The sequence below is a fragment of the Lygodium microphyllum genome, chromosome 18 (assembly GCF_053477565.2).
Source record: "Lygodium microphyllum isolate KBCC chromosome 18, Lygodium_microphyllum_v1.1.10, whole genome shotgun sequence".
NCBI lineage: Eukaryota > Viridiplantae > Streptophyta > Polypodiopsida > Schizaeales > Lygodiaceae > Lygodium > Lygodium microphyllum.
Genome location: NC_141152.1, coordinates 142091521 through 142163609, shown reverse-complemented (window position 1 = coordinate 142163609; position 72089 = coordinate 142091521). Strand labels below are relative to the sequence as shown.

Here is a 72089-nt window from a genome sequence, read left to right as displayed (position 1 = left end):
TCTTCTTGCTTGCTTGAGCTTCTGCTTGAGAGAGGGAGTGTGAGAGTGTGAGGGAGTGAGTGTGTGAGGGTGAGGGACCGGGGAGGAGAAGCTCTCCATCTTCTCCTCTCTTCTTCTCTTCTCTTCTCTTCTCTTGCTCACGGCTATGGAGCTTGGAGCATGGAGCTTGAGGATGAAGCTTGCTTGAAGATTACACTTGGATCATGGAGCTACCGGAGTGCGTGGGAGAGAAGGTAACTCGATTGGCATGGAGGTAAGCTCAGTACACCCGTAGATATGAATGGCGCATCGACGATGTGAGAGGTAGCCATTAGTGCTCAGCTTGGAACGCTTGAAACAATAAGCGGTCCGTGGGTCTTGGCGGTTCAGTGAAAACTCCCATACTATCTGAGCTCACTTCCGATTTAGAGTTGAACTCTCCATCTTTGCTAGAAGAGGGAGTTTCCCCTAGTAGTTAGAGCTCGGAAGGTGAATCTGGCCTATATATAGGCATAGCACTAGGTTGGACTAGTTCTGCTTGCTCATAGTCCATTGCGCCTACATGACCGAGTGCCATCACAATCCATCCTCATGACTCCTTTCTTGACTCTAAAGGCATTTCCCTTGTGCGGTCTGGAGTTTGCTTGTATTTGCTCAATTATGCGTCCCTCAATATCATATTCTATCATATCAATCTCCCCTTCACTCTCGTCAACACTCAAGGAGCAATAGTCCTCGTACTCATCATCAAAATCACCCTCATTTGACTGCCCATCACCTTCTAAGTCCTGATACTCAGGGTTCTTCTCATCAGTGACTAAGGCCCTGACTAAGGCCCAATTGTACATCAAGTGTAAGTCGTACACTTTGGTCCATCGCCACTTAGGTTCATTCAACATAGAGAAGATGGTGTCTAGGTCGAATGTCATGGTCTTCGAGGTGTCCATCTCTACTCTTATGGCTTTCGTTCGATTACGTAGGAAGATTAACCTGTTGCCCCAGTCTTCTATGACTCGCATTGTGTATCTAGGGTCAGCCTAGCAGGATATCATAGTCCACTTGCTTCATGACCATAAAACCAATCGAGATTTAGACTCTTGCAATTTTTATTGGCCAATTCTTTAACACACCAAATGGCTTCACTTTCGTTCCATTAGCCGGAGTAATGTTAAACCTGGCTGTCTCGCTAGTGGGTTACCCCAGGTCTGGAGCACTGCATGGCTCAACACACTAACTCCCGCTTCCATGTCCACGATTCCTTTCCTTGTGATGTCACCTAGAGCTAAGACTGGCAAGACATCATGCATTTCAATGCCCTCCCAGAAAGCATTGATGTGTAAGGCTTTTGGCACTGAGTGCAGCATCAAACTCGTTAGCTGCATTTCTACGTTGTGTTCGTTCAAGTCAGTGGCGCCTCGCTTTATGGGTCCTTCAATCCACTATTTTAGCTCTTCCCAGAGCGGGGTCAATGCTGCCTAAGTAGATCTCCTAGGTTTAGTGTCACAGGGGAGGTTATCAGTGAGGTGAGGAGATTGCTAGTTGCTTGCCACGCTCCTATCTTTGCGCTTCTGGGCCAATGGCCTTGGCTGGCTCACTGGCTTGTAGTGTTTAGGCCTTGTTTATGCATGACTATTTGTGGTGCTGCCGCATCCCTCAATTTTGGTCATGGCAGTGACACTGGCATGGTTATGCTTGATCTCGTCCTCCAATATAGACTCGTCATCTTTTAGGTGTTCCTCAGCTTCTTTCACCCAATCTGTCACGTTTTTTATGGCTTCAAGTTGGCGCTTTGGGTTCGGGTACTTCTCGACCCTTACACTTCCTTTCACGGCCATCCTTGGGGTTGATGTTTTTGCTTCAGTGTTTGTACTTTCTTTTCCATAAGTAGCATTTTGGCACTTTTTGTTTTCAGCATGACCTTTGAGTCCAATTTCTTCCTCCTTCTCCTATGGCTCCTCTTTCTGATTGAGGCCGCATCTAAGTTGCTAGGTCCTAGTAATGATATGCCAGCCTGCTTCGTTTGTGCACAGATCATGACATGCAATAGGATAGGCGTGGTCTCCCCACCATCAAGTGTCTCGATACCGAACAACCCTAATGGGGCTGAGGGCTCGTTCATTGAGTTAGAGGAGGGCTTCGTTAGAGGAGGGCTTCTGTTTGGGGCATAATACAGGATGGGCTTATTTTTGTGGTTCGTTTAAATTTATCATTGAAGATGAGGATGAAAATAGTGGATGTTGCACACTAAACCCAATACAAGAAGAACGTTGGCATGTAGAAAATGTCAAATTTATCACTATAAGGAGGGATTCAATCATAGTAGATGAGATTGGGGGTGAGGTTCAGCCCACAAAGTGGATATGCAAGGACTTGAGTGATACTATAGAAGTTACAGGCTTCAAAGTAAGCGATAAAGCTATGCACAATCTAGTTGACAACCCAAAGCAAGCTATAAATAAGCTCAAGAGCACGTTGCTTTCAATGTCTACACTTGAAAGTTGGCCAAGCCCAATATGAGAGTACTCGCAAGAAGTTGAGGGAGCTCAATCCACCAAGAGATGATAAGTTTGAGCTTACCACGGAAGATCTAGATGGTGGACCCTTGGTTCAAGTATTGTGCCATGAATGTGGATCTCCTTATGGATCACGAAGAAAGTGGCAGGCAATCCTCCTACTCATGGCTTTCCAATTTCATGAGAACCCATGTATTGGTATCTAACGAACCGGGGGTTGAAGGTTGGAGTGATATCTAACTCAAAGGACATAGAAGAAAGCAATGAAGATGACATGACGATGATCTTAACTATTGTAGAGGAGATGAATATTTTCAATAGCACTCATGAAGGCAATTCACTTTTTTCTAAAAATTGAGACATTGAGTATTTTTTTTAAATGTAGCAGTCGCTAGTTTAGGAAATAATTATAATTTAGTTTCATTTAAAGATCGTATGTGCAATCATTAGGTGATCCCTAATCCCTTTGGATATTAGCTTTGTGACTTTCAGCTTGAAATCATGCAGGATCTAATTTTGAGCTTGTTGAGGCAACCTTGCATGACTATAAAGATAAAGGAAGAGTAAGAGTTGTATGTAAGTATGATCAAAAGTGGCTGCACTTGTGTCCTCGAAGACCAAACTTGCAAACACTCCTTACAGAGCATGTAAAGTCAAAGTCTCACACCATGGCTGTATCCAAAACATCATCACCCAACCAAGTAGTTTCAGCAAATGCTCGAGGAAGACTAAAAAAGATTTTTGAGGTGGATCCACGACAAAAGTCATTGGATGCCTTTCTCCAGTCAACCCAAAAAAGTGCAACACCAATAGATCTGGAAACACTTTCTACTTGTACAGGTGACTCAAGCATTTCTCCTTCATGTGAGTTGAATTTAGATATAGAATCTATGCTACATGACCTTAAAATAGGCAAAGAACTGTAACTTACAAAGGTTGTGATTTGGATATGGAATCTATGCTACGTGACCTTAAAATAGGGAATGTGTGGTATATAGAGCCATACACAAAAGTTACCTTATATGATCGGTCTATTGAAATCAAGGTTGATGGATGCTATAGGCATGTGAATTGTCTTCGTATTTCATATGGTGGAAAACCCTTTGAAATTTTTACTTGTGAATATTGCAAAAATTTTCCGACTTGCAATGATTTTCGCATGAGAGTGTATAAAGAGAGGGCTGCTATTGAGAAGAGAGGGGCTAGGAACACAGGAGAAGGAAGACGATTATGGCAAAGAACTGCCATACACAAAAGTTACCTTGTATGATTGGTCTATTGAAATCAAGGTTGATGGATGCTATAGGCATGTGAATTGTCTTCGTATTTCGTTTGGTGGAAAACCATTTGAAAATTTTACTTGTGAATATTGCAAAAAATTTCTGACTTGTGATGATTTTCGCATGAGAGTGTATAAAGAGAGGGTTGCTATTGAGAAGAGAGGGTCTAGGAACACAGGAGAAGGAAGACGATTAGATGATCTTAGTGGTGAAGAGCTAGAAAAAGTGACAATTGAGACCAAGAGAAACTTGAAAGAGGCCAAGAGGGAGCTATGGTGGTTGCAAGCAAGAGTTGTTGTGCTTTCTTTGAGGATCAGATCCTTAAAATAAGCAAACTTTGAATGCCTAAATAGGAAGGACGTGCAGCATTTTTGTAATAACATAGTTGAGGCCCATCGATAAGGTAAATTCGGAGGTAAACTAGCCTTGTGGGACTTTTTTCAAGATGTAGCAAGGAATGTAGTGTGAGCCAAGCAAGCACAAAGATTCATGAAGTCTACAAAGACCATGTTTGAGCTCATTAAACATTGGGGTGGGCCACGCTTGCATGACTTTTTGAGTCCCAACCTTGGAGGGCCATCCATGTCTACTACAAAAAGGCAAGGAAAGAAAGCAATTCAGTTCATACCTGGAGAACATGAATACATATCTGAGGCAGTGGGTAAGATATGTATGGATGGAAAAATAAAACATGGGGTGCCATCAATGGTTTCGATCATCATGGTTGAAGATGAAACAACCATCAAACGTCGCATAAGGTAAGCCTGGATAGCTCTAACATGTTGTGGCTTACATATTTCCTTACCCCTATTTGCCTGTTATTATACGTGATGCATCTTGACATTAGCATTAGACAATTATTTAGCCTTTAGGCGTGTTTATTTATTGGATTCATAAAGGTTCAAAAGCTTAGTTCAATTCAACAAGCTTAATTAGCAAAAAGCTTGCTCTATTTTTCAAAAGGGTTGCATTTGTGCAAAAGCAAATTAAATGAACTAAATATATGCAATGAGGAGGTCCCTCTCAATGCATAAGGGGAGGTTATACCCAATTTCGTGTCATACACACTATTAATTTTTCCATACTTTCATGCTTTTGTGTGATTTCTTCTTAAATTTGTGCATGGAAGTGCTATGCTAAGGTGACAGGATTTAACATATGGCATATGACACTTTGCTTTGCATTATATATCACATCTAGCACTTTGCACATGGTACACCTTGATATCCACTATCTATCATCCATGGTTTTGAGACATATGTTATATTTGTCATCAGTGAATATGAAAGGTAATTGCATTAAATTGATCAACAAATGCCTACTCCCCATAGCCAACAATAATTAATCAGCACCACAAATCTACAAAGGAGGCAACTACTCTCAAAACATGACATCATCTCATGGTAGTCAAAGAGGACACCATTCCTCCAAACCAATGAATTTTGGTAATAGAAACACGATCCCCTATGAACCATCTACAAGGAGCTCTGCATCTACCAACTTAAAATGAAAAGGCATTACATTGGATGATTGCAATAGTACTATTCAGAAACTATTATATGATGCAAGTTTCTCCAATTAGGAAACCTCAAGGAAGGAAGTCACTTCTCTCAAAAAGATGTCAAAAGTTAGTAATCCATGTTTGTTTTGCAAATGTACTCATGGAAGGAATTCATTTCAAATCCCTTCTATGAGAGTTCTTTTTTGCACACGACATACCTCTCCCTCACTCGATTTGGTCATCTATCACATTTAGATGGACTTTCTCCCTTCTCTTAAGCAAATATTGTATCGTCCAAAGAAATGCTTCCTAAACGAGAAGGATTTAGGGTTTAGGGTTTAAGATTACATCCCCTCACATCCACCAAATTCTGTCTATTAAAACACATGGTGTATGGAAGGTACAAGAGGATGCTAGAGTACTTGGTAGTGATCGAGGTCCATGTAGATCAAGTAGAGTGAGAAAGCCAATGCAATGATTGACAGATGATAGCTATGTAGATCATCACTATGCAGACATGGCTAAGGTTGTGCAATATGTGAAACCCACTTGTTTTGAGGATGAAGTGGATAACAAGTATTAGGATCATGCTATAGATGAAGAAATGGATGTACTTATGGATAGACACATAGGAGTTAATGCTCTTATCCAAAGGCAAGAAAGCTATAGGTTGCAAATGGATTTGCAAGGTCAAGCATAAGTAAAATAGATCTATTGAGTGCTATAAGGCATGATTGGTTTCCATTTTTTGACGATCTACTTCTCATCAATGTGAGTTTATTTTTTACATTGTGGAGAATCTGCTTCTCATCAATGTTACAAACCCCTTGTTATTCTTTAATACCACAATCAAAGACAAGGAGTCTATTTTTTACATTTATCCAAAAGATCTCATTGATCTTGACTATATTAATAATAATTTTATTAGGATAAATTAAGACACCACATTTTGGTCTATACGACATTTCTCAATCTAGACATAATGATCTTTAAATATGGTCACTTGTTGAAAATTTTCAATAAGAGAAATAGGCTCCCCTTTGACCCAATAAGATTCATTCATATGAGTGGTAATAGACCTTCAAATTGGACACATAAGATTATTCTCGCACAAGTTCACTCATGCTTATACTAAACAAACATGGTTTTCAGGAAGCCATGGCCTCTATCAAACGGACAATTCATACTCAACAAACTTAGTTTAGGAAGCCATGGCCTTTATCAAGAGGACAATTAACAAAATAATGATGGTTTTGAAAAAGCAAGGACATGGAGATTAGTGACATCTTTCATTGAAAAAGATTTTCCAAGTCTTATGTTTGACATCTTCAAACTAAGAACACTCATTCGATGTATGCATAGAAGGGACCCAACCAATGGGTAGGTCCCTCTATTTGTCACCTTGCTACTCCTTGGTCTCCCTCAACATGCGGGTCAGGGTTGGTACTTCTATGCCCATGTCTTTTCTTTTCTTTAAGTCTCGAATTGCCATTCTTTTAACATGATTACAAACCCAACTAATAGATCTAAAGGAGATGGATCCCCCTCACATGCTCATACCTCCACTTGAGATCCAATGCCATAAACTCTTACAAATATCTCCACTACTTACTATTGTCATAATGAAGCCACATAGTTAATATGACAATAAGATTATGGGATGGTTAAGTTGAGGAAGATCTAGTCCAATCTACGAAAACAATAAAGTTTCCATATAATAGGAGAGATTGTAAATTGATTAAGTTAGCCAACATATTTTAGGAAGAGACAAATTAAACATTGCTTCATGTTGGGAAGAGGTAATAAGCAAGGTGTTTTGTGATTCCTACAACTATGGTTGACAAAGGAAAACTTCAAGAGATTCGCACAGACCTCAGCTCATTAGCCAAGGAAGAATAATGGCATTTGCTTGATGGGATCAATAAATATATAACTAGAGAGATGCTATTGAAGATGATAATTAAGAATATTTTGTAGGCCTATTTTACAATGAGCTTAGATTATGTCTAGTACTTGGTTGCATAATATAAACTTGTGAGTGATGAAATGCTTATAATTAATTATTAGAGAAGATTTTGATTATATCACCAACACAACTATGAAACTCACATTTACGTCTTAATGAGATTCTAATAAATGTAAAGTAATGTTGCTAGATCCCTATAAATAGATTTTCTACAAAAAGGATGAAGCATAGCACATGTGACCAATAATACTTGGGTGATAGCTATACATGCACACACTATAATGAAACATATATGTGTGGATACATTATTTACACATGAATGCTCATCACGAGCAATGGGACTGCATCCTTGTAAGCATACCCGCGTAAATAGTTACTTGATACACATTTATGCAATTTTGGACCTAGCATTGTGGCCACTATAAACTCAAAATTTGAAGAATACAAATGTATGCATGCATACATACATGATATCCTATGCATTTTGATATTCCGTGCCTTTATATTCTTTTGAGTTTCATGCTAACTACTAGATGTGTCTCCAATAAGGGTTTTTGGCTAGTTTCCTAGTTCATCCATCGTGAAATGGCTTATAGCCTACATACGGTCATTGTTGGATAGACTACTCTATATATTCTACTCATTGAAGAATGCACTGATGATGATGTGATTGTAGGTTGTTGCAATCACCTATGTAGCTAGGAATGTTTTAATGATATATGATTATAGAAGTGAGATGGTAAGTATGTTCCTCAACATGAAATTTTGACACAAATTTGAGCATTTAGAGATTGTAAAAAGCATGACTTGTAAGTGATTTCATCAATATATGCACCCCATTCATAGTAGAGTTAGATACATAGGGTACATGATACTTTGAGGGCAAGGTGCACAGACGTACTCCCTCACATAGAACTACATGATACTACGAGACTATGTCTATCGTGTGTTATGGAGCTATAGGGAGATCAAACATTTTTAGTCCAAGATAATGACATTTTTGAAACAAATTGGACTCCATGACTGTGTTAATTGAAAGCAAGTACTTCTAAATTAACAAAGGAAACCTAAATGCCAAGTCAAGGAAAAGGTGGGACATGCGGAGAAAATTGGGAATCAAAAAGATCTAGTTGGTTAGAAATGAAACATTGCTTTCCATGATGACAAGTTACATGTGGCGCTTTTTGATTTAGCTTCCAATGTTGCGTCTAAAAATATTAAAGTTATGGATAGTGTAGCAAAAAATGATCCTACTTATAGGATGGTCTCTTAGCTGCTCAAAATAATTGTATAATGCTTTTCTAGATTGTGTAAATGTTTTGGTACTCTTGTATTCTACAAATATAAGATTGGCTAAGGGCATACCCTTTAGACTCAAAGATGGTATCTATTTCTATTCAAGCCAACTGGTTATTTTATGAAATGATTAAGATTAATAAATTTAACAAGGGCACACATGGGTGCACTAGAGAACTTCCTTATTGTAATTGTTTTTCCTTTGCAAATGCACTCGATTTCAATTGAGACTTTTCAAATTTACTTAGAAAAAACAATGATAAAAATTGAAAAGGAAATCCATAATATCAACATGAACAAAATATTGGGCAAAAGTTGAATTTGTTTTTATTATCAAGGCTATCAAGATTTACGGTTTTCTTATGGCATTCCTTATTGGTGTACACACTACATTGTTACAAGGTTGTTATTCGACCACATCAACCAAAATATAACCAATTTGGCCGCATGGGCCTTGCATAATAGCACATCTAACTACTAGTACTGACATGAAACTACTTCCCAAATGGTGTAGTGCTATATTGAATGCTACGACTAGACTATATGTCTTACGGAGGCCAACTATATATAAACTCACAAACCTAGCCTAATTCAGTATGTGAAATCTCCACACACACACACACACACACTCTCTCTCTCTCTCTCTCTCTCTCTCTCTCTCTCTCTCTCGTGCTCTCTTTCTCAATAGGCTAAAATTAAATATTGAAAAAAATATTGCTCACATTAGCAATTAACTTATATGGTGTGTTCCTTTGGTCATAGGGTGGAAGGTGAAGACAATTTTGTATAAAGTGGCAGCCCCCTTTCTTTAGGACATCTTCAACTCTAGGGTTCATTCCTTTAAATATACTTACTCCAAGACCTAGCCTCATGGGATATGGCTATCCATCTCTTTCTATTCTAACTCATTATGCCGTCCCTATGGTTTACTTTTATATATATATATAAGCTTTGTCATAGTGAGATACATGTGGAACCTGGTTTTCTTTTGCAGTAATAGTGGGTGGCCTCTCGCGATAATAATAATGAGAATATTTTGAATATCTTTGTACCTTGCCCCATGGTTGCCATCAATCCTCCATCACAACCTTAGCTGTTATTTTATGAATGCTCCTCCTCATTGTAGCAATAACTATTATACAATTCTTTTCATAATCAAACTTTACTATTATGGCACTAGCAAAGATAAGTTATGATTCATAAATTATATTAAAGGTTAAATATTACTTTGTAACAAGCCACCTGTTAAGGCTAGCGTGCTCCAACCAAACACTACAAGTCTGGTTTGGTTCTTTATGTGGGTAATTATCCATTCTAAGGCTCATAAATTAACTATAACTACATATCTAATCTCTATCTCCTCCCCGATTCTTCATTCACCTGGTTTTCCTTTTTGATCACGAGTGTCAACCAACAATAATGCAAATGCAAATGATAATGTATCATCATAATATTTTCTTATTAATACTTCATGATACATCATCATTTAGTTGTACTTATGATTCCAAAAACCAGACCAAGAGGGTGGGGTATTTGTTGAGAAAATCAAACTCGTTTTTAAAACCCTTCTTGATATCTATGGAGCAATGGTTACCTATGGCCTCTTGAGGCGTTAAAAAACTAAGAGCTTGACCTTTGGAAGGATCACTTATACCCTTTTAACTTTCAAAGATAGAATTAGAACTCCTCCCCTATTTTTCAACCACATATGTATTGTAGAGTCTATGTGTTGCATCTAGTCTCTTCTTCCCAACTAGGTTCCCAACGTGGAAACTTGTAAGGTAATCCTATAGAAGCTAATGACATAGATAACTAATGGGCCAAATTGTTGACGCCTATGGCATAGAAAATCTATTGTAGTTCTCACTAACTAGTTTTTCTATTTGATTTATAAGGAAGAGATTTGACCCTTTTGGCTTTTGCAAATGTATATATTCGATTTGGTTCCAATTTTGACTCAAGCCCACTTTGCTCAATGTCTCACATCCTTGTTATATTTGAATGAGCTTGGCTTTGCTTTCTGCTACATACGCATGCACGCGTGCACGCACACACACACACACACACACACTCTCTCTCTCTCTCTATCTTTCTCTCTCTACTTCACAAGTCAAAAATAATGTATGGCAATACTGTATAGGCTCCTTGCCTTTGACATTCGATTAATGTGGTGTGCTTTTTCTTTTTTTTTTATTTTGTTAATAAGGTAGGAATGAATACATTGGAACAAAAAGTGCTCCCTCCCATAATACACATGTACTTGATCACTCACTGGATACGACACAAAAAGGTAACACGATATGTTAGAGCAAGGAATACTCTTGTATTATTCAATGAAAGAAATGGTTCAACATAAGCACATCCTATGACTAGACCCTCATGATGCCACACATATGAGGGTTCACCACTAGGTACAAGGAATCGCATGTAGAGTGGAAACCAAGCAGGGCTCAGAGTCACTACTACTCCCTATATAGGTGTTTTTGGTAGTAAGGCCATGGTATAGTTACAAAGCCCTTACACCCCCCACCTCTTTTTGGGGGCACCCTCATTGACTGCGGTTTTTCCCTATGAATATACCATTTGTTCTTCACTAAACTCCCCTCACACTTTGCTCTCTCTACCTTCAACCTGGTCATAGGCTTCACATGGTAAGCTAGTCTACCTCCTCCTAAGTCCCTTTCATATTTGGAACCAAGCCTAGCTTCGATATTGAATATTAGTCCACCATCATCAGCTAGTGTTGCAATCTCACAATGGATATTTTGGTCATGACTACTGTTGATGAAGTTATAGCTCTCCGTATTTTGATATTATTTTTGTCACAATCGTGCAATAACCACCTACTTGTGATAGCTCTCCATATTTGATCTTTATGATTGTAGAAATTGATTTTCAAGGCAAAATCCACATTCCATGTTGTTGTGTTCTCTTATTTTCAATAATATATTGCTTAATATGCTAGTATAGCAGTGTCATATCCTAGCTTAGTCTTGGCTATTCCCACTATATATTGCACTCTCAAATTTGGTTGGAAATTGACATCTATCACCCTTTGTAGTATCTAAATTTCAAGGTAGAATCTGCCCATTATTCCACATGTGTGTAATGCTTACTCTCTTGAACTCCTCGTATTTAGTCTAAGTTGGTTTAATAACCATCTTTTGTTTACGTAAAGGTGTTTGGAATGCTTGCTCTCGACTGATGCAGTCAATTCTACGACCTTGGATAAACTGAAATACATCTTCTTTGTTTCATAGTAATCAAAGTACAAAGGTTCTTATTAATACATTTTCATATATCGTTGTTTTAGGACATTAAATTATCATAGAGTTCAAGCAGAATAGTAATGTGTAAATTATTGATAGAATATATTTTCCCCTCCCTTCTCGAAATTGATTTCTCCTTCTCGCGTATCAAACAATTTCTTCAGCTAGGCCTTAACAGCCTAAAAAGTTATGGACATACCACACAGTGGGATTACTATTACCCCCTTTCACCACCATGAACATTATAAGCACTTCTCTTCCATTTTCAATTTCACCCATACAATGACACCGAAGAGGCTTGTGTGTTGCATGTAGGTTTTCTCATTCACAATATTGTACACTTCCACCATGGACTCCCGTAAGGTAACCCTGCATAAGCTAGTGACCTAGATAGCAATTGGGCTGATTTCTTGATGCATGTGAGACAAAAATTCAATTGTATTCTCATTCATTGGTTTTTCTATTTGGTTTATAGCAAGAGATTTGACCCTTCTGGCTCATGCAATTATATATACTAATTCAAGTTCAATTTTGTATAAATTTGAGTTTATAACGAAGCTGTAATAACTTTACTACTTCATGAAATTTTTTATAAGCTATTGTGACTCTTGTCTCATTTGCTCAGTACCTCTAATCTTTGAAGATTGAATGGATTAGTTTTACCTTTTGCGTGCTGCACCCCCAACCCCCCCCCTCCACCCGACATTTTGTGTGTAATGTGTATTGCTTTGTAACCTACCATACGATTAGCAATGTGAATCTCTCACAATATAGTGCCCTCCACATTAACAAGCTCACTTGAAGTTCCCTTGGATTGCCACCACAAGTTCTTTGATGTATTTCTTTACAACCCACTTGATAGGACCATGGTAGCCACAAGGTCTAGCACCTCTTTATGGTGCAAGGAAAAGAATCGTTGAAAAGAAGTCAAAAAAGTATGAAGCACGAGAAAGTCATCACAATATATTAAATAGCAATCAAGTTTAATTAACCAAATCGAGATGGTTTGGACATGGGCTTTTGTAGCCACGTGCGAGCAATTATGAGTAGTAATAGGTGGTCACATGACCTACCAAAAGTAGGGGCATATCCTAGTGTCCCATCTAGAGAGGCTCTTCCATGGCCCTCTCAAACAAAAATAAATATCCACTTCATGGTTTTATTAGTCCTTCAAAAAAAGACAAGTATAGCATTGAATGTTTCTTATCAGGGCAAATCACTTTAATAAGTATGATTAAGAACAAATTACATATGTGGTAGATTTTGATTACATAGTCTCAACCACTTCATGCTCGTGTACGTAGAGGTAATAATATTGTCTTCTTGTTCAATCTCCTATTCATTCAATGTTTTATTAAATTTACTTTATGTTTTTCATGTACTCTTACATAATAGGTCTTACTTTCACATTTTAAGAGGATCATAGTCATGGATGGCAAAATTGAAACTGGAAACTGTTCTTTGCTTGGTTTTGAGTAGTGGTCAGGTTTTTTTTGCATTTCTAGCCTTTTTAGTCATATTATAACTAAAATAACCTTAACTAAAAATTAAAAAACAATATTTCAAAAAATACCAAAGTTCTTTATTGCAAATTCAACAATTTTGTTGACTCGACCTCGAATTATTATGAACACTAGTTTTGAGTTTCTGATTTGCGAAGAGCCTCGGGGTTTCATAATTTAAAAAAAAAGCAATAATTTGAAGTTATGATGCGAAGGTCTCCCAGGAGGCAAATGGAGGGCTAGCCCATCCTTGGGCCCTGCACACACGCATGCAGTTGCCCCTGGGTTTCGTAGTTTGCGGTGACACGAACACAACCCCACGTGAATCTGTTCTTAAGAATAAGAAAAAGCTTTCTCTTTTACTTTCTTTCTTCCTTTCTCCTTTAGACAGGTGACACACTTCCTTGCTCCTCAAGCCTCCACCCATCATCAGCATCGATAGAGTTTTCGTTTCACCAGTAAACCCTGAGGGCAGGGTAGGGTTACGCGCAGCAGGAGCACGAGAAGAAGAAGCAGGAGCAGGAGTACGCATACCAGAGACCATTGCTGAGACTGCCGTGCCCTGCCGCCATCCCCTCGTGCACCAATCGACACAATAGGCAGCCTTCGACAGAGTCCTCGCCACTCACCTTGTCATCGGATTTGTCCCGGACTGCGTTTTTTGGTCTCTTCCATCGGCTTCCTTCCGTCGGTGCCGGCCATGCCTATTTTCTAGGTCCGGCGAAGAAAAACTCAGTCAAGTGCCTTGATGGGGGCCAGTAATCGGGCTGTATCGTTAGGACAAGACCTGTTCCTTTATGCTGTCAGCGCGGCGCTCAGTTGCCTTGTTCTTTTCGTTGGCCTGCGGTATATTGATCCTAATAGGGCTCATGAAAAGAAGGCAGCGGAGCGCAAGAAAGAGATTGCCAAGCGCCTTGGCCGGCCGCTTGTGCAGACAAATGTTTACGAGGTAGGTTTTTGCCTTGATTTTCATCATTCTCTTTCAATTTATACGAATGTTGCACTGCAATACTTTTGAGGACAATGCTACCTCCAGGCTTGGTGAGTTTCTATCACTACTAATTTCATTCGGCCTAAGATGGTTCCATTTGACTCGAGTCTTATGCTAATTAATCAATATCTCACAGAAGATAATGCTAGCTGCAGGCATGTCACAAAAGCCAATACTAGCTGCAGGTTTTTTAGATGATGAACTTCTAGCTTCATTTGGCATAAGATAGTTTCATTATGCTCGAACTTATGATAAGAAACGTAAGAGTTTGGAAATGCCTTATTAGAATTGTATGGACAGGATATGATTGCTTGTGATGTCATCAATCCTGATGACATTGATGTAACATTTGAAACAATCGGAGGCCTTGAAGGGGTAAAGCAATCGCTACATGAGTTGGTGATTCTTCCTCTACAGAGGCCAGATTTGTTTGCACATGGGAAGCTGTTGGGTCCACAAAAAGGAGTTTTACTCTATGGACCTCCTGGAACGGGCAAAACACTATTGGCCAAGGCAATTGCGAAGGAATCTGGTGCAGTCTTTATTAATGTAAGGGTGGCAACACTGATGAGCAAGTGGTTTGGTGATGCACAGAAATTGGGTAAGGCCTTTAGAATCAGAACATTGTACGCATCTGTCTTTATTGCTTCAAAAATGAGGTACACCTTGCAGCAACTTATCTTGAATCCTTGCAGTGACGGCTGTCTTTACACTGGCATACAAACTTCAGCCCTCTATCATTTTCATAGATGAAGTAGACAGTTTTCTGGGACAGCGAAGAGCTTCAGACCATGAAGCCTTAACAAATATGAAGACAGAGTTCATGGCTTTATGGGATGGCTTCACCACTGATCGTAAGCACTCTAAGGCTAATGTGTCTGTTCCAAGGGATCATCTTTTTACATGCATTTGCAAACTCAATCTCATTTTTTGTGTAGCTCAACTAATGGATTACTTAGTTGATGTGTCCGTGGAGTATGCTACATCCATAATTCTAAGTTGTTCTTTTGAACATGTTTTAACATAAACTGAAATTCATTTAATGTATGTGATCCGAGTTGCGTGAATGTGGGCGTGCACAAATGCACAGCAGCCCCTGGCCTCAAAAAAATAACACAAAAACACCCTACAGCAAACTATTTAGGGTATCAAACTGATGATTACACCACACAGATTTCTGGTGGTTAAGCCTTCTATATTAACTGTCTTTATTAGAGTTGACCGCATTTATGGCTCGGCACATGTGCTTGTTTGCACTGCAAAATTGTAATTTATGTAATCTTCTTGCAGAAAATGCACGTGTCATGGTTCTTGCAGCAACCAATAGGCCATGGGAGTTGGATGAAGCAATCTTGCGTCGACTACCTCGGGCATTTGAAGTAGGAATGCCGGATCTGAAGCAGCGGGCAAGCATACTGCGGGTTATTCTGAAAGATGAGAATGTGGAGGATGATGTTGATTATGAACGTCTGTCTAGCTTGTGTGATGGCTACAGTGGTTCTGATTTGACAGAGCTATGCAAGCAGGCTGCTTATTTTCCCATCAGAGATCTGTTGGAGCAGGAGCAAAGTGGACAATTAACCTGCCAGGTTAGTGCTCTTTGTTTTGCCCTAAGTATGAGTTTTCAGGCAATAAATCTGTCCTAGGTCACACGTTTTTCTTTGTTTCGTGGTGGCGTTACTGTTCCATAAGGTCTATAAGGCTGTTATATTGTAAGCTGGATGTCAAAGGTGTGCATGGATTGTAGGGACATCCAGCTAGCTACTTTTAGGAAATATTGTTTTTTTGTTGCATCTCTAGATTATACATGTTTTTTGGCCTGCTATAATTAGTCTTTTGTTGTTCCTCTTTTTTGTTTAAGTATTCTCAAGCAGACTTGTTTGTCACAAGTTTATTTAACAATCACTCATCATGGAAGATGAACTTGAGTTCATCCACACAGCATTCCTAGCGGAGCGACTGCCCAAATATTTTATCTTTTGCTAGTTTATTTTGATCAAGTTTTAGAAGTGCTCCTCTATCTCCAAAAATATGGTTAGGTCCTACTCATCCACTTCTCATATATCACAAATTATTGGGTTCTTGTTTTTCCCTAGTTTTTATATAGCAAAATTTCACAAAACTTTGTTATGGTTTTGCAAAACCAGTATGGATGCAACCTTGCCCCGCACCTACTATTGGAAGTGATCTTTCCATGTTTTTCGTTTTTAAACTAATATTAGTTTTCACACCCAACATTTTGAAAAGTTTTAGGCTATACGTGATTTACCTTTGTTATGTTAAACAACCCTTTCTCAATTGGGTAGGGCTCCTTCCAATTTCTTAAATTTCCACATATGTTATGTTGGCAAATTTGATGTAATTGTGAATACACTCATTTGTGGTTGACGAGATAAGGTGTCAACCACTATATCTTTTATCCTTGAAAATTTGAACATGGAATATGGATTAAATATTTTACTCATCTTATTTGTTTGGGGAGAGTGTCTTCCTCATTATCTTGGATGGCACTCTCAGCTTTGAAGGCAAGAAAGTGGTTAAAGACCTTAGTATACAAAAAAACTCTAGTTGTTGACCCTATTTTATGGGACTTATTTCTTGCTATAAAGTGTTGCTTACAGATGAATATTCTATAATAACCCTTCATTTTTGAGACTCCTAGCTGCATTTGTGTGAGTGAGCTATGGAAGCGAAGAACACAAAGAGTAAAAGAGAGAATGAGAGGAGAAACAGAGATGAGGCTGAAGGAAAAACGTCTTGATCTCAGCTACAAAACTACAAGTGGATAGCCCTTGCATGTGTGGATGTCACATTAGTGAGGCCGTTGGATTGAAAGAAAAATACAAAATTTCATGGAGAAAGATGAGAGAGAATTGATGAAGGTTAGTAATGATGAGTTCGATAACATAGGAAAGAGAAAAACAAACTTAATGCAATGATAGGGAAGATAATAAGTAACCCCATAAATAGGAGGGAGCAAATTGAATTAGGAGATTGTGTAGAATGCCTCCAAAAACAAGATAATTGATCTTGATATTCGAAATATGAATAATTGGATGTCCGCCTAAGAAGCTTGCATGCCCACGAAAGTGACCATCAATTGCCTACCCATGCAAGAAATGTGCTGGTTGGTTGTCCAAGCATAGCAAAAAGGGAATGTTACGTGATTGATGTATGAGAGGGTGTAGAAGGTTGCACATCATGATGAAGATAATAGGGGAAGCCATGGACAAGATCAAGAAACCTTGGTCACCATGTGATGTGTGGTGGTTATTGTCAACACAAAAAGAAGTGATGGATGATGACTATGGTAGAGCTTTAGAAGTCCTTGATTGACTTACACTAAGGCTAACAAGCAAGACATGAACATGGGAGAAGGTAGATGGAAACATTTTTGAATGAACTATTGGTAAAAAAATATGATCCTAGTAATCAAGCATGTCTAAATTTTAAGCTTTGACCTTATTTTAAGTCCAATGCTTTGGTACGAAAACTATTGTTTCATTGATACATTCATTTGGTTAGGAATGGGCTTGAATTTGTTTAAGGCTATAATTGGGTTTTGCCTCTTGGCCATTTGACCATAGCGTATAGGGACTCGCTAGTTTGCCTACACGATCGAGAGTGAGAACAAACTTATAGTATATATGTTGTATTGTTAGATTTATGTCCATAACCTGGGTTTAGGCATTTTTCCGGTGCAATTTATTGTGAAATTTCAGTGGACTATATGTGGTTGCATTTAGATGGCAACTTGGGTGATTGGATTCACATTGGCCAATTTGATTCTTTGGGGTCTCTCAGGTCTACTACCTTATGTGTTTCCATTATTGCTTCTGTGTTAGCACTCACACCTTCATTTTACCCTCCCTTTGTATCCCGTTGTAGTGAGGCACTAAGTGCTGGTTACCTGGTCGACGCTGTACTCATTTGCGTGCTTGGATCTATGGTTCCCATTGTTGGGTCATGAGTGCTCTTTCAAGTCATGGCTCTTTGCTATTCAGTGTTCATTTTGTGTATCATGCCTTGTATTTATCACTTCTACTTGGTATCGAACGTTTGGCTCTCTAAATTGCGGTGCTTCGTTTGCTGCATTTGGGGCTGGTTGTAGGTGCTTGAGCTGCTACACCTTGGTAGCGTGTTGTTGAGGTGGTGACATCTATTATGTTTCCTACTCGTGTTTGGATGATCTAATTTGTATTTTGGGCTGCACTTGCTAGTGATTTGGTATAGCAAACATAGAAACACAAAAGTGTATGATAAGGCAGAACACAATATGTATAGTTTTGAATGGTAATGTATGAATAACAAGTATGGCGATATCATTAGCGGGTCTCAAATCTCTCTCTCTCTCTCTCTCTCTCTCCATGATTGAAGCTAACATGGTTTGAGTGTATGGCTCTTGAATGGATCCCAAAAGGCAGCAACAATGTCGATGATGATTGAGTGATTTTGTAGCAATGTAGGCAGCACATCTAGCTGAAATGCAGATGTAATGATATGCTAACATAGCTGTTTGGGAGTTGTAGGATGTTTGCCAAGAGTGGGAAGAAAAAGGCAGTGGCAACGGATAGGGCACCAGGGATTGGAAGGTGTGTGGTAGTAGTCATGGATGGTTGGATAGCCATTGGAAGAGGGTTGAAGGTTTGAAATAGGGTGCCAACAGCTGGGGGGGGGGGGGGCGTGAAAGATTGATGTAACTTGCAAAAAAGAGATGAATAGGATTGTTGGGTGGCTTGTTATTATTGATGTGGATCCTTCCAAAATTAGGGTTTTTGGCTTATGGGACACAAAAACTTCAGTAAAAGGCAATGGCAATGGATAGGGCACCAAGGATTGGAAGGTGTTTGGCAGCAGTCGTGGATGGTTGGATAACCATTGGAAGAGGGTTGAAGGTTTGAAATAGGACGTCAATAGCTAGAGAGGGCGTGGAAGATTGATGTAACTTGCAAAAAAGAGATGAATAGAATTGTTGGGTGGCTTGTTATTTATTGATGTGGATCCTTCCAAAATTAGGGTTTTGGCTTATGGGACACAAAAACTTCAGTTGGGTGGCTTGTTATTTATTGATGTGGATCCTTCCAAAATTTGGGTTTTGGCTTATGGGACACAAAAACTTCAGTAAAAGGCAGTAGCAATGGATAGGGCACCAAGGATTGGAAGGTGTGTGGCAGCAGGCGTGGATGGTTGGATAGCCATTGGAAGAGGGTTGAAGGTTTGAAATAGGGTGCCGACAGCTAGAGAGGGCGTGGAAGATTGATGTAACTTGCAAAAAAGAGATGAATAGAAATGTCGGGTGGCTTGTTATTTATTGATGTGGATCCTTCCAAAATTAGGGTTTTGGCTTAAAGGACACAAAAACTTTAGTAATCTTTCAGTTTTGGGATTGTTTTAATGAGCTAATGAAGATTTAATGTGTAATGCATCTTTTGGGCTTTCTCCTCCTCAATGTCATTGCCAACGTACTTTGTTACTTGTAGGTCTTGTTGGAGAGCAAGAACCAGTGCCAATACCCACTTAGTCGGTGACTCATTGTTGTATATGACTATCTCATGTCTTGGTATATAGATTCCATTTCCCAAGCATTCTTTTGGGTTCTCTCTTTACATTGTTTCTTTCCTTTGTCTTGTGTTGTGCCATCAACAATTTCACATGCTTCTATTGCTGCATCCAACTTGTGACATGGTTTTAGACATCCATGTCAGGCCATGGAGTGCTATTTTTTGCATTTCTCGAGCATTTTTTGGGTTCTCTCTTTACAATGTTTGTTTTCTCTGTCTTGTGTTGTGCAGTCAACAGTTTCACATGCTTCCATTGTTGCATCCAACTTGTGACATGCTATTACATGTCCGTGTTAGGTCATGGTGTACTGTTTTTTGCTGTTGCAAGTCTGTCCACATTATTGTTATTGACCTTCCCTAAATGTTGCTGCCTAGGCAGCCTGATTCTAGAGCAAACTAGCTTGTTTTTAGCCATCTACACCGAGTGTTTTGTGAATATTAGTTTGTGTTTTGAGAGACTTGGTATGTTTGGCCAAAAGACATACGGTCTCAGGTAATTAGAGATCGGTAGAGAGAGAGAGAGAGAGAGAGAGAGAGAGAGAGAGAGACTTTTGAGAAGGAAGATCAGAAGAAAAAGAGATGATATCAGATTTGAGCAATAGGGAACTAGATAGCCGTAAGTCTCAGTTGTAACTTCTATATATTTCATAAAAGCTTGCTTCCAAACCCTATACAACATATACATATGCATGTATATCAATTCTTGAGATTTTTACTCTGATGAATCGGTTGTGAATAGCCCTTTATGCATATAATTCACATACATAAGTCTGGATAACAAACAATGTTCCTATGTGACTAGAACAACCTTATCATAGATACTAATAGTCTTGCACTAAATCAGCCCATAAATACTTGAAAATCCGTGCATTGGATAAAAAACAAACCTTTCTTTCAACCCAATACATCAAACTTTTAGCCCAGGATAGTAGTGACTTGAGATTGATGCAAAACAATCCATTGTCTCTCTAGTTAGAGGACAGGAAAGCATCCATAGTAACAATTAATTTATAACATCAGTGGGCTGCTGCAAGTCAGTCTTGCAATACCTTGTTGTCAGCTTGGATCATTTTTACATGAATCTTGGTTCACTGCTGTCCTGGGTCAAAAGTTTGATGTATTGGGTTGAAAGAGAGGTTTGCTTTTGGTCCAGTGTAGGGATTTTCAAGTAGACGTGGGCTGATTTAGTGCAAGACTGTTCATATCTATGAATAGGGCTATTCTCGTTACGTATAGTGCTGTTCCTAGCCGGGTTTATGCCGAGTAAGTCTTAGTAATTGATGTATATGCAGAGGTACAGAAGTAGTAGCTGAGATTTGAGTCTACTTGGTTCCCTATTAGTGAAATTTGATACCATCTCTTTTTCTTCTCATTTTCCTTCTCTGAAGTCTTCTTTCTTTTGCATTGAGCTCTCCTTACTTGAGACCCGGTGTCTTTTGGTGATATATGCCAAGTCTCTTGACAATGCTTAATGTTTTTGCATTAATTTATTGATGTGCGGTTGCATTTAATGCTTGGATTGCTTGCATTTTCCATTCAGCTAGTTGTGTTTTTGTATTTTTAATTTTGTGCATTTTTTATGGCATTCTTCGAGAATGAGAGATTGTAGACATTGTGGCTGGTCATTACATGTTGGTTACCCTGCTGGTCTTGTACATGTTCTCATGCTTTTATTTGTTATTGCTCTCGCTTTCATTGTGCACTCTCATGTTAACATGCCATAATTCAATTGCTCATATAAAAGTAGTTAATGCAACAATTTGCAATGCACTAATGATTATAGACTCCATAGCCTTTTGAGTGTCAACATTTTTACCTTTGTAAGGAAGAAAGTTGGTATTAATGGCACCATTGAGATAAATAAAGAGTAGTGTAATGATCCTTACTTTCAGCAACACAAGAGCCATAGATGACCTTTATGTTTTGCCACATAAGAGCGTGGGTGTGATGCAAATCTCAAAGGAAAGTGTTGCATATCTCACTCTTATGAGGGCATACTTGTTCCTCATTTCTAAGATTACTCATCATCTTATTGTGTACAAGTGCACAAGGCTAGTCATGCTTGAGTAGTGCTCAAGGCTAGTCATGGTTGAGTAGTTATACATTAGTGTTTAGACATATAATTTAGATTTTGTTCCAAGTTCAAGAGGAACACTATTGATATTGTAATGGGGACGAGAAATTTTGATACTTTGCTCATGCATTGATTAGCATTTAATAAAGTGTTAATCAAACATGCAAGTGTGAAGTGCACATGTGGTGTGTAAGGTTGTGTAAGCGAATTATTTCACAATTTTAGACCAAGGACCCAAAGAGATTGTGAGAGTGCGCAATGGAAAGAGAAAAGTGAAAAGTGAACTCAGAGAGGAGGAGAAGAAGAAGAGAATGTAGGAGAGAGAAGAAACAATGTGGTTGCAATGGCTGAAGGTACAAGGCTGCAATAGTCAGCCCCAACATGCAGCTCTATGCATCAGTGTGGGCTCAGCTCTATGTGTCAGTGTGGGCGCCAGATGGTAGGAGGGGGATGAGAGAATGAGGAGGAATGGTTGAACTCAAAGGATCAATGATGGATAATGGATGATGAAAGTGGGAGGGTAGGTTGCTTATATAGATAGGCGAAAAATAGGCAAAACCCTAAATGTGGTCAAACCACTGAAATAATGGCCAAAAGTGTCAAAAAAAGCACTAATGTATCTTTCATCTCAAGTGTCTAAAACACATAAAATGACAGACAGAGACAATGTTAGAGTTGAAGGTACAAGGTTGCAATAGTCTGCCCCAACACGCAGCTCTATGTATCAGTGTGGGCTCAACTCTATGCGTCAGTGTGGGCTCAACTCTATGCGTCAGTGTGGGCGCCAGATGGTAGAAGAGGGATGAGAGAATGAGGAGGGTTGGCTGAACTCGAAGGATCAACGATGGATAATGGATGATGAAAGTGGGAGGGTAGGTTGCTTATATAGATAGGCAAAAAATAGGCAAAACCCTAAATGTGGTCAAACCACTAAAATAATGGCCAAAAGTGTAAAAAAAAAGCACTAATGTGTCTTTCATCTCAAGTGTCTAAAACACATAAAATGACAGATAGAGACAATGTTAGAGCTCCTAATGTCCTTGTTTGATTCAAATTACAGCTTCCAAGAAGAAGATGACCACATGAGAAATGTTGGGGGTAAAGGCGCCTCCGCCTAGCCGCCCGTATATTATTGCACTGACAGTCACCGCCACTGCACACTGCAGGTGGCGGGCGCCCGTCACCGTCACTTTATTCTTTATTCTTTTAGTGACAGTTTGAATAAAGGAAGGCCCGGTCGCACATTGTGACCGTTGGAGTTCCCATTTCTTGTCTCTCTCTTTCTTGCTCTTGCTCTCCCGCCATAGCTCGCGAGTGCAAGCTTCGATCCTACTCACCTTTCAACTAGTATCAGAGCTCGGCTTCCCGACTCTTGAGCTTGGTTCGTGGTATTCTCAGCTTCCCATCGACTCCCTACTCGCATTGGGTCTCCTTCCCGGCAGCCATATCCAACTCCTTCGAGCTCCCGTCACTCCGCGGCTTCCCGAGCTTCTTCCCGGCATTGTTGGGCACCTTCAGGGCATTACATCAGAGGTATTGCTTCATTCTTCATAGGGTTTTGTATTGTTTTCAGGTCACACAGGCTGTGAATAGAAAGGGGCAGCCACCATTGAAGCTCTCTCTTCTTGTATCTCACTTGGTCTTGGAAGAGACTTGTTGGGGCTCATTGTGGGCCACCATTGGCCACTCCTCAAGCCCCCTACCGCCCCTTTTATGGCCACGCTGATCAGTAGGCACTCCAGCCCTGTCCACGCTGTTTGCGCCTGATTCTAGGCTGGTCTCCATCTGCATCACAGGGTACTACTCAAGCTCCAGGCCATTGGGCACTTAAACAGGCGTCATTTGAGGCATTTGCACATGCTTTGATGCTTGGTATCGAAGGTTTGAGCATTGACATTGCTTATGGTCTGATTTAGCACTGTTTTGGGACTGTCATAACAGCCCACAGGCAGTTTATAACAGTGCTACAGTAACATTTGATGTTTATGCTTGCCCGGCATTGTCATTTGATGCCTGGTTGGTCCCATATTATGCCTACATGTGTGAGAGTGCGCTGCGGAAGCGGGAATACGAACATGGAGGGAGAGAGTGAGAGAGAGAGAGAAAGCAGAAAATAAGGAAGAGAAATCTGCACTGACTGAAATAAATGCTGAATACAAACGGGAAGGCGGAAGGAGATTGATCAGTCTCTGCACGCAGGCCACAGCGTCAGTGAGGGCACCAGATCAGGCTAATGAAGATGGCAGCACTACGACGGGGGAGAAGGAGTGTTGGAATCTGCAAGAAGACAAGTGATCAAGTGGGGAGGGGGGACTGCCTATAAATAGGCAAAATGACAAACCCTAACCCTAACCCTAAAATGGGCGCAAACCCTAAAAATGCCCTAAAATGGGCGCCCCACATCAGTGACCAAAAAAGTGGTCGGGCAGCTAGTGGCTGCCCACTAAAAGAGGCCAAAAAGAAATACACATCCTAAGACAGCTAGTCAAGAGTGACTAGCCTCCCCCATCATAACATATGGCAGACATGTCAGAGCTCCTAATGTCCTCGTCTGACTCAGACTGAGGCTCACAGGCAGGAGATGACAAGGCATGACAAACATGACTGCTAACAACATGTTAGGGAAATGTATGTCTATTGTTTGTCAACCATTTGGAGCTGATTTTGCATGCTGAAATTTCTCAGTTTTGACAGTCATTCTTGGCTGTAATAAAAACAGGTTGAAGCTATTACACATACCTTGGGTTATGCCTGTTGGTTCCGGCCTATGTCTTGGATGTATGCCATGAAGTATTGATCTTCCGGGTAGGACTTCAAGCTTGGATTTCATTCCGGATGCTTTTGGAAGAGCTTTGACATTATGCACTCATTGACATGGTTCATACTTGATAGTGGTATATGCTTTGAGAGTGATGCTCCGTGGGTTTATGCATACCCATTGCCTACGGCTTGATGCTTATATCCCGGTTGATTATCCTATGCATACGTTGAGCTTGAGTGCTCATTGAAGCTCTACCTTGGATGCATTTTGGATTATCTGGAGTTGTCTTGGATGTTACTTGGCTTGTCAGAGTTTGGATTGGGATGTACTTGATGTCTTACATGCTTATGGATGCTACATACAGATGCTCTACCGCCTACATGTTCGGGATGTACTATTGATGTATTGTCTTGGACTTATGTCATTGGCACTGTGTCTTGCCTTGGTTTGAGCTCTTGAGCTTGTACATACGGATTTTGTGCCAGTGGGAGCATTCTTGAATGCTTATCAGACATTGAGCAGGCGGTGCTTTTATGCATTAAGCAGTTACATGCTATTGAGCAGTTACAGACACTTGAGACTTTGGGATTTCTTACCCTTTGAAATGATGCATGGTTTATATGTCTTGGTTCACTGTATGCTTATGAGTTGAGTCTCAGATTTGGATCCGTATCTTTGTGAGCTGACACCTGCTTGTGTCAAGTTTTGGTAGTGGCAGGAACACTTTGCCCCGTTGACTGGGGGGTGTGCCTACTCACTGGCAGATGTTTGTATGACATGTTTGGGTGTCGGATTCATGCCTATCGACTGTCATATGCCTATGTTATGCCCGCATGATGTCGGCTTTGGTCTTGGCAGTATCTGATTGACATGGGATCCGCTTTTGGCATTGTTAGCTCTCATTTACTGAAATCTGTAATTTATTACAGCAAGTATATATGTATGGACTGAGATGGATTTTTCATGCTGAAATATTCTAAAATGATGTACTTTCACTAGTACTTGGTGGGAGTAGCTTGGGTTACACTTTTCTCGCAATTTTCTCTCGATTTTGGTGATTTTTTGGTCATTTTCTGTAGTAAACAGCAAGCAGTTTTGAACTGTCTGCAGTGTTCCAGCGTGTATTATGGCGAGTTCAACCACTGATCATACTATTTTCAATATTACTAAGCTTGACGGTACGAATTACTCATACTGGAAGAGCTAGATTTGGCATGTGTTGGTGTAGAAATTGCAGATCAAACCATTGAGGTTGAGCGGGCATCCGCCTGCAACTATGCCAGATGAGGAATGGCTTTAGCTTGATGAGTTATGCAAGTCCACTATTGTATTCTCTCTCACAGAATAGGTTCATTATAATGTATTTGAGGAAGAACAGAGTGCATGGCAGTTGTGGGATAAAATCAAGAATCTATATGACAAGAAAAGTCCAGCGAGTTAGATGTATTGGTTGAGGCAGCATATGGATCTGCGCATGAAGGAGAATGTGACTATGTTTGCTCACTTAAGCTAGTTCCATGCTATACTCAAGGACTTGACTTCGCAGGACATTACTTTTGCAGAGGATGTCACTCTTTTCTTGCTTGGTACTCTTAATGAGTCATGGGATGTATTCCGCACCGCATTATGTGCCTCTACAACTACCTTGAAATTATTTGATGTTGAGAGTGCTCTTTTGCAGGAAGAGGTTAACTGTAGCAATTTGGATGCCTCTCGTGTGTCGCATCCTATGAAAGTTAGAGGCAGGAATGATGGATATGGAAAGCATGGTAGTGACAGTTGCAATGGCCGTGGATGGGATTCTCAGAAATCTCGGTCCAAGTCTCGTGGGAAGTCATCTAGCAAATCCCATGGCAAGAATGCAGATGTTACTTGTCACCATTGTGGAAAAAATGGCCATATTAGGCCACAATGCCATGAACTGCGCAATGAAAGGCGCAAAGATAAGGGGAAAGACAAAGTGCACAATAAGTCTTCTAATTGCAGCATAGTGCCTGCAAAGTCCAGTGTTAAAATTGTAGAGATCAATGTTATGCAGCCTGAGGATGTTGATGATGATGATTATATTCTTGCAGCTTCTTTTAGTGCTTCGCACATGACAGAGATACACTCTATATATGAACAGTGTTGGCTCTTGGACTCACGTGCGTCCTTTCATGTGACACCTTGCCGAGAGTGGTTTCATTCATACCGTACTGTTTCGGGCTCTGTGCGCTTGGGTGATGACAGCTCTCTTGATATTGTGGGCATTAGTGATGTTAGGTTGTAGTTTCCTTCTGGCAGTAGTTTTGTTATGCAGGATGTATGTCATGTACCTGCTTTGACACGCAGTCTCATGTTAGTTGGACAGCTCGATGACGCAGGTTATCATGTATCTCTTGGAGACTATGCATGGAAGATCACTCGTGGCAGACTTGTGATTGCGAGAGGTGCCAAGGCTGGCAGCCTCTATTCCTTGATTGTATTAGCTTTTTCCCTTGATCATGTTTTGTCTGTGGGTTCTATCCCACACGTATCTCTTTGGCATGTCCGTTTGGGCCATATGTCTTTGAAGGGAATGAAAATGCTTTCTGGTTTGCAACACTTACCGCCCCTTGATTATGCATGTTTTGATTCATGTGAGCAGTCTTTATGGTAGGCAGACTAGGTCTACGCATAAGAAGTCTGGTAGGCCACGCATGAGTGAGCCCTTGGCATTGGTACATTTGGATATCTGTGGGTCCATGCTTTGTCAGTCTATGGGTGGTGCCAAGTATTTTGTTACTTTCATAGATGATTTTTCACTGAAAGTTTGGGCTTATCTCATTAAGCTGAAATCCGATGTCTTGGCTGTGTTTCAGAGATGGCTTGCATTGGTTGAGAACCATTTTGGGTATAGACTAAAATGCATAAGGACAGATAATGGGGGTGAGTATGTCTCACGTGCTTTTGAGCAGTTATGTGATGAGAGGGGTATTAAGCGTCAGTTGACCGTCCCTTACACACCCTCCCAGAATAATTTGGTTGAGCGGATGAATAGAACCATCCAGGAGTGTGTACGTAGTATGCTTAGCCATGTAGGCTCTACCATAGAGCGTTTGGGCTGAGGCAGTTAGTACAGCTGTGTATGTCATAAACAGATCATCTTCTAGTGGTTTGAATTTCCAGGTTGCAGAGGAGGTATGGATTGGAAAACCTCTCTTATGCGCATCTCCGTGTCTTTGGATGTGAGGCATTTTGCCATGTACCTAGGGACAAGAGAAGTAAGCTGGATCCTAGGAGTACCAAATGCATTTTCCTTGGTTATGGGGATGCAGGCGAGATGGGTTACTGTCTTTGGGATCCGCAGGTGCGAAAAGTCATCCGCAGTCATGATGTAGTCTTCCATGAAGACAAGATGCATCGGCAGCCAGAGAGAGTTGTTGAGATCCGCAAGGTCATATTTTAGGAGGAGCCAAGAGCTCCCGCACGGCCAATTGGACAGCCTACAGCTGCAGCAGATGCTCATGGTCAGGGTGTTGGACAGGCAGCTGGGTAGGCAGCCGAGTCTGCCGTGAGACGGTCTACTAGAGACAGACATGCACCTGATAGATTTCAGCCCTCGATGCATTATGTCTTGGTTACAGATGCAAGAGAGCCTTTCACTTATGATGAGGTTATGCGCAGGGGTGACAGTTACTCCTGGGAGAGGGCTATGCAGTCTGAGATAGACTCCTTGCATAAGAATGACACTTGGGATTTGGTTTCCTTGCCTACGGGCAAGAAGACTTTGCCATACAAGTGGGTGTACAAGTTGAAAAGTACTTCTTGACACCCCAAGCTGGCATACAAAGCTAGATTGGTAGCATGGTGTGGACTTTGATGAGGTCTTTTCTCCTCTGGTTAAGATGACCACCTTGCGCTTAGTCTTGGCTTTGGTTGCTCAGCTTGACTTGGATTTATACCAGATGGATGTTAAGATAGCTTTCTTACATGGGGACTTGGATGATGAGATTTATATGGAGCAGCCTAAGGGCTTTGCAAAACCTGGCAAGGAGCACCTAGTGTGCAAATTGAAGAAAAGTCTTTATGGCTTGAAACAGTCACCTAGGGAGTTGTATCATAAATTTGATGCCTTTATGCAGTCACAGGGCTACAGCAAGAGTGCTATGGATCCGTGTCTTTACACGAAGAAAGCCCGTGATGGTTTTTTATTGATTTTGGTCCTCTATGTGGATGATATGTTGATAGCAGGGAAAGCTCATGATGAGCTAGATGCTCTTAAGGCTCAGCTCAAGAAGAGCTTTGAGATGAAAGATCTGGGACAGGCCGCTCACATACTTGGTATGCGCATTAGACGCGACAGGCATCAGAGACTCCTCTACTTGTCACAGAGGGAGTGCATTCATAAAGTCCTTGAGCGCTTCTGTATGCAGGACGTAAAGCCTATTGGCTGTCCATTGCCTTCTTATGTGAAGGTATCATAGGCTGATTGTCCGCAAACAGATGAGCAGAGGGCCGAGATGGCCAAGATTCCCTATGCATCCGCAGTGGATAGTCTTATGTATGCCATGATAGCCACTTGTCCGGATATTGCCTTTGTAATTGGTGTTGTGCCACGCTATATGGCTACACCTGGCAAGAAGCATTGGGATGCCGTGAAGGGTATCATGAGGTACCTGAAGGGCACGGCAGATATGTGCATATGCTATGGCAGCCAGGATACAGGAGTCATGGGATACACTGACTCTGATTATGCAGGACATGCAGATAGTAGAAAGTCCACTTCCGGCTATGTATTCACATATGGTGGAGGTGCTGTTTCTTGGATGTCCAGGGTGCAAAAATGCACGGCTCTTTCTACTACAGAGGCCGAGTATGTTGCAGCCATTGAGGTTTGTAAGGAGGCCATTTGGTTGGGTCGTTTGGTTGCTGACCTTGGTATTGATGCTATCCCTACACTGCATTCGGATTCTATGAGTGCTATTCAGTTAGCCAAGAATTTAGCCAAGAATCCAGTCTTCCATGCGAAGACGAAACACATTGAGGTGAGGTATCACTTTATACGTGGGGTCGTTGAGGACAAGTCTGTTGATATTGTCAAGATCTCGACTGACCAGAATCCTGCAGATCTGCTCACGAAAAGCCTCTTTACAGAGCGCTTTGCCTTCCTTAGGTGGTTGATGGGTGTGGGATGAGATGATGTCTTTCCTCGTCCTATTGTACATGTGTACATGTTGTACTGTCTTTCTTTTTTCTTTTCACTCCTCACTAGGGCAGATTCGCTTTTAAGTGGGAGGTTGTTGGGGGTAAAGGCGCCTCCGCCTAGCCGCCCGTATATTACTACACTGACATCACCGCCACTGCACACTGCAGTTGGCGGACGCTCGTCACCCACTTTATTCTTTATTCTGTTTTGATAGTTTGAATAAAGGAAGGCCCGGTCACACATTGTGACCGTTGGAGTTCCCATTTCTTGTCTCTCTCTTTCTTGCTCTTGCTCTCCCGCCATAGCTCTCGAGTGCAAGCTTCGATCGTACTCACCTTTCAAGACACATGATTGCTAACACCCCCTCTTAGATTCTAGATGCAGCAAAAAGCCAAAGGAAGATAGATCCGAGGGTTGCAGAAATAACACCAATGTTGATGTAGTATGTCGATGAAGAAAGCCAATGAAGGAGCAAAACCCCCTCTCCACAGAAAAATCTGAGGCTACCAAAGGGCAATGGAAACGAAGAGGCTTTGAATGGATCACTCCAAAAAACTCTAGTTGGGAATGTTTGAGCTAAGCCTGTAACCCAACTATGAGATGATAGCAAGGAACTATCGAAGGTGCCATAAGTTGCATAGAAACAATAGAGATCAAGAGCCAAGCGGCAGGGAATGGTGGTTGGATGACATAGAAAAGTAGTTGGATAAGGAAAAGATTCAAAGTAGAGTGGAAATTATGAAGAAACTCCTCATGATCTTGGGAAGCCCCCCTTTGAAACACAAAGGGCTAGGAAATCCATAGTTGCATCACTAATGTCGTCCCCCTCTGAAGGGATGGGAGGTACGAGGGAACCACCAGATTAGATGGTGGGGGATGGGATGGAACTTGTAGGAAAAATGGTGCACAATTGAGAACGAGTGTGGCAATAGAAAGCTGCCTTTGAGGGCCCTACATGAAGGAATGGAATGGAGCATAGATAGTCCCCTCTCTTGCCAACCTGTCACAAAAGTGGCTCATGGAGAAGAATCCTTAACAAAGACCACCGGCTTAGTGAAGACAATGTAGGTCCCTAGTCTAGGAAGGCCATGAATTAAGTGGAGAGAGAGAAGCCCATATAGGGCCTGAGAAACGAAACTCCATGGATGGTCAGACAATAGAGGCAAGGTGCCACTATCACTAATAGGCATTGAAGAAATGTCACCAGTAGTGATGATATTGTTTGATAGACAGAGATCCTGCAACAAATCACCTCATGGAGTCATAGGATTCAATGCACCATCATCAAAGATGGAAGGTTACTTAGGAGACGAGACTGGCAGAGAAGGCTCCTCCACTTGATAAATGTTTAGAAACACAGACTCAGTGGTAGAAGGGAGTGATGAAGTAGAGAGGTAGACGAGGGCTCTGATGTAGATCCACCCATTTTTCTTAAACGAAGGTGAGGGTATATCCTCCAGCACTTCTCCTTGAGGTGTGAGGTCTTCCCACAAGGAGGACATGTGGGATATCCTCTTGGCCTCCCCATAGTAGTTGTATCAAAGCCAAAAGATGACTCCAACTTCTTCCTCTTCCATTTCTTTTACTTGGCTTGTTTTGTACCTGTAGAGAAGGTTGCATAAGCACGGCCATGTACACGGGCTTCGCAAGAATTTGTCTCATTGTGACGTGCATCTTGCTTAAGCACCAACGGGACTAGCTCCTCCCAAGTAAGTCTCTCTTGGCTATAAGAAGTGAGAAGACCCATGTAGAGCACATCATATGTTGGTGATAGAAGATGTGAGAGAAGTTTCACAGCTAGGTCCTCCAAAGAAATGTTTGTACGAAGGAATGAAAACTCATCCAAATCTCTTCCATTCTGTGGATTGTGATTGCTCATCATAGGGGAATCTTCGATAGAAAGTTGTCAAAGCTTCAACTTAAGAGATAATTAATGCCCAAATGTTTGGATTCGGAAGAGAGATGCTGGTCTCCTTCGAATCTCTGCAGTAGTGTGGATAAACAGAGTCAATCAAGGGACTTGTCAAGGACCAGAGGTACTTGAAAGCGAGTCTCACAGTAAATGCAAATCTGCTTGGATGTTGGCTAGCACTGAAGTCGGCCGAGACGAAATATGATGTCATCTAGGTCAAAAGAACTTGTTCAATATGAAACACAACAAAACTGTCTGCTTGTCTAGCTATGAAGCTGTTGCTTAGGTTTGTAATATGTCTGCCTAGTCTGAATAATGATCAAAACAGGGCGCCTAATTGAGAAATGGACCGCTTAGCCTAGAGACTACCCTGCAGGATCAAAATGCAGATGTGACAGTAGTGCATCTAGTTGAAAATAAGCCGCCCATTGCAAACGCCCCAAACAACGTAGTATGCTTAACAATTATGATATTCACTTGTTTTCGAGATTTAATATAAAAGAGAATGTACACTTAAAGCTGAAATGAAAATTACTCACAAAATTACAGCCATGAAAATGTAAAAGTAATGGAGACAAGATTGAGGGTTGAAGATGGGCAACACCCCCCTCCCCCCCAAAAGGAATATATTTCTGCCCAATCGAAGTTCCTTAGGGAAGAGCTCAGTTACAATCAACCTGAGAGTGAGGAGAAGTAATTCTCACTCTCACAAGATCATGCAAAGATGTACAAACACACATGCATTATCTATTATGCAATGATAAGAACTAATTTCTTTACAGTATGAGAGAAGAAAGAGGGGAAATCAGCCTTTCTCTGTCGTTGATCAACAGTACATGGATAGGGCTTGCTTCTTGTTGCTAAAATGGAAGAAAGAGCTCGAGAAGGAGGTGCTGTAATGAATTTACAGGCTTGCTGTCCTGTAAAACAGCAGTGATAGAAGAGGGAATATGGAGGAATTTGATAATGGAGAAGTGGGGGATGATGATGGGGATGGATGGGGTCAGTTTCTGGCTATCTGTGGGTGCTGTACATGAGTTTAAAGCAAAGAAAAATGATGTTGAATGAAGAAAAACGAGCTCTTATTTATAGAAGAGGGAAGAGCTAGTACAAAAGGGGAAAGTGGAGTAGCACAAGACAAGTGTCCAGCCACATGTCATGAGATGTGACAAGTGGTGGGACACTTAGAAACTTGTGTGACAAGTGTCTTGACACTTGTCTCTTCTCTATGGCCTTTCTTTTTGGGCTGAATACTGTCAAGAATAGAAACAACTAAATTTAATAAGCACAGTTAGAGTACAGAATTTACTATTTTTAGAATGACATCCCTATTTTTTAGGACTAGCATTTTTAGGCTAATTCAAGGCTCCTAAAATTTAGGGACCCCCCCCAATATGGGTGTCATATGAAAGCTTTTTCCGTGTACACCGCAAAAACGGTATCAGAATCTTCATGTGACTTTCCTATGCAAAGAAATGTGCATTTCAAGCTTTCAGTCCACACATGCACATTGTACAAGCATTTCATGATCATGCCATCTTGTTGATTGTAACTGTCTGTTCTGGCGGATCTACCTCACACTTCAAGGTATCAATCCTTTCTGTGTGCGAGTCTAACCCTGATATGCGTGAGTTCTGGTCATAGGCGCCCAATCGGGCCATATTGGTGGAAGTGCGAACTATCTTTTCTCTAACCCACCTCGTGGGTCCACCATAACCTGTGACCACTCATCAGTGGCCAACTCCAATGCACTTTTCTTTATATCTAATTAGTGCAAAGGAAACAAATTTAATAAATCATTATATAGACAAATTAATGAAAAATGATACAAATTCTATTTCTATAGAGTTTTGACACACGTATGAGGAGTGGCTGCCCAAGCTGATGTAATGCCGCCCAACACTAAATAATGGTTGTCCAACTTGGGAGGAAGCTCCCTTATGCAAAATACAAAATGTTGGTGCTAAACACAGCTTGCTATGGCTTGGAAATAGGTTGCCTAGTATTGTTGGATGTCAAACACAAGGATTGCAACGTGTGTGGATGGGGCCTAGTTGGTTTTGTCGCGGATAGGTTGCTCCTCTTCGAGATCTTTGGCTCCCATGTGTAGCTTTTATATTATGTGAGACTGTGAAACAGAAAGAGGAAAGTGAATACGATGAAGAGAAGATAGAGAGAACACAACTCTATGTGTTAGTATGGGCGTCAGACAATAGCAAGGGGATGAGAGAATGAGAAGGGTTGGCTGATCACAAAGGATCGATGATAGATAATGAATGATGAAAGTCGGAGGGTAGGCCATATACACATATATGGGCGAAAAAGAGACAAAACCCTAAATGTGGTCAAATGACTAAAATAATTGCCAAAAGTGCCCAAAAAGAAATGCACTAATGTTCCTTTAATCTAAAGTGTCTAAAATATAAAAAATGATAGACAAAGGCAATCTCAGAGCTCCTAATATCCTTGTTTGACTCAGATTAAGGCTCAGGTAGGAAATGACCATATAAGACACACATGACTACTAACAGATGTTAGTTGGTGCCAAAGGCAAAAGTTATAGTAAGCTATACTTGATAGGTACTAGGTGGTACCTGTTAGAAGTGGATGTAGTGATGGAAGCGTGTGGAAACTATTGTAATAGTGTTGAATATAAGAGACAAAGAAAAAAGAAACACTGCATAAGAAAAGAACAATGCACAAGAAACTCAGAAGCAAAGAGATACTCAAGAAATGGAATCTATGTACCAAGATATGAGACAGTACAAAACCAATGTGAGTCATCGATTGTGAAGGCACTGATAGTTGCTCCTCTTCCTCCACCAAAATCAGTCAGGTGACGAATGATCACAATGATGAATTAAAGTGGTCTATGACTCACATAAAGCGGTCTATGACTCACATAAAGCGGTAGTTCCTTCAATTAATACATGGTCTTTTCTCAAACACACACAAACAGAGACCTCACTCCCTTGCTCAACACCAGATTGGCTCCGAAGATCTGCACTTCTCTCGTTATTTCTTTATCCATTAAAAGGTGGAAAGTTACAAAAATGAAATGTTTCAAAATACATAACCTGTGAATAGTTGGTTTTCATCTTTTCTGAGCAAATCCCAGCTGCATAAGAACATTACAACATAATCAGAACAACATCCCTTTTAGAAAAGCATTTTCTGTGACCACAACTCAATAATTCATGTGCAGAATTGCATTTTGCAGAACTCTGTATTTACTGTTCTTACTGTCCAGTATATTCAAAACAACATCCCTTCTAGGAAAGCATTTTCTGTGACCATAACTCAATCATTCATGTGCAGAATTGCAGTCTGCAGAACTCTATATTTACTGTTCTTACTGTCTTGGATATCCAGAACAACATCCCTTTTAGGAAATCATTTTCTATGACCATAACTTGATGATTCATGTGCAGAATGACAGTCTGCAATACTTTGTATTTACTGTTTTTATTGTCCAACATATCCAGAACAACATTCCTTTTACCTTGGCATTATTCCACCACAAACAACATTAAATCATGTTCCTGTGTGGCTTGGTCATCACTTTCTTTAGTTCCTGCATTGGAGAAGCCAATAGCTGCTTCTAAACCTGGACAGTGAGGCTCTTGCCTCAACAAAAGTGCAAAGAAAACATAGAACTGTTCCTTCGATGGAATCAGCCGATCATGCAGAGCATTTTCTTTGAGAATAGAGAGAGAGTTGACCAGAGGGAGTAAGCTCTACCTCCGTACATGAGTTAGAGACGAAGTACTCTCCATAGTTGATGTACTTGCAACAATTTGCTCTCAGCTCCTCAAAACTTCATTCGCAGATTTGTCCCTCATGCCTATTCATTTTTTAAAAAAATGCTCTTTCTCTCTCTGTCTCTCTCTCTCTCTTTTGGGAATTTGTGCCACATGGCATACATGTAACAATTTTCTCGTTTAAACCTTCCGGTCTAAAGTTCTCCGTGATCGGTGCAAAATTTGACCTTGGCATAGGCTAGAGAATTAATCCTCGTGCAAAAATGAAGATAATGACGCGAACAGTGTCACAAGACTGTGACAACTATTACCTTTTTGTTGATTTCTTTATTACATATTTTATTTGGTTTTTCTTTTTGGAAGGATCCCTGTTGAAATCTAAACGCCTGAGTTGCATGGCCAATTTGTGAAACGGACAGGAATGTCTAGTGAGTTAAGATTGGACAGTTAAGGTCCAGTATAAGTTTGGAAGAGACTGATGGCACTGTAGATTGACAAGCTTGGAAGAGACTTGTGAAAGTGTATATGGACAAGTGTGTTGAAGAACTAGCCGGGAAGAGACTAGTTCAAAGTGAAGATGGACAAATCTTCAAGAGATTAGTCCATGTGGGGTCATCAGTGGAAATTTACTTTCGGTTGAGCTACATAACAGATTTGGATGTAGTCATAGTTTGCAAAGATAGTTAGAAGACTAGTGGGAATGCTATGGAAGCAACTCCTAAAATTTAGGGAGTTATTATTTTTGGACCTCAGCATCTGTTCGCGTCATTATCTTCGCTTTTGTACGAGGATTAATCCTCTAGTTTGTGCCGAGGTCAAATTTTGAACCGAGGATAGAGAATTTTAGACCGAAAGGTATAAACAGGAAAATTGTTACATGTATGCCATGTGCCACAATTTGGGCATAAATTCTCAAAAGAGAGAGAGAGAGGGCAGCACAAAAACGAGTTTCAATGCATGGGGGGCTCATTTTTGTGAAAGGGAGATGGATTGCTGCAGATGGAGAGCTCTTGAGAGCTGGTCTACCTTGTCTATGATGCACAGAGGGCTGAGCTTTGCTTCCTACTCTCTCTCTCTCTCTCCCTGACAGTATGGTTATGCTGCAGAATCAAGGGCCTTTCTTCTGATTCAGGTACAGCTGTGTGGGAATATACTGTTTTTGCATGAGGCAAGAGCCTCCTTTCTCCAGGAACAGGAGCAGTTGTATGCTGTCCCAGCAGGGACAGGTGAGGGTGGTAACCTCACCATGTAAGTGTCTGAAACAGCACTGAATCAATACTGTTTTTGGACTGTTCAGAGGTTAAGTCAGAGCCCAATTGATGTCAGAATCAAGGGGCACTTGGCCCAAATGATGTAGGACAGTGCAGGGAACAATATGAGCTGAGAACAGGTGTCAGAACAGGTCTGAACCAGTAATTACAGTGGGCTGAATAGTACAGGGAACAATGTGAGTTGTAAACAGGTTTCAGAACAGGTCTGAACTAGTAAATACAGCAGGTTGAAATGGTCAATTCTGCACTCCAACCAGAAGATTTAGACTTGGGCAGAGTTTCCCCTCCTGGTCAACTTGATTTGGGTCAGTAATTGTATTGTTATGTTGTCAAATTTCACCCAGAATAGGTGAAAGACAGCCCATTGTACTTTCTCTTTTTAAAAATAAAGAAATACCGCAAGGGGCGTCTAACTTAGGGGCCAACAGGGTGTATGTGTTGCAACAGGAGCATTCTAGCTTCCTGTATGTCTTCTTGATTCTGTGTCTTTAAGTTCAAGTAAAGTGGGCGACTGGTAAATTGGGTGAAAGCATTTATTTATTTTGGTTGTACACTACCGCCCTTCCTAGTGAACAGGCCGGTTACAAACAGATTTTGAGGTCCAAAAATCGTAACTCCCCAAATTTTAGGGATGGTAACCCTTGCATTCCTCAAGTTGTTCTGAGCAACTTTTATCATTGCAACCGCATCAAAAAGTGTAATGTGGCTCAATTACAGTGACTTTTATTCCGTGAGCATTGTCACATGTGCATCTTCTTTCTTATCTGTCGGCAATGAGCAAACCGCTCTGCTGGAAGACCCTTCATGAGAAGGTCTGCAGGATTATCATCTGTATGCCCTTTGACAAGCTCAATGCTCTTTCTGTCAAGTACATCTCTAATGAAGTGGTACTTCACCTGTATGTGCTTTGTCTTTGTATGAAAGATAGGATTCCGTGCTAGTATGATAGCACTCTGACTATCACAATGGAGAACAGGTAACTCTGTGATGCCAAGCTCTCCCACCAGACGTGAAAGCCATAAAGCCTCCTTGCGTGCCTCAATGGCAACTACATACTCTGTCTCTGTAGTAGACAATGCAACATACTTTTGTAGCTTGGAGATCCAAGAGACTGCTCCTCCTGTGAAAGTAAACACATACCCAGAAGTGGACTTCTTGCAGTCCGCATGACCAGCATAGTCTGCATCTGTAAAGCCAACAACAGATGCCTTCTGCTTTCCAAAGCAGATGCACAACTCCTTTGTGCCTTTGAGGTATCTCATAATACTTTTCACTGCATCCCAAGGTTTTTTAACCAAGGGTTGCCATGTATCTGCTAACCACTCCCACTGCAAAAGCAATGTCAGGACGTGTAGCAACCATAGCATACATCAAACTTCCAACAGTTGAAGCATATGGTATCTTGGCCATTTTAGCCTTCTCATCATCAGATGTAGGGCTGTCCTCTGCACTGAGTTTCACATATGGAGGCAATGGAACCCTAATTGTTTTCCCCCCCTTCATATTGAAACGCTGCAAAACTTTGGAGATATACTCCTACTGAGATAGATAGAGTAGATAGAGTAAGCCTTTCGATCCATCTTTGAGAATTCGCAGAATGTGATTTGCATCACCAAGATCCTTCATGTCAAAGTTGCCATGAAGACTTTGCTTCAGTGAATCCAAGGCATGAGTATCCCTGCCAACAATCAGCATGTCATCTACATACAAAACCAAGATAGTCAGGCTGCCATCTGCTGCCTTCTTGGTGTACAAGCAGTGATCCACTTGACTTCTATGAAAGCCTTGGGACTGCATGAATGTATCAAACTTATGATACCATTCTCTTGGTGCTTGTTTCAGCCCATACAAACTCCTTTTGAGTTTACATACCATTTTTTCTTTCCCTTGTTCAACAAACCCTTCACGCTGGTGCATATAGATGTCTTCATGTAGATCACCATGCAAAAACGCAGTCTTAACATCCATCTATATGAGCTCCATATCCTCAATTGCAACCAAGCCCAAAATTGTTCTCAATGTAGTCATCTTGACTACAGGAGAGAAAATCTCATCAAAGTCAATTCCATGCTCCTGCTTGTACCCCTTTCCAACCAATCTTACTTTGTACTTGGGTGAGGAACCAGAAGTGACCTTCATTTTGTAAATCCATTTGCACGGAAGGGTTTTCTGCTCTTTAAGCAACTGCACCAAGTCCCAAGTGCCATTTTTTTCAAGAGATTCCATCTTTGACAGCATGGCTTTATACCATTTCTTGCTGTTTTGTTTGTCCATTGCTTCCTTGAAGCAAGACAGTTCACCACAGTCCGTCAACATGACATACTCAGCCACATTAATTGCACCAGGAACAAATCTGTCAGGTTGTCTAGTAGCCCTAGACGATCTCCTAATCCAATGGTCATGATTTGCTGGCTGTTCCTGCAAATTTCCATTTTCATCATGCTGTCCTGGCATTTCAGCCTGCAAATCAGCATTAACAGCTTGCTGTGCTGGCTGTTCTTGCACATGTAATGGCTCATTTTCATGGGCAATAGATGGCTGATCATTTCCAGCATTTACAGGTTCACTTACAGCAAGTATTTGCTGCTGTACAACGGGCACATTTTGCTGTCCAAAAGGTATTTCTTCTCAGAATACAACCCTACGGACCTCCTCAGTCTTTTTGGGTTGTTTGTACATGTGATCTTCCCGGAAGATAACGTCATTGTTGCGTACTATTTTCCTTTTCTCGGGATCCCACAATTTATACCCCATTTCACCCTCGTCACCTTATCTTAGGAAAATGTATTTACAGGACTTTGGCTCAAGTTTGTTGCGTTTTTCTTTACGAATGTGCACAAAAGCCTTGCAGCCAAACACTTTTAGATGAGCATATGAAGGTGGTTTGCCCAACCACGCTTCTTGGGAAACCCCCCCCCCCCCCCCCCCCCCCCCCCCAAAAAGACCTGTCTGGTGACCAATTAATCGAGTGAACGACTGTCATAACAGTTTCTGTCCAAAAACCATGGGATAATGCAGCATGAGACAACATCGTACGGACCTTATCTTGTATGGTCCGATTCATACGCTCTGCAACTCCATTTTGGGGTGGATTATGAGGGGCAATGAGCTCCCTCTTTATCCCTTTGCTGTCACAAAATGCCCGAAAGGCTTTGGACACATATTTCCCACCATTGTCAAAGCGAAGACACTTAAGTATCTTATCTGTCTGATTTTCAGCCAATGCCAAGAATTTTTTAAACTTGTCAAGCACTTCATTCTTGCTACGAATAGGGTAAACCCATACTTTCCGTGTAGCATCATCGACAAAGGTGACAAAATATTTCTTTCCCCCTAAAGATAATCTTGGCATTTGATATACATTTGAATGTACTAACTCTAGAGAAGATTTCAAAGAAAGAGACTTTTTGTGAGAAGTCTGTGCATGTTTGCCATAAATACAATGATCAGAGTGCTCAAAATCAGCATAACGAAGACAAGGCAAGTAACCCAAACGAGAAAGCACTTTCATTCCTGTTTGAGTCATGTGTCTCAACCTGCCATGCCACAAAGAAACTCTTGGCTGCTCGGTCACGACAACAACATGGTCACGCACACTAGGTACATGAAGTGGATACAAAGTATCACTCTTGCAATCTCTGGCAATAACTCTAGATCCCTTATGGATCTTCCATTTTCCATCACCAAAGGTGGTATGAAAACCATCATCATCTAGCTGCCCTATGCTAATCAAGCTCTTCTTGAGCTGAGGTACATGCCGTACATGCTGAAGTGTAAAGACAAAGCCATGCTGAAACTGTAACTGCACACTGCCAATACCTGCAATCTCACATGCATAGTTATCCCCAAGATGGACAACACCATGTCGACCCCCTGTATAGGCGGAAAACCACTCACGATGAGGGGTGACATGAAAGGAAGCCCTTGAATCAAGAATCCAGGTATGCATGCCATCATCTGTATCTGCAAGTAGAGCATGTGCACCAAAATGTGAAGAGACAAAGAGTACATCACTCGCACTGTCACTGTCATGAGTGACTACATTTACCTCTTCAATTTTTACAGTGCTCTTCTTAGGCTGATTGTCCTTCTTCTCTTCCTTGCAGTCATCTGTCTCCTTGCCTTTTCCTTTCTCTTTCTTCCATTTGTAGCAGTCACGTTTAAAGTGACCCTTCTTGCCACAATGATGGCATTCAACATCTTTGCCACGTGATTTACTGCGTCCCTTGTCATCATATTTACCCTTTTGCTGTGATCTGCCCTTAGTATGCAAAGCACTGGAAGACTTATTGGATGCATTGTTCTGCCGATTCATCTCTTCCATAAGTAGAGCACTCTCTACATCAGCATACAAAAGAATCACATTAGAAATGTTCATAGTAGTCATGAATGTATCCCAACTCTCTGATAGAGTGCAAAGCAAGAAAGTAGCCTTAAATTTCTCATCAATCATGAACTTCAAGGCAACCAGCTGGCTCAAAATGGAGTTAAACTTACTAAGTGAGTAGACATTTTTGTACCTTCTTTCATACGCAAATCCTTAAGCTTTTTCAGCCAATACACTTTACTTGCAGCACTCTTCTGTGCATACAGTTCTTCCAGTCTAGTCCATATAGCATATGCAGAATCCAAACCTTCAATGTTGAAGAGCAAGGCATCAGAAATCGATAGCTCTATGGTTGAGCGTGCAAGCTCATTCAACTCATTCCAATCGTCGTGATCCATGTCCGCAGGCTTTGCCCCTTTAGTTTTGATCGGCTTTGCCTGCTTCTTTTGTAACAGGATATGGTAGCACTGTTTTTGCCACATTGCAAAATTATGTACGTCTTCAAGCTTCTTTATATGCATCAAATTATTGCTGTCATTGCTGCCACCCATGGTTTTCAGCCCAAATGTGACCAAAAAACCAATAAATGCAGGCCCAAACTGTCACCCAAGTGACCAAGGTACAAATAAGTACCAATCAGCAATAAATGACCATGCAGAAGTACAGATTTCAGATCTGTAATTGAGTTTTCAGAAGCACCAAACCAAGTGCTACAGCATTATCCAACTGATTACAGCGGTTCCAAAAGGCATGTGCATCACATTACATGAGAAATCCCAAAATTTCAGCTGCAATTTCTGTTGTACATGTACCCACGAGCATAAAATTCAACACGAACGGTCAAAAGCTCCAAAATTTTGTGCTCAAAGCGTCAAACACACATCTGCATTTCCTTTGTCATGCATAGGACTGCCCAATTTTGCCAAAATAAAACAATTTCAGCAAAACCTCCAAATTTTACCCAATGTTGATGTCCAAATTGTGTGGAATTTAACCTGCATGTACATAAAATGACCAAATGCTGCACACATTTTGCCCAAATCGCAAAAGCCCCAAATTGCACGGGGTCCAATGTGCCTCAATGTCGAGAAATTGGGTCAATTTCAGCCCAATTTGTGCATGTACATGAAAAACCCCCAATGTCGGGGACAAAATGTCACAAATTCCTGCAATTTCTGAGACAAATATCATTGTTGCATCTTGCTCACACCAAATTTGGACAAATCCCTAGATTTTCCAAGTCCTGCATGCACTAATTTCAGTGAAATTGAAAGAATTTCACTAAAATGTGAAAAGCCCCAAAATTCTTGGGTAAATGTGCACCGACTTTGCAATTTTTGAGTCAGATTGTCCAATTCTGTATTGAGATCCCCAAATTCGAGAAAAGCCCCAAATTTTTGAGCCGATTTTGCACAGATCTGAGATCTTGTGCTTACGTGTGCGAAACCTCGTCAGTGGGTATAAGCAAATTTTTTAAAAAATGAATTTTTGGAAAAAATTCTGATGGGGACGGGTCCGTTGACCCGCCAGGCGTGGCCGTGAGCCTGTTCGCACTGGTCGCCATGCCCGCTGTGCAGTTGCCCTGTCGCGTGCAACTATCACGCCCATCACCAGTCATTGCAGTCGCCGTCAGCTGCTGCTGATTGCCTGTGAGCTGGTCACCCACAATGCCTACAGCAACAGTCGCCTACTCTCCAGCATCCACGACTTGTCATGTGCCCTGCAGTGATGACTACAAACTGTGGTCTGTTGCTCGTCGGACTCTTGCAACACACGAGCCTGCTTGCAACTTGCCCATAGGTCATTTGCAGCCACTAGGAGGCACTTTGGAGCCAAGCAACTACGGTCCAAGCCCTTGTAGAAGCAGGTGATAGCATTTGGTAGTAGGCAACAGCATATTTTGAGTGCCCTCGCAGCTGGTGACAGCGACGATGGCTGTTTAGAGAGGGCAGCAGCCGATCTCCATTTCCTCTGAATAAAAGTCAGAATTTTCTCCCCTCAACACTCATTCTCATCCTTCAGCCATTTCTCATCCTTCTCAGAAAATTCCAGCAATTCCAGCCATTGGAGGTCAAGAATTTGAAGATTCTTTGTGGTAAATCCCAGCTGCATGAGGACAGTACATCATGACCAAATCAACCTGCTAACAGTTGGTTTTCATCTTTTTTGAGTAAATCCCAGCTGCATAAGGACAGTACAGCATGACCAAATCAACATCCCTTTTAGGAAAGCATTTTCTGTAACCATAACTCAATGATTCATGTGTAGAATTGCAATCTGCAGATCTCTGAATTCATTGTTCTTACTGTCCAACATATCCAGAACAACATCCCTTTTAGGAAAGCATTTTGTGTGACCAAACTCAATGATTCATGTGCAGAATTACAATGTGCAGATCTTTGAATTCGCTGTTCTTACTACCCAACATGTCCAGTTTGTATGGCATGGTCATTACTTCCTTTAATTCCTACATTGGAGAAGCCAACAATTGCTCCTAAACCTAGACAGTGAGGCTCTTGCCTTAGCAAAAGTGCAAAGAAAACACAAAATTGTACATTCGATAGAATCAGCTCATCATGCATAGCATTTCCTGTGAGAATAGAGAGAGAGAGAGAGAGTTGACCAGAGGGAGCGAGCTCTACCTCTGTACATGAGTCAGAGATAAGTACTCTCCACAGCTGATGTACTTGCAGCAATTTGCCCTCAACTCCTCAAAACTTCACTCTCAGATTTGCCCCTTATGCCTATTATGTTTTTTTTAATACTCTCTCTTTTGGGAATTTGTGCCACATGGCATACATGTAACAATTTTCCCGTTTAAACCTTCCGGTCTAAAATTCTCCATGATCGATGCAAAATTTGACCTTGGCATAGACCAAAGAACTAATCCTCATGCAAAAAGAAAATAATGATGCGAACAGATTCTGGGTTCTAAAAATAGTAACTCCCTTAATTTTAGGGATGGTGACCCTTGCATTCCTGGAGTTGTTTTGAGCAACTTTTATCATTGCAACCACATCAAAAAGTGTAATGTGGCTCAGTTACAGTGACTTCTATTATGTGAGCATTCTCACATGTGCATTTCTTGTCTTGGCCATGCTCATTGTTTTGCACCATCTCCAGTGGCTAAGCACACAATCCCAAACCACTGGCATTCTATTATCTCGTCTTGGCCATGCTCATTGTTTTGCACCATCTCCAGTGGCTAAGCACACAATCTCAAACCACTGGCATTCTATTTTTCAATGCCCATTAAATGAGGAACCAGTCCTAAGGCTTAGACAAACCATTAGTCCAATTTGTCCCAATGGCTGCCTCTTCTGGCCATGTAAAGATCCTAGCTTAATCCAAGAGAACTCTGGGGGTAAAAAGCAACAACAACTAAAGAAAATAAAAATAAAATATTTATGTAAATAAATAAGGAAAGCAACTGCAAAAAGTATCATCTCCTGGTGACATGATGTGATGCCTATAGTGCTGGGTGTCGCTTAAAGCATCAGCAACTGCAGTTTCACTTTATGTTGGTGGTGTCAGTTCTTGGATGCTTGAAACTCATGAGCACTTCATTATATATTGTGCTCCTTGCTGACACTTTGGCTCTTACATTTTTAATACTCTACCTCACTTTTTGTCTTTTATGCTGAAAAGCTTATTATTTCCATCAGTGCGTCAATTGCCAATAATTGCTGAATGTTAAAGTTTAGATTCTGGATTTTCGGACTTTGGTAGGGAATCTAATCTGCCAAATGTGGTGGACCTGTCCAATAAGGAACAGAGTTGTCCTGTTAGGCCTTGTTTGGACTTTTGGTATTCTGGTTGAGTCATTAGCCTGTCCTTTAAAAACTTGTATGCACTTTGGGCATTCTGGTTTGAGTCATTAGCCTGTGCTTGAAAAATTTGCATGCTTCCTGTAGGTATTTTGGTGTAGTCATTAGCGCGTGCTTGGAAAACCTGTATATTATACATCTGCTTCCTGTTTTGCATTGTTGCTTAAAAACAGAGAAACGTATAAGGAGCATTTCTAGAAGCCATGAATGTCTTATCTTGTATGCTTTAGCTGAGTGTTCTCAATCAAAAGCTTACATGTCCACTGCAGACCCCGAGGCCGCTGCAACAGTTAGATTTCGAAAGAGTGTTGTCTAATGCTCAGACATCAAAAGCAGCTGCATTGGAGTATAATGAGCGTAGGAACTATGATGGTCAAAGAACAGGGGGACAGCATGAAATTTCAATGGCAGATTTTTTGAAGTTTATTGCTTTGGCTGCCAGTAGCAATCGAAGAAATGGCTCAGAAACATAATTAGTTAGGATGTCTTCAGTTTTGTGATGGATGGCAGGTTGTCGGCCTCCCAGGGAAAGTCGCCTAAGTGTGACATGCTCTATTAAAGTCAATTGCTGCTTTCTGTATCTTGAAGCAGCAGTGTGTATCATTTTCTGGTTAACTTACCATAAGTACAGAGTACCGAAAGGTGAAGCCTTTTTGTGACCAATCAAGCAGATCGAGTGAAAGGATGTGATCTTGAGAACGGCTAGAACATGGAGATGTTTCTTTTAAACATGTATTCAAATAATCCTCTCCTATGGAAGGGTGCTGGATGATGGGTCAAGGAAATTTAAACATGCGTGAGGAGCTAGGTTGTAATATCTTATTTACCAGTTTCACATCCTCATTGGATCCTTCATCACAGTGATATGCTGAATAGGGAGTTTCTTTGTTGTGGAGATAAACCTCCAGTTGCTTGAAAATGGCAAGAGGCTTAGTTTGAGTTGAGTGTGGTTGGAAGTTTCAATTAAAAACAAATAGTTGCACGCCCAAGGATGGAAGTAAATTTGTTACTTGCTTTAGGATCATGATCTATTTAGCAACTTAGGCTGTTAGTTTTTTTTTTTGGGTTGCAAATGGCACCCCGAAATAATTTGATGTCTTGAAAGTCAGTAAGGTGCCTAAGAGGACTTAAGTATACTTAACACACACACACACACACACACACATACACACACTCTCTCTCTCTCTCTTTTTTTTTCCGTAAAAGGTAATTGTATTAATTACTAAAAAAATACAAGATTACTGGATTACAAGATACATGATGACACAAAGCCATCATGTGAAGAGGTTCTCTCTCTCTCTCTCTCTCTCTCTCACACACACACACACACACACACACACACACACACACACACAAGCAAGAGGTTCCCTCTTCTCTTTGTGATTCCTTGTTCTTGAATTCGAATTTGATCTATGTGAACTGTGTTGCCCTACCTTTACACCCAAGCATCCTCCCTCCCATATATATAAATGTCATAATCCTTTATTTTGGATTTGAGAAAAAGGAATACCTTATACATCCCCACACTTGCACACTCTAATACCTTGTATATATACAAATATTTTTTCCTTTTTTTTTTGGGAGACAATACTTATGCAACACCATTTATTACTTTGAGTGATCATGGTCCTTAAGAGACAGGTTTAAAAAGGATTATTTAAAATCTCTTGCTTTGATACTAGTAAAGGAACCTATCCTATTTTACTATGATACATACGTCTCCCCATGGGAAGAGCTCTTGAGGCATGCCATTCTCTATTCTAAAGTTGTCTTGGCCCGTGTTATTACTTAGACCCACGAACTTGCAAAGCTCATTAGGCTTCATCTCATTCCCTTTGCACTTTTGTGATCAAAGGGAAGTGGCCATGATAAATGGTTGCTTCTTGGTTGTCATAAATGGCCACTTCTTGTTCTCACAAAAGATAAAATCATGTGTTACACGTAAAATACAAGGTGTTTCATGCTTAATGTGTGAAATGTTAGGAATGTGATTAAGCTGTTCATTGAGATAGGTCATCGGAGTATGTAAATAATCATATGTATTTCGTGCACTTTAGTTGTGTATCTATATGCAAAAATACATTCACTTGTGCGATGTTGAATATGTGAAGTGAGTGTGTGTTTGTGCATGTGTTGTAGAAATGTTTATACACCTTTATTTATGGGTGAAATTTTAATGTGAGCAAAATAATTTATTATTTTTTCATTACTCAAATAAGTTATCATAACCCCAAACACATTAGAAATATGCGTATATGCAAGAACACATTTTCAGGCACATGGAGCTTTACAAAACATGCTTGAGTTTCATGTTAAGATCCTTCGATACAAGAAATCTCTAAAGTATATCATGATTGTGGGTTTGGTGAGTATTGTTCCAGCTCTTTTTGCATTGGGTTCTCTATGATAAGCAGTTGCATCTCACTTATAGTCCTTTACTTGAAGGTGAGTGATTGCGTTGAGGTGTCGCCTCGTATTGTTGAGTGGAAGGGAGAAGAAAGTAGCATCATGTCTACAATCCGTGAACTACACCAATGATTATTGTGAACGTAATTGGGCTACACTGAGTGTCATGGGAGAAGAGATTGTGTACCATAATAATAGCATGTGTATTTAATAAGAGAAGTTTTTTGTGTGGTAGCTTCATTGCAACCAAAAGTATTTTAGCAAAGATTTGATTGCACATTGCATTATTGGATACACACTTAAATAGTAGCCATACTAATTCTTAACCTCAAGCGTATTTTGATTCTCTTTTTTGAACTACAATTTATAACATAGTATTTTTATCCTTTGTTCACTGTGTTTCACAATAACATTGAGCTAGTACTTTATTGATATGAATGTTTTATATTACAATAAGATTAAAAACTCATTAAAAATAAGGATTACATGTTGATGAACATGACATCCATCGTCCCAAGTTACATTAGATGATCATAATATGGATGATGAAAGGAACAACCATTTAATATTGGCATCCTACTTGTAGAATGTTTTTTTCCCTTTGTAGATGTACCATAATAGCCACGAACTAATCTAAGCTATTGAAAGGTTGATTTCACCTTTGGAGTTACGTTAAAACAAAAAACACCCCAAAGAAGCAACTTAGCTATTGTTATTTAAGGATATTTCTAAAGAGAGAACTAATATTTATTAGAATTCCATGATCCAAATCTGCTACAATTGTATCGAGCAACTTATGTAAATAAAGAGGAAAATTACAATGTACAATATAAAGTAGATTGAACAAATATATTAACATATGGTTAGATCCACACACATATGTGTATATGGATAATAATGTGTATATGCACCTTACATGCATGTGGAATTGCATTCTACATTTTATATAACATATGGGAATTGATTATGCGCATGATCACATATGTTTGTATGATAATATAGGCATCCCTTAGGACTCATGCCCACTCTTCCCTCGATGGCCCTCTCCTTTTCCAACTTCCCTCCCTACCAACCCTTCCATGCAGTCGCTTTCCTCCCTTGACTCCTACAACTTATCACCATTACCTTTGCTGACATGGACCTGCTGGCATACCCTCACTTTGACCATAGTAACAACATGACCATGAAGAAATCCTCGATTGTCACTCCTAAACATCCCTCAAGGCCCTCCTTCCAAGCTGGTAAGGGTGCTCACCAAACGGCTCTACAGAGAATGCATATATTGACACACAAGTGCTCTAGCTCTTTGCAACCTGCTTGCACACTCACACACAGAGAGAGAGAGAGAGAGAGAGAGAGAGAGTAGAGTAGTTTGTTATCATCCATGGAAGGCCAAATTATGACCCATGGGACCTTTCCTGATATGCAATGATTCTCCTCCCCCATGGTAGGAAAGGGTAGATACGGTGAAAGAACGATCTATACATCATGGTTCTCCCAAAAGCATAATATGTGGGTGATGAGAGTCCCTAACTTCGATATAGGAGTAGTGGTCAAAAACTAGTGAAGTGGCCCTTGTAAAGGGATATCAAAGTCAACCTATATGTGTACATATGTTGGGCATGTCATAATCATGTGCTCCTCTGATTCTACACTCTTTAGCCCGCACAACTTGCATAACCTCGTCTCTCTTACCTGTCCACTCCATGCATCTATCTCGATCAATAAAGTGTGTGATCGAGTTCGAAGTCGTGCAATAGTCCGTCTAAATACCATTGAGAGTGGGTTGGCTATGTATGGCTGCGTGTGTGCCTCTGCGTGCATGTAGGATTCTCAACATGAAGAATAGATATGCATACTGTAATAAGCAAGTTTGCCATTTGCTCCCTTGCTTTGATGTTTTGCTAGATATGCTTATAAGACGTCTGGTTGAAATGTGTCCACGCATATATCTTTGAATGCCATATCTAGATATCTATCCACTCCCTATCCTTTAAACCATTTTCGCATATCCAACACTCATCTTGTTGAAAGCACTTTACTTTTCTACGTTTTCTGTAACCGTGTGCTAGCATCCCATGCCCGTTTGGGAAGCATACTGTCATCCATTTGACATACTCGGGTGGCATATCTCAGTACTCGAATCATAGCATGTACCTCAATTGGCCGACGACTAGTTTCCAAAAGCATAAGCACATATGGTATGGTGCTTTTAATGCCCAAATGTCTATGAATAAAAGCTTTTTGCAGCTTCTCAATGTCGTTCCATGCAAATGAGGAGATGCTTCCCCCCCCCCCCCCCCCCCCCCCCCCCCAACTTCTACTCCATATAATACCATCTATAGAACATATGCATAAAAAATCATACAATGTATTTTCCAGCATTTAGTATCCGTATGGTTGCAGTCGTTTTCAAAGTGATAATAGTTGCTTTTCCCTGCCACTAATTGTCGATCCACACATGTATACCATATATGGTTTGCAGGTATCTCAATCCCCAAGTATTTGAAAGTAGATACTACCTCTATAGACTGTCTCGCATAATGTACTTTTGGTGGGGTCTTTGATTGCTTGGTGCGCACAGCCATTAGCTTTGTTTTTTAATACATTCACCGTCAAACCACTATCTTGACAAAACCATTCAAGAATCCCCATGAAGTGCTGCATATGTTTCCCAATATATGTAAAGAAGACCACATCATCTGCATAAAGTAGGAGCAAGATGGCAAACATACCAATATGTGGGCTTTTGGCTTCCTCTTCATTCATAGCCGTGAGAAGTATTTCCTCTAGCTTATCAATGCATAAACCAAATAATGTAGGGGAGAGGAGGCAACCTTGTTTGACTCCCATATTACTCTCAAATACTTGTGATAGCTCGTTGCGACCTTCGAGGCAGCACACCACTCGTTGATATATCTTGTAAATTCCCATGCATAGATCATTTGGGACCCCTAATTCTTACATTTGTTGCCATAGGCCAACCCTTGGTACGGTGTCAAAAGCCTTCTTAAAATCCACAAAACAGTAATACAAGGTTGCTCCCTCAAGCGGACTCTCATCCATAAGCACACATAAAGTAACCAATTGGTCTATGGTGTTATGGCCAGGGTGAAAACCTACTTGTCCATAAGCTCTTTTGTTATTACTTTCTGCCCATTTACTCAATTGCATTTCCAGGATAGTGTTGAATAGCTTTACCATGGCTGAATTAACCATAATCGTGCGGTAGTTTGTGAGCAAATTGCGATCTCCTCCCTTATATAACAGTTGTATCCAATTCTCCTGCCATTCTTGGGGAAACCCATATGCAAAAGCATGATCTATCACATGCAACATAAACAATCTCGTCTCCTTTGTTGTCCATTTCAACGTCTCCTCATTCAACTGCAAAGTATCATATGCTTTTCCATTAGCCATGTTGTTGAGGGCTGCCTCCAATGTTTCTAAAGTGAACAGAGCACTAAATGACTGCATATGTACATCACATTTGATGGGTTGTACCCCTTTATGCATGTAAAGTTCTGAAACATATGATAGCATGTCAGCATCTGTAAAATCCCCCATAACACTTGACCATTTGGTTTGCAATTTTCTCCCTAGCATCTTCACTTTCTTTCACCACTACATATGGTCATCACTTTTTATGCGAAAGAGCATTATATCGTTTTTCCACCTCACTTTGTTCTTGTCCCTTAGGGAGGATTTTCAGCTTTCTACGTGCAGCCTTACATTCATAATCAAACCATTTCTTGCATGGCAATCCTTTGACATATCTGTGACTGCTCTTTGGTTTCCCAAAAACCTCTATAGCCGTATTTAACATTGCATCTCTCAGATCAGCCCATGTGCTCCTAGCAAGATTGCTTATAAGACTATCCAGGTGACCAGCATATGCTTATTTCTTGCCTGCATCAATACGGAATGCACCAATACCTATTGTGTCCCTTGCATGTCCTACATGGTGGCAAATATCAAGTGTCAAGCCCAAAGCTATATGATCCGATTCTAGATGTTTTTCACCTAACCAGAACTCTCTGATCATGCATAAATCATTCATGTGTACCACTGCATAGTCTACCACACTGGAACCTTCACTAGCTGAGTAGCACTTGTATCCTTTAGTATCGGGGAAACAATTCATACCATGCAATCTCGACATGTGCAAACCATTAACCATATCCATCAAAGCACGTCCATGAGCATTAATATCTGTATCCTTAGACTGTCTACACCAATGTGCATCTACATCCACAACCTCTTCCTTGTCTAGCTCATCACACTCTATGGGTTGAAATTGCATATGTCCAATACACACATTTAAGTCACCTAAGACCATCACATGTCCTTGTTGCATATATGTGCATGCATCCATACTCAAATCTTCAAAAGGTTCTTGCGAATCCACTTATGTCATGCATAGAAGGGGGACTCCTTATGTGGAATTTAACATCCTGCAATGTACGTCGGTGTAGTGTGCTTGAGCATAATCCATATTTACCGCTTATGGCGGTCTACTTTACAAACATCAATCATCCCTTCCAAATGACATTTGTATATGCATGCAACTCCTCCTTGCCCTCTTTTTCCTACATGTGGCTGATATGAGCTATGAATTATGTACCCTAGGATATCCGGAATTCTACATGTCTCCTGCTCCCATATCTAGGCAAGAAACACAATGTCAACATCACCAACCATAGCATTAATGCTTTCACCTTTATGCCATGGAAACCCTCTACGCGTAGCTCCCATGGGTCACGCATCCCTATGCATCCTTGGTGTTATCATTAGATTTCTTTCACTTATTGTATTGCTTCTAACGTTCCTTCTGTTGCATGGGGGTACGATCCTCATTTACATAAAAATATGTTCCCTTGAGGTATACTCAACTATTCTCTAAAAGTATAGTTCTATTACGTGCATCCAATAGAGTGCATACAATGGCTCTTGTCTTCCCATCATCTTTCTTCTTGCCCATACGTCGAGCACCAAAGACAGGTACATCTGCCATGGCAAAATGCTTACCAAAAAACTCAGTGACTTCCGTAGTAAGAGATAATGCAGTCTCATCATCCGTTTCAGGCAATCCCCAAATAACCAAGTTTTGGGTCCACTTTTCTCTTTCTTTCCGTTAACGTGCATCCACATCATCTACCACTGCATCACCACCCTCTGCATGAAGTATAGGCATGTCTCCATTTGGGGGAGTATGTGCTACTACTCCAGCCCATGTTTTTGGTGTTTTCATGCATGTGTGTGTCACCATACTCGTTTCCAAGTCAGTGATTCTCTTGGCCTATTCCTCCATAGTCTGTTCCAACTGTGTATTCTTGCTTTCAATGCACACTTGACACTCGAGAGCCAAGTGTGTGATTTCTTGATTGTGTGCATTGATTGATGCTTGAAGTGTCTCCAAAAAAATCCATATCCCATCCTGTGAGATTTCTCCAATGCATGGCTACTCCAACATGACAGTAGAGAGAGGTGAACCTATGGTTGTCGAGTTGGCTTTGCTGCATGCGATAATCATCCACTCCGAGAAAGGCACTCATTAGTATCTCCAACTGTAGTCATCTTTCCTGGTTCAGAGAGAGAGAGAGAGAGAGAGAGAGAGAGAGAGAGAGAGAGAGAGAGAGAGAGAGAGAGAGAGAGAGAGGTGTGCAATTTGCTTTCTCAGGGGCCAGCTGAGAGTGGTGTAGAACATCAATAGTTTTTCAGTCTCACTGCATCAGTGCATGTCAATACTTTCACTAGTTGGATACTAAGCTTCTGGTCCAAGTAATCGAACGTGAGGATCAGGGCAGGTGTCTTAGATGGGCAGGGCATGTGGGCGCATTAGACCTATGGGCATTTTCCAGGGCAAGTGACTTCTAGGCAGGTGTAGAGAGAGAGAGAGAGAGACTCTATGTGTGTTACACAGGTCCTTCTCAACGGCAGTTGCAGGATATTGCTGGCTGTAATGGTCCTTTGGTTCTGTGACTAGGATAGAAGCCATTGCCTCATGTGACTTGGGCATCCAGACAAGGTGCAGTCTTAGGCTTCTGTGCTACTGCATTGTGGTGAGACAACCATGTTGAGGAAAATGGGAGCGGTCATGGTGCTCCTCTACGTTGTGCTACTTCAGTATGTTGCTTCTCTGGCCCTGTTAGCTATCTAGGTGGGCTTCTAACAAAAGCTGCCCAAGAGCAGAGAACATTGTGCGAGCCATGGTCCAAAAACACTTCCTTGTTGACCGAAGCTCAAAGAGAGAGAGAGAGAGAGAGAGAGAGAGAGAGAGAGAGAGAGAGAGAGAGAGAGAGAGAGAGAGAGAGAGAGAGAGAGAGAGAGAGAGAGAGAGAGAGAGAGAGAGAGAGAGAGAGAGAGAGAGAGAGAGAGAGAGAGAGAGAGAGAGAGAGAGAGCATGGCTCCCCATAGGCCACAAACAACGTCTTCTCCCCTTCCCCCAAGTCTCCTTGTCATCCCTCCATCTCTTTCATGCTAGGGTAAAGGGGCCAATGAACTGACATCCCCCAAAAACAAAACACACCTCCACCCTCACAATTTTGCAAAAAAGATGGAGAGTTTTTAGTCACCCAACATTATGGTGGGATTTTTTAAATATTACACATAGGTTTATATGAGTTAAACAATTGAACCATGTAAAATTTTTTATATTTTGAATTTTGCAAGAAGCTTAGAATAATGCATTCTTGAGTCTCAATCTATTAGCCCTTCATTATGACTCTTTTATGAACCTTTCATTTATAACTAGAGCTATTTGATAAAAACATCAAAATCTCCCAATTTTTTGGTGAGCTGTAATGTAACTCACTTGGAAAAAAAGTTATAATGGAGGATTATTGGATGACACTCTATTGGCCCCTTTAACCTAGCTTGGATTGGTGGGCTTAAAGATTATCAGGGCAGAGTGCATTGCCTTTAAGGGAATATGTGAAACTAAGTAGCTAGCCATTTAGGTCCCAAAGTGTGCACTTCCATTCTAAAGAGGGAGGTGTGTTAATGCCTACACACACTGCATAATCAACAACCTTAAAAGAAAATCTTGGAATGGTGGAGCTGTGGAATCAAAAGCCCATAACGAGCTTGCCACCTCCACACATTCCAAAGTTAGGGGGTCCATTTCCAACAATTAGAACTTTAAGAAGAAAAAATATTTTTTAAAAACACTAAACAAAGAGAAAAATATATAAAAGTAAAAGTATATAAATTAAAGGAAGAGGAAAAGAGTATATGGGGCATAGGGACATGATCTATTTTGAGGGAGAGAGAGTGCATATGTGGGCACTTTGGATATGCGAGTTAGTTGAAAACATTTGTATTGATTTTCTCTTTTTTTAAATAATTTTTTTAAAGGTGTGGGAGCATGCTCTAGTTGCCATCTCTAAGAATGGTTTTAGCTTTGGTAGATCCCTCAATTATAAAGTAGCATAGATAATGTAGTATAGAAGTATAGATGTTAGATGAGATACAAACCTCGTGAAATAGGGTTTCAAACCTCTATCATGAATCACACACACACACACACACACACACACACACACACACACACACACACACACACACACACACACACACACACACACACACACATGCACATTAAATCATTGCACTATTCCTTTACTTTGAACAGAGTTGTTCATCCCTTGCTTTTTACAAATTTTAGTACAAGCTTATAACTTTGATAATTAAATGTACAAATTCTTTATACACGTGACATGAATATTGGTTTTGGATTCTAACAAGAACACCCTTTTTGAAGTAGTGGGGATAGTAATAATCTCCCAATAATGAGATGATTTCCCTTCTGCTAAAGATAGGAGAGAGAGTTACGACATGTTTAACATTTTCAATTGAAGGGAATGCCTAAAAGGGGACATTAGCCATTTTTTGGACCACTATATATATATATATATATATATATAGTTATAGTTATAGTTATAATTATTGAGCTACCATGAACCAAGGGTCCTATCCTTTGATATGGAAGATAATACTTTGGCTCAATCTATCTCTCACATAGGAAACTTGCACTTAAGCTCTAAAATGACCATGCTCTATCCACTCAAATCCATGAATTTCAAAAACCAGAAGGGAGATTCAATAATGTTTGTAGGAGGCTCATTATATTTCACTTATCTCATTGTAGTTTGATTTGAAGAGGAGCTCTGTTGGTATCACAATTCAAATGAAGCTCTCTTGTTATTCTTCATGCCACACCTCCTTGATTATATCCCCCTCCATTTGCTCAAAAAAGTGACATGTTGATGTGAGAACGAGGAGAATAAGAATGTAGAAGGGAAGCTTTTTCTACTCCTTACTTCCTCACTCTCACAAACTCTCTCTCTCTTTCTCACTCAATTACAACTATGGCTATCACAAGCTCCCCATGTGGTGATGGGCATGAGAGGAAGAAGGAGAAGGAAGAAAGCAAGAGAATGGAGAACATAAGTTTAATCTATGGTCCCCCTTCTCACTCTCTCTTCCTTCTCTCTCTCTCTTTCTCCAAGATGTTTGGTGCACCAACCCATGGTTGGCTACTTACTTATGGACATATCTTGAGAGACCACAAGTCATCATGCTCTCACAGATGATTCACAGCAAGCCATAAATACCATATGAGATCATCAAAGCAAAGTTTCCTATTATCCCCCCATGATGGTAGAGGCTCTCTTCTAGACCACCAACTTTATCCTTAGAGTGTGGGACATGCATCAACGTCAACTACCCATGAGAGCATTTGAGGCTTCTTGATAGCTCACTTAAACAAGATGTAAGACCTCACGGTATACATAGGTTGAGTAGTGGTGTACAGGTTTTAGGGTTGACATGGACCACATCCCCCCTTCCAAATATGACTTGGATTTCCCTTCCATATGCCTCTCACTCAGGGAGGAACCTAGTCATGTGACAAAATCTTTACTAGCTAGACATAGAGCACACATGGACCTCACCTCAATAGCCCCTCCCTATGAAGATGTCCTACTATAGATACCATTTTTTAAGGACTATAATAAATGGCTTCATTATGAGTGTCTTGGATATTAGGATGTATATATGCCACATGAGATGCAAATTGCCATCGACTAGCTTAGGGTCCCATACCATAAGCTTGAGATCCAGATAGGGAGAGCAGATCATGTCCCTTGTGTAGAGCAAATATGTAGACCATCTCAGGTGGAGATAGAGAGCAAGGAGCACTATGTATGAAAATGTAGAGCTTACAATATGGTTAATGGCAAATAACCCACACTTTTTAGGGATGAGTTATCTCTCAAATTTGTCATGGAGTCATCACATCAATACTAATTAGGCTAGTTCTTGCTTGAGACCCAAAGGTTCTATACATCATTATTACATGATGGCATGATACATAGGGGAGGTAGATAGTCATAGCTTACTAGAAATACTCGAGGTCCTTAAGAGTAAATATGCTCCATTTTTCAATCTAAAGCAATTTCGAACTCCATTTTTGACCTTAAGTATTGTGCAAGCTATTTCGTCTTTTTTTGCAGTTTTGCATATGTTGTTTCATGATACTAACAATTTGTATAAGGATTAGATCCAATATATTCTTATTTAAAAGCAACAGACCCATTAGAGACATCTATGGAAAGCCATTCTACATGTTTGAAGATGTTGGGTCGGAGCTTGATGCATTAGCCAAATCCACTATTAGGCTCCACTTGGTTAAATTAATGTACTTCACAGTAATGAATGAGACCACTACACATGACTTATGAAAGAAGCTACGTGATACTTATGAGAAGGAATTGCCTCTAATAAGGTATGTCTTATGAAAAAGTTGTTTGAGTTGGAGATGAGGGATTGCTCTACTACCACCTCCGACCTCCATGAATTCAACATCCTATTTAGTCACATGTAGGCTCAAAAGTGGAAGTTTGAAGATGAGGTTAGGGCCATCTTTTTGCATTGATCCTTGCCTCCATCATGGGATACCTTTAGAAAAACCATCAGTAACTTAGCTCCAAATGGTGAATTGAAGTTTAACGACGTTATGGGCAATTTATTGGCAAAGAAGATACATAGAAAGTCCATGGACCAAGGCAAACATGGTCAAGCATTGTCAACTCAGATAAAAAGAGGTAGAAAACACTATAAAGGCAAGAACCAAGACCATGGATAGTCATGTAACAAATCTAGGTCCAAGAAAGACATTGAATGCTTTGGTAAAACATGACATATCAAGGATTCTTACAAATGGAAGCAAAAGCAAAAAGATGAGAAGGAGGAAAGGAGGCTAGAAAGAAGGTAAAGAAAAGGTAAAGATTAAAGAAATTAGTGTAGTGATAGTGCATAAACGCTAAAGTGCTATTTACTTCTACTCTTCCTACACATATGCTAGTTGCAGTACATAGACAATTGGCTCAAGATTGGATTCTTAATTCCGGGGCATCTTTTCATGTAACTCTTCATAAGGAGTTATTCTATTCATATGACAACAACAAGAGTGGATTAGTCCATCTTGGTAATGACTATCATGTGATATAGATGGTGGAGGGGATGTGCACTTTACTTTTCAAAATGGATCTGTCTTTACTCTTGGGAATGTATACTATGTGGCACCTTGTATCCCTTTCGTGTATCTTTTGTCAAAAATCATGTAATTACAATAAACTTGAGCAATCAAATGTATCTCTACAGCATCATCTATTGGGATATATGTTTAGAAAAGGAATGGAAATGCTATCTCATTTGGTTTACTTGCCTTCTCTTGATTTTTTTGATCTTTCTGTTTCTAAGCATTGTATATACAGCAGTATGCATGTTTATCCCATAAGAAAAACTTAAACAAGAAAAGGAGTGAGAAGCTTGACTTAGTGCATAACATGTCATCTACAATCACTATCACTTTATTCTTTATCCTTTCTATGACAATAGAATAAGGGAAGGTAGGTCACAAATTGTGATTGCTAGAGTTTCTACACATCATCTTGCTCTCTCTTGCTTGAAGCTCGGTAGCTCTTGTATATTCTTCCTTTTGCTTGTGTTCTCACCTCTTGCCCCACCTTTCAAGATGTTTAGAGACTTGGCTTGTATGGCCAAAAGACATTGTGTCTTGAGAAAATATGATAGTTATGAGACAAGGTTTCAAGTAGTAGGGTTCAATACCAATCTATATTTCATAAAAGCATCCAAGATTCATAAATCTGAATCAGAACTAGCATATAAATCAATTATGGGTCCATATTTCATCGTGAGCATGGCCAATATTGAAGTCAAAAGTCATCTTTCATGGGTTCCATATTTCATTATGTACGTGGCCAATTTTAGTCAAAGCCATATACATCTTTATGCTTATGAGTAGACAACATAAAATTCTTTTATATTTCAAGAATAATCCTATTCTATAATAGCACATATACATACAGAAATTCACGTATAAGAGCAAGATTAGCCCATTAGATCTTTCTAAATCCTTGCTTTTATCTTTAGGACATCATACATACATGAAGATATTAAAACAATCCACGTGGTCTTCTCATAATAAGGCATCCATGAGCATGTAGCTATAAGAGAACATGTATAACAGTGGCATTTCCCTATTTTCTTATGTATACGACAATGTATTTAGTATACATGAGACTACAAAGTAGCCCTTATGTGATCCTAAAGGATTCCATAATGCTCAACTTCATTCATGTCATGCATGTTCTATAGAATGCTTTTTCCTCCCCTCCCAATCATGAGTAGCCTTCTACCATGTAAACTTCTCAAAAATTCATGCCTATAGCTCCCCAAAAATAGGTGCAAATTGTCCATGATAGTACCCCTTGTTTTTTCCTTTCCCATATTTCAAAAGTGATATTATCTTAGAGTCAAGCTCAGTCCCATTTAAATTGTAATATATCTTAAACTTAGATAGGAGGACCCACAACTATATGAGGTTGCAGGCACTAAGCTTCTATTCACTTTTGATAGGATCAATCCAATTAATGTAAGATGTATGTATGCATAAATTGAAGAGGAGTAGTGAAAGAGCCATAAAGGGTAAAGATAAACCTAACCTAATATATAAAAGCCAAAAAGTAAATAGTAGAGAGCTCATTTATTTGTATGCACACTTGAGTTGCTACACTTCTTGTTATCCACTTTGCTTACTTACTTGAGACTGAAGGAGAGGGGGAGAGTGAGAGTGCAGCATATCTAACTCAAGTGGTCCTTTTTGTCCAAGTATAGACACTATGCATACTAGTTTGGCCATGAAGATTTGAGGCACATAAAAGGTTTCATGTTCCCTTGGCATGATGGACACTTGGCAAGAAGTCTTAGACATGTTATCTAATTGTCTTAACACTTCATGTAGACAAGCAACTAGTGTCTCGTATGCGTATAGGTGAAACATCAGTAAAGATGGACAATTCCTTTGCTTTCCTTCATTGGACTTGTGATCACATGCGATGACATGCATATGTACCTATGTGAATAAATGTGTGTAGTTGTCCCTAACACATGTTTTAAGCTCCATTAAGTTTTGATTGTCTATTTGTGTGCGCTTGTGCTTGCATGCATGCACTTGCATATAGTGATTTTATATATGTGTAAGTGATTTTAGGTTTATGGGATGGGGTGTATATGGTAATTTGTCTAAGTGTATGGGTATGCAACAAATTTAGTATTTAAGAAATGTAATAAGGGCATGCCAATGTGGATTTCAAAAAGTGCATGCTTACTCTCAATTTCTTTTGCCCTATATATGTCTATCTATTTGCATAAGAGCATTTAGTACGCAAGCAGAAGTGTCAGGGTGCTTATGTAACAAAGGATGCACACACACACACACACACACACACACACACACACACGCGCACGCACGCACGCACAACACATCCCCTAGTGAGTTTATCTTGCAAGATTGTAACTTGCTTCTTGTAGCACCCTTGTACCAGACCTGCATAGGCACGAGACTAAAGGTGGATATATAGTGTGGATACACCTCTCTCTCTCTCTCTCTCTCTCTCTCTCTCTCTCTCTCTCTCTCTCTCTCTCTCTCTCTCTCTCTCTCTCTCTCTCTCTCTCTCTCTCTCTCTCTCTCTCTCTCTCTCTCTCTCTCTCTCTCTCTCTCTCTCTCATGGTAAAGAAAAAGCACATGCACTTACCATTTTCTTTTGAACAATGCAATGCATATTTGTGAGACAATAAATCAAACATTAAAACATCATATTAGATCATTGCATATATGAACAACTTTAAAAAATGGACAATTGCATGTATCCTCAATAGCACATGTATGAGAGATGAATCTTAATCATAAATGGTGACAAAAATGCACATAAACCAATGATCATATTTTTTGAGTTACACTATGATAATTTAGGTGTCATTGACTTCAATGTGCATTAAAACGGTTGCATTATTATATTGTAATACAAATGCAAGAGCTCATTCCCATGCAAATTATAGTAGTATAATAGACTTCCAAGGACAACAAGGTTCTCTATATAATTTAATCTTAGGATGGATTTGGACCTTAAGGAAAAGCATCAAAGTACTGTCAAGAGGCCATAAAATAGGCTGGATGCTGAAGAGGGGTGAAAACCTTAAAAATCATGTATAAAAGGGATGAAATAGAATGGAGCAAGCTATTCATGTGTATGAAAACTTTGGGACTTGCTCTAGCTTCTCATTTTGTATGCTTTGTGAAAGAGTAAAGATGAGGAACAAAGCAAGTGTGAGAGTGAGGAACAAGGTGAGGAGAAGCTTCTTCCATTCTTCTTTCTTCCTATCCATCCCTTCATGGTGGGAGGTGAAGGTGAGGATGTGTGCATGAGATTTGAGTTGAAAGAGAGCGAGGAACATATCATGTCAGCTCTTCTTTCTCTTCTTCCCCCTTTTTTTCCATCTTCTTTCCATATTGCATTTGAAGTTGGAAGTGATGATGTGGATGGAACCAAGCGGCTACATGTGGATTGTGGAGCAAGCGACGAGCCTTGAAATAAGAATACAACAAACAAGTAAGTCATTGTCATATTGGTTTACATGTATTATTCTTGGATAGGCATGATAGGTGATAGATCAATTTTGGGAGAAGTGTGCGTCATGGTTACATGAGAGGTAGGCATGTGGCATTAGTATGTCAAAGCTCTTGAAAGAATAAGAGTACATCCTAAGTCATGCATGTTGTGTAAGCAAAGCACAACATTTTGGTTATGTTGCCAGGACCAAGGAAAGTGACTATGTGATCACTGTTGCTCATTGTATCACAAAATAGGAGGTCATATTTATGTGATGATTCCAATCACGAAAAATATTTTTTAAGAGGATTGTCGACATTGGGCTTGAAGGATTGCCATCAAGAGAGCACAAGAATTTCCATTAGACCCCAATAGATTGCCACAAGCTTCAAACTTGCTTCAATGCAAGATATTCATCACTTGTAGGCGTGACTTCCAAGTGTGGCATTCATCTCAACAAGGCACATCTTCAAGGTAGTTAAAGTAGCTCAAATATTCTAAATAGCAACCAATGACAATCAATACATCTTGCACTTTTTAATTATTAAATGTGATGATGATGGAAATTGGGTTTAGATAAAGACAGGTGTGAGCTAGAATTTACTATTACCCATGCTTTGTGCATTGATTTGGCACTATACACACTACTTGATAGCTTGAACTCGCACACCTACAACACACGACTCTTGAGCAAGCATCCTAGGGCACTCAATCCTCAAGCACACATCCTAGAGCATAGGTACACGTGATCTCTAGCACACATGGGCATGACCTCTAGCACGAACCCTCAAGCACACACATTAGAACCCTTGAGTACATATACCGCACAACATTGTAGAGTGCAAACACTCTAGCATGTAACACCTTTGGGCACATAATTAGGGCCTCACTAGAGCATGGAATCACATATTGCACACAAAATCACATACACACTATAGAATATGCATACTAGGATAGAGATACTAGCACATATAATAGGGCACGACCAACACCCAAGTGCATGACCCTCCAACACAGGGATACAATCTAGTGCATGAGCACAAGTCTTAGCACAAAATCACCTTAGAGCACTTGCACATAGGAGTACATAGTAGAACCCCCTAGCAAACGACTAGATCACATGTATACTAGGCAAACACTCAAGCATGCACCCTCAGGCACATGCTCAAGCACATGTATTAAACCACGTGTACACTATGGAACACATAGTGCACCATACAAAAAAATACATATAAAGCACACACTTGTGAAGCTCTCTTCATAAATTTTATTCATGGCCTTGATGTTTTTGGGCACCCTCCCATCTCATTGGCCCCTAAACCAATCGTCTCTTACCTTCTAGACACTCTTTGGTTTTGCAAGTCTTTTTTAACTTAACATCCATGCCTCACTCAAATCATATTACAACTTCCACATAGGCTCTCTTTACAAAATAATTTTTTATCAAAATTTACAAGTCTTGAGAGATGCTCTAGTTCTTACTTCTCTTCTTATTTTAGAATTTTTGTAGCTGTCCTTATACATCTCACCTTTGTCTTTTCACTTTCATCTTGCCTTCTTAGAAAGGGTTAGCATTCCTCCCTCCTAGATACGTGCCAATCCCATGGCACTTTGCAATTGGGTATGTGGCCGATCTTGGTGGATAATGAAAAGTGTTGTAGGTGGAGATCTTACAGTTTAGGATCATTATTGGTGTGAAGAAAATAGTGTCTTGATTAAGCCTTCAAGAGTTAGCTTGCAATCAAGAAAATAAGGGAAAAGAGTAGAATGACAAGGACCTCCAATGTCACTAGGTTGGTCAAGAAGATCTTTAAGTTGTAACCCTAAAGTAGAAAAGGATGTGCATTGCCTAAGGGTGTGTGCTTGCATTATTGTGTTGTGACTACTTGTGCAAGTGAGAGTGCAATTGGGAGTGGGTCAAGCCCCATGCAAGCTTAAAGTTTTTTCCCAAACTTGAGGATTGAGTTGGTGCAAGGGGAGGTGCAATGCAAACCTCAAGGTCACAATTCTATCAATGGCCTCGAACTTCACATCAAGCTGATTTGCACAAGCAAGTGTGCTAAGGACCAATGTTAGCCAAACTGTTAGGTGACCTTAGTATTATCCAGGAACCTTGTTTCAAGTCAATCCTCATGGGTATGAAGCATGGAACTTTTACTTTATGGAATGGGCCCAAACCTTATGTGAATAATCTTTAATGAATGTAAAGAAATACTTCGCACCACTTAATGACTGTTAGGACATGGGATCATAAACATCTAAATGCAAAGAGCCAACGATTCATTTGTGTGTAGAACCAAACTTTTTATATGAGTTACGGGTCTGTTTGCCATAAATCAAAACATGAATGATCAAGAGGTTGTAATTATTGTAAACAACTAAGGAATACATGTATCCCATCTTTAGGGGATTGGCACTCATAGTAGTACAAAACGTATCCCAAGACTTAGGTAGTGCAACAAGCAAAAATAGAGACTTTATGTTATCCTCAAACTTAGTACCTTGCTAGATAAACTAACTAATAATGGAGTGAAACTCATTCAAATGAGTGGATATAGGAGTGCTCTCCTTCATGTGAAGGTCCAGAAGCTTCTTAAACCAATATCACTAAGATGCAGGACTTTGCTTGTCATAAGGGTCACATATCCTTTACCATAAATCATAAACACCACATTCTGTCTCAATAACATTAAAATAAACTTACTTGAACAATTACAAAAAAATGGTGCTCCATCTGAGCTTCCAAATGTCCAAGGTGTGGGACATGACAGCACCCCTAATTCTCAACCTAGGGATATGCCTATGCAATCCACCATGGCTAGCTCCAATCTGTGCAAGTGAATGCTCAAAGAGCAACAAAAGACACGACCACTTCTAATCTGCCTAAGGACTTGACACCACAATCCACCAACAAAAGCTAGTCCACTGAATTGGGTGCTACTACTCCCCATCAGGAATCACAGCAGTCACAGCCTTTGGCCATGACAACGCCCCTTGCAGAACGTGTCCTTAGCAATTCACCTGTGGAACAAATGTCGCAACCAACCTCCTTGACACCTCTAGCACTTTCGAAGCACCTAAAGCCTAGGCTTGAGGAGAAATCTCTCGCAGAATTGGTCAAGGAGATGGCGCATCTGATCAATGAACCAAAGATGAGGTGCCTGATGAAGCTTGATCACAAGCTGGCAGCCATCATGCGTGCATATGTCCATGTGAACATTGGAAGGCCAACATCAGAGCACACAAAGCTCATAGCCAAACCCCCGACTTGGGATGAGCAACAACATGTTTGCTCCCACTATGTAGCTATTGCTGAGAAAGTCATAAAGGACATCCCAAAGGCCACAACTAGAAAATTTCACTTAATACCCTCACTCTAGACTACTGAATGTGAGACAAACAAGGAAGCAATCAAACAAAAAGGGAAATGATAAGGTAACCTTAGTGCAAAAATGGTATTCCAAACAGAGTGTGGTAGCCAAAATTGACCGCCAACTAATGCCACTCACTGAGCAAAGGAAAGCCCTTTGAACATCAGTATATGATCCCATGTATGTTGCCCCCAACCTCATTACGAGTGTTGGGAGCAGTCCATGAAGTCCAGCTTTCTACCACTGTCCAAAAACATCCCTTGTACGATAAACTACTTCTAGAAGAAGATGTACACGTGACTAGCATACTAGGAGTAGGGAGCATGGTTCTTGATGTTAGTGCATATGTCTTTTGCCTCACTCAAGCCCCTGCAATCCTAGATCTCTATGCTTCCCATCAATACAACCTTGACTTCTTTAGCTGGTTCCATCCAAGCCTACATGACAAGAACCCTAAACCATCCCTTGGTTCTATGCTAGAGTCACCCAAACCCCCAAATCAAGAGAAAAAAATCTCTAAACACAACATCCGCTCTCTGATAAGAAGCAATGGAGGCATGTTCCAATGGGTAAGGACAAGAGTCTAGAGCAAATGCCCGACCAGGTGCAACTGCCAATGCAATCGAATGGGGAGCTAAACAGGAATTAGCTAAAGAGTTAGACTCTCCAAAAAGAGAGGCAATTGTACCCTCATAGACTAGTGAGGCTATTTAAAAGGCCGCAGCTATGTTCCATGAGGACACACTAGAGAAAGAGAATGCTGAGGCCCAACCAAGCACATCAACGGGGCTGACCTAGTTCAGGGTCCCGAGTCTTTAAAGGATTCACCTTGATTGCCCAAGAAAAAGAGGAGAAAATAATGAAACCAACGGCAATTGCAAGTGGATGTAGATGCCAAGAAGATTGAGACCAAGAGCGCTGAAGAGCTGAGGAATGAAGCATCGAGTCCACCCACCAAGGAAACCATTGCCATCTCTCCTAACAATGGCAAAACCTTAGACATATCCATGTGTTCTGATAAATCAAAGCAACCATTACCATCAACGGTTGCTTGCAACGCTTAATCATCTCACAACAAAAACTTACATTAACCAATCAAGAGTAGATACAACACTATCACAATAGGTTGATGCAACTATACCAATCACATCTGAGGGAAACTGTGACACAATAGCAACAAAGCCTCAGGAGGAGAAACATGAAAACCCCAAGGACATGAGCAATCCTAGCATTGATCAATCTTGCTCATCTAGGCCTGAACCCCTAGCTATGCTAAAGTCTAGGGAAACTCCCAAAACCTTGCATGAGATAGCAACCAAGCAAGCCCTCGTTGAACATAGAAGGGTCATAGAGTGCTTGACTGAGTTGGACGCTAAACTCAAATTATTTGCATGTGTCTACGTCCTTGCGAACAAGGAGCAGCTTGAGGAATATTTGCCATATCTGCTATCCTAGGAGGATCAAGAATATCTTAATAAGCACAATGACAAGCTCCTACATGAATGCATGCAACTCATCTCTAACGATGAGGTCGATGAACTACACTTAACGGTGACATTCAACAAAGCACTTTGCCAACCAAATCTCTTAGAGATAGAGCAACTAAAGTGACAATCAAATGGTCAAAGTCAATTTGAAAAACATTGGTTTAAAAACCACACTACAATGGTCGGAACTTGGAACCTAGATTATGACAGTCTCAGAGGAGCGATTGGCCAAATGGCGATCTCAAGCAGACCCAACCTATGTGGTGCCAACTTCCTTTCTAGTACCAATTGCCATTCTGGGTATGGACTTAGCCAAAGCTAGCCAAGAGAACTCTCTGATTGATAAAATTCTCATCAAAGAGGAGCTACATATTGCGAGTAGACTCGAACGAGGTACCATGCTACTTGATGTTGCAAAATATGTGTTGTTATTGAGTAGGATGCCACGAGTACTAGATGTGTGTGCTACACTCCAGTACAATCCTGAGTTCTACAATTGGTTTTTATCCTCATGAAGTGACATGGATTTATAAACATGTATATGAATAAACAATGAGTTTTGTGACTGTGTATAGATAATACCAAAAAAGCAAAGCTAGCACACACACAAGCAATGATAATCAAGCGCAGGTGATATGCATCGAAGTTGATACCATGGAATTCAGATAAGTGATGTCTCTTTGAGCTACACCTGTCCATTATAATTGAAGCATATGACTTGCATGTACTCTCATGAGTTGTCCAGTGAATGCAGGATGGCATAGGTCTCTATACAAACGCATTCAATGTCCAAGCCACCATAAGACCACCAACCCCACAAAGATCCATTATGGAGAAAGCAACAAAAATTCCAAGAACAAAGAGCCATGATGGAATCCCCACGGGAAGAGAAAATCACCCTTGTCGAAAGCACACATTGCATTTGAGCATGGTCCAAAGCATTGTCATCGGCTACTCTCTCTTACTTAGCTAGACTCTACGTCCGGGGCAAGATTAAGGTGGCAAGCTCTCGTCCACGATGAAAGAGCAAGCAAAGTACAGCTTAATGGTGGAAACGAGGGGTTTCAGCTAGTTTACATTCAAGTTTGCCCTAAACCTAAAAAACTCCATCATGGAGGAGCCAGTCATAAAACAACTCTTGGATCAGTGCAGTCTACAAAAGTATGTAGAGAAGGTCGCCAGGCAGCATGCTATCGATTACAACAAGTGCACAAAATTTTCGAGGAGCTTCAATACTAAAAGAAACTGTGGCATGGTGACATTAAGAAGAGGAGAAGAAGCTCATCAAGTGGAGATGGAGTTGAGCCCTAAAATGGTGGAGAAGGCCCCATGTTTATTAGCCATTAGCAAGATTGAGAAATGCCTAAGGAGGGATGTGTTAATATGCTCAGGGTGGATGTGTATAATATGTTGGGGGTGAGCCATCACCAATCCAAGAACAAGAGGGAGATAGTCCACAAGGAATAGCAAGACAACATGGAGAGAGTTACTAATAAAAAGGACAATGACCAACCATCTCAACAACAAGAGAGCAAGAGGACAATCCGGGAGTAGCAAGGCTCAAAAATTGTCATGTCAAGTGGAAAGGAAAGATCACACTCTCAAAATCCCCATAATAAGAACTTGATCTACCTCCAAAGAAAATAAAGAGTGGCAAAGGGTGGAGGAGGAATTAAAGAGATTAGAAGAAGAGCGCAAGCAAATGCCAGAAGAGGACACAAAGTGACTAAGGCAAAAAGGAAGGAGGAGATTACTCTAATGAAGAGGGAATCAAAGATTTAGCCTACAAGCTAGCACATCGTTGCAACATGGACTCCATGCCATGACACCTAAGCCTAACATTGGCTTAGGAGTAGAGGAGCAATGTGCTCCCCTAATCTCAACTAATTGAACCTCACAAGAACACTCCTTGCTAGGGGCTTGGGGAGCCAAAACAACAAATGCAATCACCTCAAGAGGAGCCACTGGAGCTAGTCCACGAAGAAGGGCGTGACTCTAAATCAAATCAACAAAAGAAAAAATGAGTGCATGAACCAAGCCCCCTCTGTGGCCACAACAAGTACAATCGGATGAAAAAAGGGATCCATGACAAGCCATGCATTCAATAGTAAATTTCTTAGGCTCCCTCGGAATGTAACTACTGTAGAGCATCATGATGATGTCTAGTGTGCCTCCTCCCAATGCATCTCAAAAAAAAAGAGAGAGAGAAAAGTAAATAAATAAAGACTCACACAAAGAAAAAGGAAAGAAACAATGAGCTTTTGCATGTATATCAGAGTGCCATAAACATTGTATCTAGGGGTCCTCAAGTTAGGCATGTCCGATGGCCTTGGTTAGCCGGCCTAACCCCCTGGCCCTTCCTATCCCCCAACTTCACACTTAGGGCGTATCAAGGGCAGGACACAATGAAGGAGTTCATGCTCGCCTATGGTTAGATTTGTCTCCCTAAGTGACACCCATAGCACCTCCCCTGTACACAAATTGGGTCCTCAAGTGTGGGACAACACCACAGGCTTCCCTCCCAGTTTTACTAGCACATACACCATGCAACACTGCACAATGAGGTAGATGCACCCCCAGGTAGTGCACTTCCTTTTCTTTTTTCAACTATACTCAACAAAGGCCCCTGCAACCCGATCAAATCTAATCTCAATCTCTACAATCTAATCTCGGTGTCAATGAGCTCAATTATGCTACATCGTGTTGTCAAAAGCACAAATAATGTCTCAAGAAGCCTTTGAGTATACTTCTCCTCAACATCGATAATTTTTTCCACCCCATTGAATCCTCGCTTCATCCACACATTGCTACAAGGAACCTAACCAGCACTATGTACTATCTAAGTATGCACGTGCACTCACATAATACCTGCACCACAATCTATACACAGTTTGGGTTCTCAACAAGTGCAAGACAATACTCTCAGCTTGCTTAGAGTTCTCAACCTATCTCCCAAACTCATCAAACTACGTCTTATGCACGATAAGAAGACTAGCATTATCCCCTAGGGAGAGACCATGTGAGAGGTTTTCAATTGCAGGTATTGAAGACTCCAACGAAAGTACAGTCAGCTCTTCATCAATACTCAACTCTAAACTGTTGTCCTTTATCATCATGCAAGCCCACCAAAGAATCGTCACCCGCATAATTCCACAAACCAATGTATGTGTTAGCCATGCATGCAATTCCCAACAAAGAACAGCCCTATCACCAACTCCAACAACCCTATCACCAGCCCCACCGGGCCAACAGCGTGGCCCCAACCAACAACCTTCATCTGCACCACCACCAAAACTCCTCCAAGGCAAACCACAGTAGTCCCTTCCACCCACATCCTCGATGCATGCCAAGCTTGCTACCTACGATGGCAAGTGCCATGGGAGTAGCACTCATCTAGGAGGGGGATAATGTTAACCCTCAAATGAACAAGGTGGAAAATCCAAAAAATCTAAAGCAGAAGACAAGGCTAAGGCAAAAGTAAAATGGAAGACGAAGGCACACTAAGAAAAATATGAAAACACAAGTACAGAAAAGTCCTAAATTAAGGAAAAATGCACACAAGAAAAAGTGCAAGTCAATACTTTTGTAAAAGAGCGCATAGTGCATCGTGATTTATTTTAAGAGTGCCGGGCTCTCACCCGCGTGCAAATCAAAAAGGGGATAAGGGGATGACCGCCCAAAAGGGATTTAGGGTTTTATATATAAAGTTGAAAAGTGAATGAGAAGCTCATTCTTGTGTGTGGCCAAATGGAGCTCTCTTCTTATTCTTCTTCTTCTTCTTCTTCTTCTTCTTCTTCTTCTTCTTGAGCTTGTGCTTGAGAGAGGGAGTGTGAGAGTGTGAGGGAGTGAGTGTGTGACTGTGTGACTGTGTGAGTGTGTGAGGGTAAGGGACCATGGTGGAGAAGTTCTCCATCTTCTCCTCTCTTCTTCTCTTCTCTTCTCTTGCTTATGGCAATGGAGCTTGGAGCATGGAGCTTGAGGATCGAGCTTGCTTGAAGCTTGCACTTGGATCATGGAGCTACCGGAGTGCTCAAGAGAGGAGGCAACTCGATCAGGCATGGAGGTAACCTCACTACACTCGTAGAGAGAGATAGTGCGTCGACTGTGTGAGAGGTAGCCATTAATACTTGCTTGAAACTCTTAACCAATAAGTGGTCAATGAGTCTTGGCAGTTGAGCTTGAGCTTGCGCCTCTACACAATCCCAAACAAAAGAGTAGCATGTACATGTTGTGTATATGAGATCTCCAAAGGCAAAAGTGATCCACCAATTTGCACTAACTCACTGCATATGAGCAACAAAGCTCAAGTACATAACCAAGCATGCATCCCAAGCTGACAAACCGGTTTGATAGGAGAAAGTACTAGGTGTACAAACCAAGCTAAATCAATCCACAATCATCAATATTTGCATGAACAATGTAGACCATAACCTATTACAAGTAAGAGCCTCCCATTGACTCAAGAGTCTAAGCTCTGCAAAGAAAATATGAAAGTACTCCCATGGAAGCAAACCAGAGTGTCCATGAGCAAAGAAAATCTTAATACATATTCCTCGTAGCATTAGGGTGCATGATGACACGAAGTAATACATTTGAGAGCATGTACCCACAATAAGCCTTCAAGCTCGTAATCAAGAAAGATTCAAAGCAAGTAGCCACTCCAAATATGCAACCACAAAAGCTCAAAACCAAAGCCTCAAGCTCAACATAAGGATATCCAAGCATAATAATCTATTTGCAATCACCAGAGCTCAAAACCAAAGCCTCAAGCTCAACATCAGGATATCCAAGCAAGTAGCCACTCGAAATATGCAACCACCAGAGCTCGAAACCAAAGCCTCGAGCTCAACATAAGGATATCCAAGCATAATAATCAATGCCAAGCATGAATACATCCATGTAGCATTCCCAAATCATTTGTAGGCATTCAATACATAAGACTTCACAATGAATGCTTGCTGCCCATAGGATATAACAACAAAGAGCCCTTCAAATGCTGAGCTAAACAAGCTCTAATCAATCCAAAATCCTTTTCCAAGCATCAACACATCATCTGGGCATAGCAAATAAGCCCCATAAGCATTAGTAGAGCATAGAACAAGCAAATACTTTGTGTCTAAACAATGAACCATAGACTTGTCCTAAACTATAAGTCAATGGCTAACCTCAAATGCTCCAAATTATGCTCAAGATAGAAGCCATAAGTATCATGGGGGATGCCAAGTAAGTGAGCAATGATGTTGGGGCTTAGCAAGAGCTAGAGAAGATGTAGAAAGTCAAAGACAGGAGCAACCCGAATAGATGCAACTCACACTTCCTGCTCTTGGATCCTACAAGCTGTGTCTAAGCTCGATGATCACTTGCTAAAGCTCAAACCAATCCATGGAGGGTCTTGTTCAATGCTAGAGAGGGTGGAATGTATCAAAGAAGCAATGGGACTGATGCATGCCTCATTGAGTGGTTGCCATGAAAGTTATTGAATGAATCTCTCTTCTTGGGCTAAAGTGAATGTCAGTGAAGCTCCTTGAATGCCCACTCTAACACAAGTTGAAAGGTGGAGCAAGAGGTGAGACCACAAGTAAAAGAAAGAAGATGCAAGAGCTATGGAGGTTCAAGCAAGAGAGAGCAAGACAATGTGTGGAAAATCCAACAATCATAATGTGTGACCTACCTTCCCTTATCCTATTGTCATAGAAAGAATGAAGAATAAAGTGATAGTGGGCAACCACTGCTTGTAGTGTACAGATGTGTGGGTAGTAAGTATAAATGTAGACGGTTAGGCACGTGCGGCCTTTAACCCCCAATACATCTTTGGTGAACCTAACATGAAAGGCCAAAGAAAGAGTTCTATAAGATGGGGGATAATACAATGTAATTAGATGATACTAGGA

The 72089-nt window shown here is 40.7% G+C and overlaps 1 protein-coding gene across 1 annotated transcript; it reads left to right on the top strand.

Moving 5' to 3' along the window:
- The first annotated feature begins 13675 nt into the window (after positions 1-13675).
- LOC148021460 (uncharacterized) lies at positions 13676-45976 on the top strand. Its single transcript, XM_087699351.1, has 5 exons — positions 13676-14255; positions 14598-14898; positions 14993-15151; positions 15588-15886; positions 45228-45976. Exons 1-5 carry the CDS (start codon positions 14055-14057, stop codon positions 45429-45431), a joined length of 1164 nt encoding a protein of 387 aa, XP_087555477.1. The 5' UTR covers positions 13676-14054; the 3' UTR covers positions 45432-45976.
- Positions 45977-72089: the final 26113 nt, after the last annotated feature.

What these genes read in the sequence shown, in the direction of transcription:
- LOC148021460 (XM_087699351.1), top strand. Translation starts at nt 14,055, where the DNA reads ATGGGGGCCAGTAATCGGGCTGTATCGTTAGGACAAGACCTGTTCCTT. An exon ending in TGCAGACAAATGTTTACGAG is followed by an intron (nt 14,256 to 14,597) that starts GTAGGTTTTTGC and finishes TTGTATGGACAG; the next exon opens with GATATGATTGCTTGTGATGT. An exon ending in TGGTGATGCACAGAAATTGG is followed by an intron (nt 14,899 to 14,992) that starts GTAAGGCCTTTA and finishes GAATCCTTGCAG; the next exon opens with TGACGGCTGTCTTTACACTG.